Source organism: Quercus robur, chromosome 8 (genome assembly GCF_932294415.1).
Source record: "Quercus robur chromosome 8, dhQueRobu3.1, whole genome shotgun sequence".
Taxonomy (NCBI): domain Eukaryota; kingdom Viridiplantae; phylum Streptophyta; class Magnoliopsida; order Fagales; family Fagaceae; genus Quercus; species Quercus robur.
This window is the reverse complement of record NC_065541.1, coordinates 52,560,200-52,631,546: the sequence shown is the minus strand read 5'-3', so window position 1 is coordinate 52,631,546 and position 71,347 is coordinate 52,560,200. Positions and strand designations below refer to the sequence as shown.

The 71,347-nt window shown below is 35.2% G+C and overlaps 6 protein-coding genes across 8 annotated transcripts; 4 read left to right on the top strand and 2 right to left on the bottom strand.

Annotated features, from left to right (window-relative positions):
- The first annotated feature begins 12,532 nt into the window (after positions 1-12,532).
- LOC126696978 (uncharacterized) lies at positions 12,533-17,714 on the top strand. Of its 3 annotated transcripts, none has more exons than XM_050393762.1 (6): positions 12,539-13,074; positions 13,761-13,920; positions 14,826-15,013; positions 16,239-16,362; positions 16,789-16,919; positions 17,277-17,714. In XM_050393762.1, the coding sequence occupies exons 1-6, from the start codon at positions 12,844-12,846 to the stop codon at positions 17,289-17,291; spliced, it is 849 nt and encodes a 282-aa protein (XP_050249719.1). In that variant the 5' UTR covers positions 12,539-12,843; the 3' UTR covers positions 17,292-17,714. The 3 variants fall into 3 exon arrangements, with proteins under 3 accessions (XP_050249720.1, XP_050249719.1, XP_050249718.1); XM_050393761.1 differs by having other exon boundaries at positions 12,544-13,074; positions 17,186-17,714; XM_050393763.1 differs by lacking the exons at positions 16,789-16,919; positions 17,277-17,714 and adding an exon at positions 16,464-16,707 and having other exon boundaries at positions 12,533-13,074.
- Positions 17,715-19,239: 1,525 nt separating this feature from the next.
- On the top strand, positions 19,240-27,255 carry LOC126696977 (uncharacterized). The gene is made up of 3 exons (XM_050393760.1): positions 19,240-19,405; positions 19,593-19,794; positions 26,970-27,255. The coding sequence occupies exons 2-3, from the start codon at positions 19,615-19,617 to the stop codon at positions 27,042-27,044; spliced, it is 255 nt and encodes an 84-aa protein (XP_050249717.1). The 5' UTR covers positions 19,240-19,405; positions 19,593-19,614; the 3' UTR covers positions 27,045-27,255.
- Positions 27,256-34,105: 6,850 nt separating this feature from the next.
- LOC126696976 (NAD-dependent malic enzyme 59 kDa isoform, mitochondrial) lies at positions 34,106-43,972 on the top strand. Its single transcript, XM_050393759.1, has 19 exons — positions 34,106-34,536; positions 35,780-35,876; positions 35,980-36,098; positions 36,191-36,358; positions 38,092-38,220; positions 38,362-38,422; positions 38,648-38,751; positions 38,835-38,918; positions 39,047-39,153; positions 39,293-39,395; positions 39,734-39,841; positions 40,028-40,093; positions 40,982-41,054; positions 41,145-41,231; positions 41,436-41,490; positions 41,577-41,648; positions 42,776-42,838; positions 43,197-43,311; positions 43,635-43,972. The coding sequence occupies exons 1-19, from the start codon at positions 34,408-34,410 to the stop codon at positions 43,704-43,706; spliced, it is 1,812 nt and encodes a 603-aa protein (XP_050249716.1). The 5' UTR covers positions 34,106-34,407; the 3' UTR covers positions 43,707-43,972.
- A 2,020-nt stretch (positions 43,973-45,992) lies between these two features.
- LOC126696975 (elicitor-responsive protein 3-like) lies at positions 45,993-53,004 on the bottom strand. Its single transcript, XM_050393758.1, has 5 exons — positions 52,770-53,004; positions 47,332-47,397; positions 46,976-47,102; positions 46,588-46,702; positions 45,993-46,386 (listed from the first exon to the last, which is right to left on the bottom strand). The coding sequence occupies exons 1-5, from the start codon at positions 52,834-52,836 to the stop codon at positions 46,276-46,278; spliced, it is 486 nt and encodes a 161-aa protein (XP_050249715.1). The 5' UTR covers positions 52,837-53,004; the 3' UTR covers positions 45,993-46,275.
- Positions 53,005-55,971: 2,967 nt separating this feature from the next.
- On the top strand, positions 55,972-60,122 carry LOC126696467 ((+)-neomenthol dehydrogenase-like). Its single transcript, XM_050393205.1, has 4 exons — positions 55,972-56,056; positions 56,203-56,449; positions 59,176-59,361; positions 59,728-60,122. The coding sequence occupies exons 1-4, from the start codon at positions 56,037-56,039 to the stop codon at positions 60,106-60,108; spliced, it is 834 nt and encodes a 277-aa protein (XP_050249162.1). The 5' UTR covers positions 55,972-56,036; the 3' UTR covers positions 60,109-60,122.
- Positions 60,123-61,483: 1,361 nt separating this feature from the next.
- On the bottom strand, positions 61,484-63,037 carry LOC126696466 (uncharacterized). The gene is made up of 2 exons (XM_050393204.1): positions 62,705-63,037; positions 61,484-62,023 (listed from the first exon to the last, which is right to left on the bottom strand). The coding sequence occupies exons 1-2, from the start codon at positions 63,035-63,037 to the stop codon at positions 61,484-61,486; spliced, it is 873 nt and encodes a 290-aa protein (XP_050249161.1).
- Positions 63,038-71,347: the final 8,310 nt, after the last annotated feature.

Sequence of the window (71,347 nt, the reverse complement as noted above, 5' to 3'; positions counted from 1 at the left end):
TATCAATTCCATATTAAGCTTATGTTCATATTCCGCACATTAATTGTTTGTTATTAAGCTTGAATTGGTAATTTGTAAATTAGGGGTCTAAACGTTCAACGTGTTTTATACACTAATTGAACATTCATTTGGTATCAAAGCTGGTTCACTTTTATTGGTTTCATTACCTTAGTATAATCCTTGACCCCATATTGAGATGGACGAGTCTCAATCCCTAAATGCACCTCCATATTTTGATGGTAGCAACTATGCATTTTGGAAGATGCGAATGAGAGCATTTTTGTGTTCTATAGATGAGGCTGTTTGGGATGCCGTTAAAATAGGTTGGACAAAGCTGGATGCAGCCAAATCCACATGGGATAAGCCAGCCCTCGCAACGTCAAATGCTAATAGCAAAGCACTTAATGCTATTTTTTGTGGCGTGTCTCCAGATGAGTTCCATCGGATTTCTCACATGACCACTGCCAAGGAGGCATGGCAGATATTGGAGACCACATATGAAGGAACGAAGAAAGTTAAAGACAGCAAGCTACAAATGCTGACCACCCGGTTTAAGGAGCTTAGGATGAGCGAGGATGAGTCCTTTAACTCTTTCTATAGTAAGCTAAATGAAGTGGTCATTGGCAAGTTTAACTTGGGAGAGAAAACGGAGGACTCGAAAGTTTTACGAAAAATTCTTCGTTCATTACCGGAGAGCTTCTGTGCAAAGGTGACTGCAATTGAGGAGAGCAAGGACCTTGATGAAATCAAAGTCCAAGAGCTGATTGATTCTCTCCAAACGTATGAGCTTTCATTACCAAATAAAAGAAAGACCAAATCACTTGCTCTTAAGACGATAAATGAAAGGGTAGAAGCTCATGGTTCATCGGATGAGGATGTAGTCGAAAAGGATGTTGTCTACCTTGCAAAGAATTTCCACAAATTTCTAAAGTTCAAGAACAGTGAGAAATTTGGTGATAAAGGGAAATTCATGAGTTCCGAAAAGGAGAAGAAGGACTTCAAAAGGAGAGAAGGGAAGGAGTCCCAATCTACTTAAGGAGTCACTTGTTTTAAGTGTAATGGACATGGTCATTTCAAAAAGAAATGTCCTAATCACTTGAGATCGAAGGGCAAGGCGTATACCACCACTCTTAGTGACTCAAATTCCTCCACCTCTAATTCGGAGGACAGCTATGATGAAGAAGGGAATTTCTCAGCATTCATGACTGTTGCTCATGTTGAGTCTTCGGAGAACTTGAATTTGCTTATGGAAGAGCTTGGGGAGCTTAGTGATGAGGAATCCATGGGAATTGTAGAAGAATCAGATGCTGAAGAAGATGAAGATACAGCTGGTCTTTAAGAGAACTACAATTCATTTCTTGAGAAGTCAAGAGAATATGCAAGGGTGGCCAAGACAGCTGTGAAAAAGATGAAGAAAGCTGAGGAGGACTATAGAAGTCTCCTGGTGAGATATAAGGAGGCCAAGCGTGAGATAGAGACGCTAAATGGCGAGCTAACCGAAGCTTACACCAAGGTGAAATTCCTTGAGCTTGAGGTGGTTCAAGCAAATGCCAAGGTAGAGCGAGTATCCACAAAGAAACTTGATGATGTCCTTTCCTCTCAAAAGACCTTCTCCAACAAAACCGGATTAGGATACATCGGAGAAAGTAGTTCAGCTGTGAACATCTCCAAAGAAGTGAAGTTTGTGAAGGCCAAAGAGCCAGTTGTAGTTGCCCCTACTATGGAGAAGGCAAATGTTGAGAAGAAGAAGAATGTAGCTGACTAACGAGTGTTGAACAAACCCAGTAATCAATCTGTGGTCAGATCTGAAGCCAGAGCAAAATCTCTTCCACGATCGCAAAGAGGTCCTAGAACGAACCATGTGTGTCATCATTGCAGACTTCAAGGGCACACCCGACCCAATTGTCGTAAGATGAGAGCATTGAGGAATGCAAGTGATCAAAGGTCAAGAAGACCAAGAAATGACAAGAGGACTTGGGTTGTTAAGCCATCAAGAGATCGAAATGGTGATCCCAAAATGATGGACGTGATGAAGATGATTGGTGCATTCACCAACTGCTTGGAAAGTTTTACTAGAAGGTTTGAAAGTCCTAACTCTCGTACCCAATCTTATAGGGATATTACCCCAAACGCACGTGACGTGTGGGTGAAGAAGGGTACTCAAGCATAAGCATTACAACATGTCCATGCATTAATTCTTCCTATGCTTTGTGATTATGCTTGGTGGTTTGCTTATTGATTATGTGAATTGAAAATTGTTTGTTTGTTTTTGCATTCTTTCACTTAAAATGTTTTTACATTGTTGCTTTTGATCAATCTTTTCCTTCTTGTGTGTCAAAAATCCAAAAACCACATAAAAAGTAGAAAATCCAAAAAGTTTGATCGACATTGTTGAGGTTTGTCTCGAAATATATTTTACCTTATACCTTTGTGCAAATGGCTTTATGCATCTACGAGCATAGCTTGTTTCCTATGCATTCATATCATTGTGGGAGAAATTTTGAAATCTATGTGATTATTGTAAATAAATCTCCAACCTTGTCATGAATGACTAGTGAATGATTTTGTTGATCTTGAGACATGCATAGACTTGTGCCTATATATTTTTCCACTCATTTATTTTATTGTTTTTGCTTAAAAGAGCTCTCAAATGTAAATCTCCAAATGAAAAGAGATAATGAGCTGCAAAAGCCTGTCGCACATACTAGTATTTGACTAGGAAAAAGGGAAAGCGACCAAAAATAAAATTGTATGATGCTCAAAAAACCAAAGGCTAACTCATCAAAGTGAAATATCAAAAATTTCAGGCATCGATCTCACAATGAGATGTGTTGATTCCAAAAGATTAGATGATATATTGAACATGGAGCCAAATGAAAAGTTTCAAAGATATTGTACTCAAGTTTATGTGGGAGATCATATATGCATATTTCTATAATTGAGATGGGTCACATTATCTAGTGCTAGTTGTGTATGCCTTGATTGAATTGATCATTAAAGCTTCATATTAGACTAAGGACTATCTCATTTTTGATATTCACACACAACACACATGTCTATGTTCAATGAATGCCATATTCATTCGTGTGATTGTACTTGATTAAATGTGTTTTCACATGCTCAATCTTTGTTGATCAAACACAAACAATTTTTTGAGTATTTTAGTTGTTTTTGGAAAGTACTTTGTTTTTACAAAAATTGTCAAAATTTTCAAAACCAGTGTTGCCCTGTTTTGGCAACTCAGTCGCGGGTTGGCCCAGTCGTATGCTCCAGTCACGAGCCCATATAGAGATTTTTCACGACTCATTGACGACTCACTGGTGGGTAAATGCCCCAGTTGCGAAAAATACTTAGAATATTTTTCAAAAAATCTGGATTTTCATGTTTTTTGGGACTCATGTTGGCGACTTGTTCGCGGGTGGAAAGTCCAGTCGCAAGGGGTATACAGAGATTTTCACAGTTCAACTCGCAACTTCCTCGCGGGTAGACCTTCCAGTCGCGAAAAACACTTAGAAAAATTTTCAAGAATCTTGTTTTCAAAGTGTTTCGCGGCTCTCCCTAGCGACTGACACGCGACTTGTCTCAGTCGCAAAAATCACGTGTTTTGCGTAAATAGGTCAGTTTTTAAACGTTTTCAGTTTTTCCCTCGAACTTTTTAGTATTTTCATTGTCTTCATCATTTCATCCCTCTCCCAAACACACCATGCACTCAACCCAAATTTCCATTGTTGATCATCTCTCCAACCTCATTCTCCAAGAAAATAGGTTTCTATTTTCTCACTCTATTTTACATGTTTATAAGTGTATTTCTTCATTTTGTGAGATTTTGTTGAGTTTGTGTGTTTTGCAATGTTCTGACATAGGTTTGCTTAAAATGTTAGGTTTGGTTGTTTGGGGTTGGTTGTTTTTGTTGCTAGACTGCTGAATATGTTTGCTATCATGACTAAGTTTCATTGTGCTAGTTTGTAATTTGACCTTTGCTGTTTGAAATACTTCATACCCATAAGATATGTGTTTGGGTTCTCAATGATTTACTCTGAGTGTGAGTATGGTTGTGTGAGTATGGTTGTTTCAGAATGACTGAGGTTTTTGTTTGTCTGGCTAATAATGCTTTGATTTTGTGTTGCCATATCATGTGTGTGCTTCTGTCTTGAGGGTATGGCTTGAACATTTCATATTTATTAAGATATGTCTCATAGACATATGCTTACTTTTGACTGAGTGTGGTTTACACTATCCAAATGTAGCTGATTAGTGCTTGTTGCAGTCTGCATCAATACAGACTGTACTTGATTGAGTTGTTGGGTTTTGATTTAAGCTATTTTTCTTTGGTTCTCAACCGTGTTTGGTCTACATGCTATCTTGACACTCTGTTACTCCCTATGTAACTAACTTGTTACTAATAAGTGTGTATTTCCACCTATTGTGTTCTGCTCTTGTTGTGGCCTCTTCTGCTTGTTTACAGATGGCTCCCACACCTACAAAGAAGAAGACTCCTGCTAAGAAGTCTGACAAAAGGCTGAAAATGGACCATAACCTGTTTAGGCCTGTTCAACACTTTGAGAGATATAGAGATTCTTTCTTGAAGGGAACCATTATTCAGGAAAGGTTTGTAGACTTAGGGGACTTGAAGGACACCTTCATTCCAAATTTTTTTGAGGGCAGAGGATGGGATAAGTTGCTGAGTGACCTACTTGCAATTTGTGAGCCTTTAATAAGGGAATTTTATGCAAATGCTGTTATAAGGGAGGATGAGCTGAATTGTTGGTTCAGAGGACATGAGTTCACCCTAGATGCACATGATATTGATGAGGTACTAGGGCTTGAGGGTTTAGAGGATCATGATTTCACCAATTACAAGGATAGGATGATATCTATAGAAACTGTCCAGAATCGCATTGGTGGACAGAGAGAGGGGAGATGTCTCAACACTAGAGCATTTCTAGTTGACATGAGGTGCCTCACCACCATCATGATGTTCAACTTGTATCTAATAAGGAAGCTGACTACAATCAACAATGCCAGAGCTATCTTCCTCATGGAGCTCAAGGAGAAAACCTTCATTGACATCAGCTCTCACATATTTGACACAATTGTGGATGAGACTAGAACCACCTCTAGGCCCAAGTTGATCTTTCCTAGCCTTCTCATAAGGCTTTTCAAAGCAAAAGGTGTTGCAATCCCTCAAGATATTAGCCCTATGTCTACATCTTCAGCCATCAACAAGTTGACCATCATTAGGATACAAGTTCGTCTTCCAGGTGATGAAGAGGAGGGTGACCAAGGAGAAGGTGATCCAATGGAAACTGAAGCAGAGGCTGCAGGACAGACGTCCACATCCAGAAGCAGAGGCAAGAGGAGCAGGGCTTTAACCTCATCAGCTGTACCTCCAAATGCATTTCAGATCATCCTGAAGAGGATTGATGGACTCAGAGAGGTCCAAAATGAGCATACTGACAAGATGGCAGCAATTTAGGATCAGCTCAACATATTTCAGCCAAGTTTGACAGCATCAACACCCAACAATGACCCTTTGGCCATTCCAGTTGAAAAGGAGGAGAATTTTTGAGAAGCAGCTCTTGAGGGGGAGTGCCATTTTGAGGGGGAGCAGTCAAAAACAGTGTTTATCTAGTTTATTGTTCAGTCTTATTTTATGTTTATGGTTATGGTGTTGGTTATGGTATTATGTTTTTAAATAATGTTTTGACTATGGGTTTGATACAATGTATTAAACAGTTTGGTTATTCTGTTGTTTTTAAAACTCATGGATATGTTTGGGTGTGAAACTTTGGTTTATTAATACTTAAGATGTTATTCAGTATGTATTTTTTTTTTGTACCCCTGTTGCTTTTGTAAGCTTTTAGGGTTTGTTTCCTTGTGTTTTGTAGGCTTTTATGGTTTGTATCATGCTTATACAACCTTTCTGCTTTGTAGCCTAGTACTTCTAGCTAAATGTTATGCATTTTCTTTAAGTACTATCGCTCTTGTGCCCTTGTAGGATCTTGTTCCTAGATGCATATATTTCATGTATTGTGCATTGGTAGAGTGTTGGACATGCAAGTGATTTGCATTGAGCTTATTAGCTTGTATGTTCGAATGTTCATTCCAAGTGTGAATGAGCATTATGGTCACTATTTTATAGTGATTGCTTGTATGGTCAAGCCATGGTTTATTACTTAATTCCATTTTACTTGATCGCATTGTGCTTGCCTCATATGTATTACAAGTTTTTCTACATACAATGATCATATTGTGTTGTTGTGTTTCAGGAGATTCTTGTTAATATGATTCAAGAGCTACACAGATTCTAGAGTTAGGTGTGAGTGAGTTTTGTTCAACTGTTCCCAACTCACATGTTACGTCTAGAGTTTGTTTTAGAGTTTTGTCACGGAATAGCCAAAGGGGGAGATTGTAAGGTTGAATTTTATCAACCATCTTGTTAGCTTTATTCTGTGCCAAATTTGCTTGTATTTTAGCAATTAGTAACCTTATATTTAGGTGGGAATCATGTAAGGGTAGTGTGTGAGAGAGTGTGAAGAAATGCTCAAGATTGTGCAAAGAAGCAGGGACTCGCAACTGGATCTCGCGAGTGGCTCGCGGCTTGCAAGCCGCCAGAAGTTGCACACATGCCAAGCATGCCAGAAGTTGAAGCGTCATGCCAGCTGGAGCACTACAAGACAAAAAGTACAGACTGGCTGTTCAGTTACCTCACAGCTTGAACTCGCGACTAAGTCAAGTTGCGAGGCCAAGCCACCAGCCAGCTCTGTTTTGAAAAACTGACTCTTCGCATTCCTCTCTCACCCTAGTATATATACCCCTTATACCCATGAAATGTAGAGAGCTTCCAAAGAGAATTTTGAGAGAAAAACCCTAGAGAAAAACAAGATTGACTTATCCACAATCTTCACATAGAGACTTTTCAAATTCCTCTACTCTCTTCCTCTCCATTGTTACATCCTTGAGAAGTACATTACCAAAACCATTTCTCACCATACCCATATCTGTGAGAAGGTTGTTTGGTGCTTTGGGAAGCAGTTAAGAAGGGACCAATTTTATATTGGTTGATGCTATGGTTTATAGTGGAATTCGATAAGCTAAAGAAGAAATATGTTTGGCGTAACCTCGTTGGAGTAGGAGCTTGGAGGGCTTAGGTACACTGGGTAGATTAGGCTTGGATGGTCTTCTGCTGTTTATGTATCCCAACTACATTCTTTAGTGGATTATTTACCACTTGGAGGGTGGCGGGGAGATTTTACGCCGAGGACTTCAGTTTCCTCTTCGATAACACTTCGTTGTGTTGTCCTTGTGTTTGCATCTCTCTTCCCTTAATCTTTGCCATTTAATTTCTGCTGTGGATATGATTTTATTTGGTTTAGATTGTTTATCAATTATGTATTAAGCTTATGTTCATATTCCGCACATTCATTGTTTGTTATTAAGTTTGAATTGGTAATTTGTAAATTAGGAGTCTAAACATTCAAGGTGTTTTATACACTAATTGAACATTCAGTTAGAAAGAGAAATATCCGCAGGGCTACAACAACGTATTGGACCCGAATATTCCGGTCCCTTAGGAGTTCTTCAAGCTATAGCAGATGGGACAAAATTACTTTTCAAAGAAAATCTTCTTCCATCTAGAGGAGATACTCGGTTATTTAGTATTGGACCATCCATAGCAGTTATAGCAATTCTACTAAGTTATTCAGTAATTCCTTTTGACTATCACCTTGTTTTAGTTGACCTCAATATTGGGGTTTTTTTTTTTTTTTTTTTTTTTTTTGGATTGTGGTTTCAAGTATTGCTCCCATTGGACTTCTTATCTCAGGATATGGCTCAAACAATAAATATTCATTTTTAGGTGGTTTACGAGCTACTGCTCATTCAATTAGTTATGAAATACCATTAACTTTATCTGTATTAGCAATATCTCTACGTGCGATTAGTTGAAAGATAAATTTTTCCCTATTTATTTCTTTCTAGTCTTTATAGAAAAAGGGTTAGAACGAGTTGAATAGATATCCTCATCTTTTTATTCATTATTCAAATTAATGAATTAAATTAGAACTGGTCTATAATAAGTTTTTCTACTCATCTTCTTTTATTGATTTTGTATCTTTTCCATCCTACTTTATTTCTCTATTTTTTTTTATTGAAATTGGTTTGTCGTTGCATTAGAATTCAATTACACTTGATTGCATTTGCTTCTATCCAATAGGCATAATCACCAAAACAAACTAGTTACGAAATCATATTAAGAGCCTCCACTCGTGTCCTAGCTCGTTTGAGAGCTAGATTTGCCTCAATTGTTTGTCTCTTGCCTTCAGCTTTACTCAAGTTAGCTTCTGCTACTTCAAGAGTTTGCTAAGCTTCTTGTGGATCAATGTCAGTGCCCTTTTCCGCATCATTTACTAAAACAGTGATCTCATTATTACCTATTCGAGCAAAATTGCCCATTAGAGCCATTGTTAGCCATTGATCAGTAAGGCGTATTCTCAAAATACCTATATCTACAGCCGTGGCAATAGGTGTAAACTTTCTTGGATCTTCAAAAACAAAAGATTTTGAAATAGAACCATTACCAAATCTAAAACAATATAAATGTGATCTTTTATCATATAAATCTATTAATTATGAAAATAAGAAAGATTCGTATATTTATGGATTGCCATTACAAGTAAATAATAACCAAAAGATTTCTTATAATTACAATACGCCTAAACGCAAATTATTTGATAATGATATTTTAGAATTATTGATAAGGATACAATCCGATTCGGGAATAGGGAGTCTTAGTAAAACTGGGGATTTTAAAGAAATATCAAAAGATGCAAGATTTTGTACTTTTCACTTTCAAATTTTCTATATTTGAATTATATACACATAAGAAGAGAATGTGAAATTCGCTTTATTCTCCTTGCCTAATTTTAATTTCGCGGAAGAAGGAATGCATTCTTTTTTCTTTTTTTTTTTAGAGGTTTTTACTGATTAGTAATCGGGAATATCGGTAAAAAAAAATGATCCACATAATTATTTTTACAATTAAATCTTATGTTATCAAATGCTACCAAACCAAAATCCGTAGAATGGATTTTGGCTTTGATTTCTATAAACTAAATAACTACTCATTTTATAAAAAAAATTAATTTATATTTTGATTAATTAATATATATTTCTCTTTATGAGCGTTGTTTCTATCTAATATTATCTAAAGATAATCAAGTTATTAATGACCGGAAGAAACCAAGAAATAACCCCTCACATGCAAAATTATAGAAGATCCCCTTTAAGATCAAACAATTCCATTGAATTGAGTATGATTATATGTGTGATAGCATCTACTATACCAAGAATATCAATGAACCCGATTATTGAAATTGCTCAGGATACCCTTTTTTAGCTTCTAGAATCTATTTCTTAGTTCAAGATCCCTCTTAATCTAACTGGAATATTAGTAGATCTGTTCTGCCCAAAATGGGAATGTGTGGAACAGATCTACTAATATGAGTAATGCTACAGTCACAAACTATTTTATAACATTTTTACAAACTATTGATGTGATCAGCTTCTAATTAGCTTTCATCTAGGCCTGCAATCAACATCGTTTTTTCATTTACCAATAACCACTCACCAAACCAACAGTTTGTAAAAAATTTTGTAAAAAAATTTGTATTTCTAGCATTACTCTAATAATATTTAATGAGTAATGTTATAGGCACAAACTATTTTACAACATTTTTACAAATTATTGTTGCGATCAACTTCTTACTGGTTTTCATCTGGGCCCACTAATAACATCACTTTTTTATTTATTAATAATCATTTACCACATCAGTAGTTTGTAAAGCTTTTGTAAAAAAAATTGTATTTCTAGCATTTTCCATATTTAACGATGTATTTTTAACATTGAATCTTCTAGAAAACTATGGTGTAAAAAATGTGTAATTTTGTAAGAGTTGCAGGTAATAATTTGAACCCATCTTTTATATATATATATATATATATATATATGGGCTTAAAAAAGTACCGAATAAATATGTTGTTTTTTCTGCAACGAAATTAAGAACAACCCAAATCCAAACTTTAAATAGGCTCTAATAAATTAATAAATATATGTATCTTCTTTTCTTCTATTTTTTTTTTTTTCATCCAGAAAATTAAGAAAAACCCAAATCCGAAATCGTAATTACCACTTTTCGGCTTTGGGACCCAACTCCTCAGTTTCTCCTTTGCCAATTGCCACCTTTGACTTCTATTCCCCCATTTCCCAAACCAACTGTACCATTTCCTTTCTTCACTTTCAGGTAATGTGAGAAACACTGACAGTGACAACCCTCTGTCTGACATTGACTACAGAAGTTTGAGCAATTGCACACCGCGCAATTCCTTTGATATGCACGGGATCTCAATCCTCAATCCCAAACACATGGCACTGATGGCAGTACAAAAAAAGAACGATAAACAAGTGTCCACATTGAACATATTGTTTCCACTTTCCACTGCCCATAATCAAAATTTTCTTCCAATGCTGATTTTGGTTGAAAATTTGACCACCCATAACTATAATATTTATAAGTTTTCATTACTCACCACTTGATCACAAAACACATGGTTTTGTTAATTTTTGTTGCATATATAATTTATGAGAAGATTAAACATCTTCTCACCCTTACGAGTACGATAGTATTTCAAATTTATAGCATCCATTTTATAATAATTGCTCTTTATTATTGTAGGGGCGGTTTTTGAGGCCCAGGCCCAGCAAGTAAGTGGTTCTGGCCCAAAAGTCCCAGACAATGAATTTGTAGAGAGTGGGTTACAGAGTTAGGACTAGACGAAGTGAACGTCAGTTAGAGGTACGTCATGCAACACGTTGAACGTGAGAATATTCCATTTACGTTTGATAGGATATCGGTCCGAGGAGACGTATAAGTGCACCTTTTGCTCTATTTACAGACTATGGAGTTCTTTCTCCTCTCTTTCTCTCTTTTTTCTTCACCCTCCCCTATTTGCTGGTCCTCTTCGACCCTTTTGTACTTGTCTATTCTGTCCATGAGTTGGCGCACGCTGGTGACCGGCTTCCCAGTGAGGGACTTTCTCAAGCCATGCTCTGTCGGCAGGCCCCTTTTGAACGTACAATTGGCGCCGTCTATGGGGAGAACTGGTGTCTCGATAAGTGAAACAGTAAGAGATGGAAGGATCAGGTCCGCGCCAAACCGAACGTGCAGAATCTCAACGACATGACAACTTTTTAAATCTCGAACGAGAGGAGGGTGAAGAAAAAAGAGAGAGAGAGGAGAAAAAACTCCATAGTCTGTAAACAGAGCAAGAGGTGCACTTATACGTCTCCTCGGACCGATATCCTATCAAACGTAAATGGAATATTCTCACGTTCAATGTGTTGCATGGCGTACCTCTAACTGATGTTCACTTCGTCTAGTCCTAGCTCTGTAACCCACTTTCTACTAATTCATTGTCTGGGGACTTTTGGGCCAGAACCACTTACTTGCTGGGCCTGGGCCTCAAAAACCGCTCCTACAATTATTATATTAATAGACACCTATTATAGCATCATATGACATTAATATTAATATTTAAATATCACCATTAAGCATGTCAATATTTTTCATCCACTATTTAACAGTAGAGACTATTTTTTTATACAATATCAAAATGCTAGGAAATTCTAATAAAAAAAATGTTAGGGACTAAACTCACACATTTAAAAATTATATGGGCTTGATTCTAAAAAAAATATGAGCTTAAAATGGGCTTTAAATAACAATATAGGCAGAAGCAAACCAAGTTCTGCTTCTGCCCATGTTGTTTTTTCTATAACGAAATTAAGAACAACCCAAATCCAAACTTTAAATGGGCTTTAAATAGTGAACACTACATTTCCTCTTCAAGTTGAAACTGAAGCTTTCAGATGGGCCTTGTCATTGGCCTCTAATATGGCATTTGAGGTCATATTCATTGAGACAGATTCTAAAATTTGGCATGATGCTCTAGCTGTTCCAGATTCATGTCCTTGGAGGATTAAATCTATTTCCATAGACATGCTTAATATCTTGTCTAACTATGCCAATTTGTCTGTTAGTTGGATTCCTACAGCTGCTAATGAAGCTGCCCACTCCTCATTGTAATGTGTTTGGCTCTTTTAAGGTTGCTATCCCCCCCCCCCCCCCCCCTGTTTTGAAGCTGTTATCAGGGGCGAGGCTGTTTTGTCTTTGTAGTGATTCGTTGCTGCAATAAAAATTGAGTATTTATACAACCACAAATTAATTTATAAATTTTTTTTTTGTTATAATTCTGACGTGATAGGCAGTGAGGAGTTAACTATCACTTATAAATAGATCTACTATTTTTTATTTATCAATCTCACTTTGCTACATAACAGTTAGTGCCACTACATTTTTCCAAAAGCAAATCCTTTAAAAAAAAAATTTGGGATTTAAATAATTTTTTCCATTTATTTTTCATCTTCTTCATTTATTTTTTTCAACCACAAAATTAAGTAAAACCCAAATCCAAAATCGGAATTGACACTTTTCTCCTTTGCCAATTGCCACCCATAAATTCTATTCCCCATTTCCTAAACCCACTGTACCATTCTCCTTCCTTCACTTTCAGGCAATGTGAGAAACACTGGCAGGGACAGGCCCCTGACTGACATTGACAACAGAAGTTTCCCAAACCAAACTACACAAATTTGCCAAAAGAAAGAAGCCCATCTCATTCTAATTATCAAAGCGCCAATCATAATCTTCCAATTCCATAAAAAAGCTTCAAATACAACCCCAACAATTCTACAGAGAGAGAGAGAGAGAGAGAGAGATTAGAGATATGAGTAGTAGGAAGAGAGTTTTGGTAGTGGGAGGCACTGGCTATTTGGGACAACACCTATTGCAAGGCTTTTCAGAGATCCAAGGCACCCCATTTGAATATGATCTTGCATTGACCTACCACTCTAACCTTCCTCAACCTCTGCTTGATGCCCTTCCTCATTTGCTTCCTTTCCATATTGATTTGAAAACTGGACAAGGATTTGATGGCATTTCACGCTCATTTGGCCAGGTCTGTTCTGTTTTCATCCCAAAACAGCAACTATGTTCGCTATTGTTAATTTACTTTTGATTGCTGGATTGCAAACTAGAGAAATTTATGAATTTGGTTTATGGGTGTTTTTATTTTTATTTTTTAATAATGTGGTCTAGGAGATCTTTGTGTTAAAAAAAAACTTGAGCTTTTTTTGCTTATTAGTAATAGATTATGGGCTTCTCAAAAAAAAAGTAATAGATTATGGGAATTTTCTGCATTCTGCATTATGTGTTTAAAAGTTCACGTGAAACAAACAACTCAAAGTGCCTGTACCTGGGAATCATTAGTCGTTTTTATGGATTCTATTGATTCGTACTTTTTTTTGGCCCCAAGAAATTTCTTGGAAATTAGGAAAGTAGTATAACCGAATTGCTATCTTCCTTTATCATTGTCAAGTTCTGAATTGAGAATAATCCAACTTTTAGTTATTACATATGGAGGTCCATATGTCTTGGCCATTAGTTGTCTAGGCAGAATTCATAAAATCTGAAATGCTAAAATGCTTTGTCTACTGAAAGTTACCATAAATGTGATATGAATCTAATTTTCTGTTTCTCACTCTTTTTTATTATAAGAAAAAGAAAGATTTTTAAATTTTAAATACAGATGAACTTCTATCTGTGTTTCAAGTGCTGACAAGTATGTCATACTTGAAATGTCAGCCTGATGTGGTGGTGAACTGTGCGGCACTCTCGGTACCTCATGTCTGTGAAATGGATCCTGCTGCTGCACTCTCTGTTAATGTGCCATCTTCTCTTGTTGATTGGTTATCAAACTTTGAAGAGGGTAGTACCCTTTTAATTCACTTGTCAACTGATCAAGGTAAGTACTGCTGAAATTACTGGAGGAAATAAAAGTAGAAAATGTAATTACTATGAATTGTTATGTTTTCTTATTGTTTGTATATATTGTCCAGAAGTCTTAAGATACAAAGAGTGCATACCTATGTCTTATAAGAATTAATATCTGAAGCTTGACCTGGCTAGTTGATTTCAGCCTTATTAAGCAATGCTGCAACACAAAACTGTCACTAGTGGGGGTTTTTTTTTTTTTTTGGTAAATAAAAAAATAGGTTAAGGGATACTTTAAATTTCATTTTAGAGGTGGCCGCAATTCTTTATTCAACTCAAAAGCCTAAACACCAAACAAGGTAAGATTAAAGTACATTCATAGGCCTTTATTGCAATTGAGTGAATTGACCACAACACTTTTTGGCTTAGTTCCGCTTTTCTCAAGTCTCATCCAGTACTCATTTGATTTATTTGGCCCTACCTTTTGAAATACCACTATTAGATATTGGGGCAGTTACACATTATGAATTTTTTTTCCATGTCAGTGACAGCATGCATATAAGTTATAACATACCAGTGCAAGTAAATACAGTAAATAACCTTTCTTGTGTTCTGGCCCAGGCATTTTCTTTCTATTATTATCAGTCATCTAAGCTTAATTTCTCACACCTGAAAAATTATTAGTATCGTGTCTAGCTGGATTGTGAAATTATACATGCACCTAGTGGATCTTGAATCCTTGTCCTCACCCTCTACCTTGTTCTTATGGCAAGAGAAAGTTCTATTTGAACTCTAAGTCATTGGCCTTTTCTATATTTCATTTAGCTGGACAAAACAAATTGCAGATACAGCTATTCCCTATCTCATCCATTTATCTTTCTATTTGGCCTTTAAATATTTGTGGCTAGATTGTCTATGATGTAAGTTCCCAAACAGTTTATGAAGGGGTGAAGTCCTTCTACAAGGAAGAAGATGAAACTGTTCCTGTGAACGTTTATGGAAAATCAAAAGTGGCAGCAGAGCAGTTTGTTTCTGAAAAATGCTTGAACTTTGCGATTTTGAGAAGCAGTATCATTTTTGGGCCACAGACTATCTCACCTGTTCCAAAATCGCTTCCAATTCAGGTGTGTACGTAGAATGTAGACCTTATGTTGTACATTCTCAAGTTTATTGGCTATTATCTTAGCTGCATCTGATTAGACACTGCTAAATGTAGCGGCTTTATAAGTGATGGGAAGAATAAATTGTCTTTCTCGCACAAGGTCTGAGAGCTTGTTATTGATGGCTATGTTCTTAGCAAATGCATTCGTTTTAAAGTTCTCTTATTGTTGCTTTCAGTATATAGTTCGCCCATATTGTTCTGCAACCTGCCAAATCCTTGCTATGAGAATGATCCCTTTCTTTATGAAAGTGTCATCCATTCCTTATAGTCATCAATTCCCAGGTTTAAATTTTAAACTCTTCTGTGTTGAAATTTCACCTCTTTATGGTTTATAAATTTACCATTAATATAGAATGATTCGAAACTGATCTTGTTTGCCAGTTCACTGTCTTAAAATAGAGAAAAATAAAAAATAGAATAAAATTACAATCATAGGTAATCCAATTGAGTTACCTTGATCTTATGGTTGCTAGAACAAGTTGTGTTTACTGGCTTTTGACTGATTTATAAACGATTTGTGGGGAATTCTTCCTGCTTTGAACTGAATTGCACAGACTTGCAGAGTTTACTCTATTGATGTGTTGCACACCAAAACTAAATTATACTGTTCACTATTCTTGGCTAACATTTTTGTAGCCAACATGACAACATAACAAAGTGCAAGATTATTTCTTCGACACTTGTTCAAACGTTCAACTAAAAGGTAACAAAAGGTTGGAGGTACAGATGGTGGAATTGATTTGTTGGAGATAGGACTAATAATAATATAAGCACTAGCAATTTTTCATGTAATTGGCAATTACTATCAAGTGGAAACATCAACAGCAAGTACTTGGAAAATGTTTTCTTTTTTACCAAAATGAATTTAAGTGGTCTAAGGAAATTGAAACTATAATTTTCAGTTTACGTAATCTGTGAGACGAAAAATAATTTTTCAAAGTCATATATTGTTGTTATTGACTTTTCAAGTGACTGGTTTAAATGTGTGGCCATGAGATAGGTCTGGCTTGGAGGGAGAGATGGGGGAGGGGGGGGGGGGGGGTACCTTTTTATAGGATGGGTACATTACAGATATAGAAAGTTTTATTGGGATGATTATATTTTTCCAGCTTTAAGAAAGCAGTTGATAAATGGGAAATTATGACTACTTTGTACATGACCAAAGGAGTGGCTCTTAATTGATGCAGTGGATTGATGGTGTCCTCTCTAAAGGAGAAAAGAAGGACTTCTTCCATGATGAGTTTCGCTGCCCAGTGTATGTCAAGGATGTTGTAGCTATCATACTAGCTTTGACAACCAGATGGATATCAGGTATAATTCTACAGTATTGAAGTTTAAATACTGGTAACATAGATGATAAACTGCAGCATGTTATTTTTTCACCTCATCATTCATTTGGTTCTTACATTCAGGATATCCATCTTTTGGTAAAGGACAGTCTTGATTAAGGTGTGGGCTGTGTGGCAATATCAAAATTGTCTTCTATTCTATAATACCATGCTAATGATACTTTTGAATGCTTTCTTTGTGGAAGAGTATCCCTATGAAAGGAATCTAGAGCCTTTATGTTTTATTTGTGGTTATATTTTATGGATGTTGCCAACCTTGTGCTTTTTCTATATGCTTTGACATCTCTCTCTCTCTCTCTCTCTCTCTCTCTATATATATATATATATATATAGATGCTGAATTTTATGTCTATATTAATGTTTTTGACAATCAAAATTGTTGAACCAGAGGGTAAGCAAATGCAATTGCTACTAAATGTTGGTGGACCAGATAGGGTATCTAGGGTACAAATGGCTGAGGCTGTGGCGGATTTCAGAGGATACAACACGTCGTTAATCAAACCAGTGTCTGCATCTTCAGTATGTATAGCATTTAAGATTTAATCCTTAATTTTTTAAATGCCTGAGAACCAGATTTTTGACCTGCCTTTTCTTCATTTGCTGTCTTGATCTTTGTGCTCCATCTCTTTCATTTCATCCCTTAACCAGCTATCATCTCACTTGTTGGATGCAAATTTCTTATTATATTTACTAGCTTATGATAATTCACTTATTGGATCATGCAATCACATTGATTATTATGTATACTTTTTGTGGTGATTTTTGTTCTTTAAATAATTCTTCAGGTTGATCGAGGTGTCAAGTCCCCAGCTGACATATCCATGAATTTATCCAAACTAGTTCAGACTCTAAATTTTTCTCCCACTTCATTCACAGATGGAGTCAAATTGACACTCACTACTGGGGCTAAATCTTGAGGACGTGAAGATGTTGTAATTTCTGTAGTTTCTAGTTTGTACAAGTGCTATTGCCAGGGGTATGGTATGAACGATGATTCTCAATACTAGGCCCCAATTGAGACCCCGAGTGTCTTTCCTAGTCCACTGCTCTTTGTGGAGTTCATAGATGCTTCTCATGTCCTAAAACAAGGAGAGAATAAAAGTATTTTTCTTTTATCATCCTTCCCATAATTTTGTTTTCCTTTAAGGGGAAAAAATGTATGAGTGTTTTAGATATGTGTCTATTTGGTATAGTTTCTTTTTCAGCATTTTGCAAATAGGTTGTATGAACAAGTTGAAACCTTAAAAAATAACTTTTGAATTGCTTGAAAAAATTATTTTCACATACTGAAGCTGGTTGTGAGAAATTAGTTTATTTTCTGCTTCCTTGAACTTTGTTGAAACTGCCTGAAATTGATTTCATTTTTAAACCTCTCTAATATTATACTTTTTATTTTTGCTAACATTGATATCAAATGTTCGTGTGTTAATATGTTCATTTTTTTAAGCTAGTTGACTGACACTTTTAACTATATCAGGCCCTGTTTGGTAGACTATCTAAACAACATATTTTCAGTTTTTAAACAAAATTACACACATTTCCACACACTTTTTCACCCATACGTATTTTAAAAAATTACAAACATTACTCAAACTCTTCTACTAAATAGGCTCTCATATGCATAATATGATCAAACATACATTCAATCCTCAAATTGAGATGAATAGAAAATTATGACACAAAAAAAAAAGCCTCATGTATGCATGGAGAGCGTGCAATGAGACTAGTAATTATAACTATTATAATCATTCTTGAATCTCTTGGGAGATAAAGTCAGTACTAAATATAAATACTAATGCAGACTGTGCATCAATATGGGGGTGTAAATAAAAAGGGGCCAGGGAATAAAGGGCAGTAAGCAGTGAACGATTAGCTCAGGCTCACCAAAGACTATGGACTGATTCCCTTTTGAGACGCCACTTCTTTAAACTCTAGGCCCAATACAAGAAATGAACCACTTGGGTTAATATTTGTCCTACCTGCACAAGCTAACCATTTTACACGCTAAAAAAGTATATTAAGAAATGGTTTTGTGAGAGGGTGGTCTCTTATAGTATGCATGGTTTTTACATGCCGTAAGAGGGTGGTCTCGTGAGATACATTCTTATGATTTAGTGTAAGAGTTTGAATGCATAAACAAGTTTTACCTACCTACTAATTTGTACATATACAATATTCTTTATTATTTTATTTTATTTTTTTTGGAAATTACAATTTGTCATCGTGGTAGCCACTTCCCTCGTTCACATTCTATAACCATAGACCCTAATAAGTCTTTTATAGTCTTAGTGATTAAAAAAAGTGTTATACGGATTATGTGGGTTTAGGATTGGTAAAAACCTACTTAACTTTTTTCTACCTTGAAAAAGTAATGGGACAACGATAGGTTTTGCTCGCCTCACCCTACCCTTACTTGAAATTGTCAGATTAAGCGGTAGGTTTACTTTCCAACTGACTCTAATCGACTCATGGACAACCATACTTATTTTCTCTCTTTCTTTTAACACTATCATAACTACTCCACCTTGTTTTATTTTCATTTTAATCTCATTAATGCTAAAACCATCTCATTAGAAATGACAAAATACTTCTAATCTACCTCGCCCTTGACCTACCTTACTCTTGCTTTATGTAGATTTTGGCCATCGCAAAAAGGGGACAAGACATCCCTAATTTGACCCGTCATGCTTTTGCCATCCTTACATATATTATATGTATGTATGTATGTATAGAGAGAGAGAGATGAAACTGGACCGATACAACTGGCCCATTTAACTTGTATAGAAGCTCTGGTCCATGAAATGCGTAGTATCACACGACAGCACGACCAAAACAAATATAGAAAAGCTAGAGATATCCACGTGCGAAAGTAGTAGTAAAAGACAAAAGAGTCCTCCAGTTACACCGCAAGCTGCACACCCATTCAGCAACAAATACCACACCACTCTCAAAAACACTGTTGAGAATCCAAAGCTCTCAATCTTCCGGATCCTACTATTTCTCAGGTAAACTCAACGCAACACCCCTTCACTTTGCCAAAACCATCACTTCACTGCACTTCGCTCATCGCTGACTCACTGTGCACTTCGCTCCTCTATATATATATATATATATGTATAATGAACTAAATTAGGGTTGTGCTTATGTCTGTGATACATTTTCCGTCTGATCCACATCTGAATTTTGCTGCAGCTAAAGAAAGCGAATAAATCCAATGGGAGGTGGAGCAGATCACGGACATGGGGAGGCCCATGGAGACTTTCGTACCAAGGTCTGGAGCATGTCCGGTGGCCCATACTGCAGGCCCAAGCACTGGCGCCGCAACACCGCTATCGCCATGGCCGGCGTCTTCCTCATCTGCATCCCCATCGCCATGAAGTCTGCCGAGCTCGAGGTCCTCTCTCTCTCTCTCTCTCTTAATGTTAAATTTCTGTTTGGTTGCTGAGAAAAATGTGCGGGAAATGTGAATCAAAGTGGACTTTTTGAGTTTTTTAGAATTCTTGAGCTATGTTTTTCTGGTCAACGTTTTAGTTTCCTTTTTGGTTGCTGAGAAATATAAGAAATTTGGAAATTTTTGGAATTTTGGATGTTAGATTATTTACAATTTAGGCCTGCAATATTTGGTTGAAACAATGGGCAAACGGCTATTTAAGGATCTAGGTAATAAGTGTTTTTTTGTGGTTTCGATAATTTCAAAAGTAGTATGTTTCTATGAGAGTGGAACTTGTGAAGGTTTGAGATTAGGCATTTAGGCTTCTTGAGGCTGTGGTAAACAATTCTTCACTAGGTGACATTGAAACCGCAAATTTTCCCAGCAAAGATACTACTTTTGATAAGTAATAAAGATGTATATTCAAAAAACTACCTCATGCATAACGGCATAAGGCATATCAAAGATTACAAAAAGAGAAAAGAAAAACAAAGAGAAAACTAATTACAAATGAGAGAACTAAGAAACATGGGGAGAGAATCACTAGAGGTGAGTCCCTAAGCCCTAGACCAATCGAAAAGGGAGCCACTGAAAGAAGCGAGCAGCTGGTCATCAGTGCTTTCCATGTCCTCAAACGTCCGCCAATTTCACTCCCTCCAAATACACCACATTAAGCACAACGGAGCTAAATTCCAAATGCTAGACAAATGCTTTTCCAACAATTCCACCAACCAAAAAGAGTATCTGCGACTGATCTTGGCAAAACCCATGAAATCCCAAAAGATCTAAAAACTAGGCTCTATAGTCGATAAGCCTTTCCACAATGAAGTAACAAATGATCCACCGTCTCCCTATTACAACGACACATAATATACTGGTCAACAAAATCAAACCCTCTACCTCGCAGATTGTCACCTGTAAGAATCTTGTCCCATATGGCGGTCCAAACAAAGAAAGAAACACGCTGAGGAGCCTTAACCTTCCAAATACCTTTCCAAGGAAAGATAATAGGCAAGGGACCTCATAGTTTATTATAAAATGAGCTGATTTCAAAATCCTCATTCTTCATTAACTTCCATCACATACGGTCTCCATTCTCAGTTGGAGGTAAATTAGAACCCAAAGTACGAAGAAAATCATTCACAACACCCATCTCCCAATCATTTGGTCTTTGAATGAAGCGGACATCCCAGCTTCTTCGTTCCTCTATCCCCAACCGTTCCAGACAAGAAGCCACAGAGGCTACTTTATTGGAAGCGATCCCAAATACAGTCGGAAAGGTCAGATGGAATGGTGAATCCCCACACCACCTATCTGTCCCAAACTTCACTCTATCCCCCACCCTTACCTCAAACTGAATATTTTTGTTGAAAACCTCCCAACCCATCCGGATACTTCTCCACAAACCACACCCATGTACGCCTCTACCTAGCTTGGATGTCCATCCCCCCCACTCTTCCCCAAACTTCAAAGCTATAACCCTTCTCCAAAGCCTTGTCTCCTCAACCCCAAACCACCATAACCATTTCCCTAGTAAGGCTTTATTAAAAGTAGTTAATTTCCTTACTCCTAACCCACCCATTCTCCACTGGTGCACACACCTTATCCCTCCCCACCAAATGCATCTTGGAATCCCCCCACAAAAAATCCTTTTGCAACTTATCAATTTTATTGGCCACATGTGTAGGGATAGTAAAAAGAGATAAAAAGTAAGTTGGAAGGCTAGGTAACGTACTCTTGAGCAACATCAATCGTCCACCTTTTGACAAATATAGCTTCTTCCACCCAGCCAACTTACGCTCTATTTTCTCTAAGATAGGATTCCAAATAGTAGGGGACTTGTAGGAAGCCCCCAAAGGCATGCCAAGATAGGTCATAGGCAAAGACCCAATCTTACAACCCAAAATCTCTGCCAAGACATGGACATTATGAACCTCCCCAATGGGAACCATCTCACTCTTTAGACCATTAACCTTTAATCCTGTCACAGCTTGGAAACAAAGTAGTAGCATCCTAACATGTAGAATCTGCTCCACATTTGCATCATAAAACAGAATCGTATTATCTGCAAACAAAAGATGTGATACACATTCCCTTCCACCCTGCCTACCATCAGCCCTAAAACCATGAATTAAACCAGCACCTTCAACTCTTTTCATCATCCTATTGAAAACCTCTATCATAACCAAAAACAACATAGCAGATAGCGGGTCCCCTTGTCTCAATCCCGTAAGCTTCCAAAAAAGTCAGCTGGAGACCCATTAACCAAGACAGAGAACTGAACTGTAGATATACAAGTACGGATCCACCTACACCACTTCACCCCAAATCCCATTCTCATTAACAAATCTAGAAGAGCCTCCCAATTCACATGATCATAGCTTTCTCAATATCCAGCTTACAAATAATTCCCGGAATCTTACTCTTCACCCGATTATCAACACACTCATTAGCAATAAGAACTGAATCAAGTATCTGTCTACCGCCCACAAAACTATTTTGAGACTCAGATATCAGCTGATCCAAAACCTCTTTCAAGCGATTTGCCAAAACCTTAGCCAAAATCTTATAAACACTTCCCACCAAGCTAATAGGTCTAAAGTCTCAGATATTGGAGGCAGCATTCTTCTTGGGGATTAAAGCTATGAAAGTTGCATTAAGAGATTTTTCAAACTTACTATGTTGAAAAAACTCTTCAAACATAGCTAAAACATAACTTTCCACAACTCTCCAACAATGGTGGTAGAAGGCCATAGAGAAACCGTTGGGACCTGGGGCTCTATCTCCTTCTAGCTCTTTGACAACTTGAAGAATCTCCTCCTTTTCAAACCTCCGTTCAAGCCATTCCCTCTCCAACCCCTCAATCTGATCAAACTCCAGCAGGCCTTCCACAAAAGGCCTCCACTCCTCTGTCTCCGTATACAATTTTTTATAAAACTGTACTACTTGGTCTACCACCTCTGAGCCTTCCTCATAAATAACCCCATTCACCTCCAACATACTGAGATGATTATACCTTCTTCAAGAATTAGCTACCTTGTGGAAGAACTTGGTATTGTTATCTCCTTCCTTAATGCAAAGCATCCTCGACTTCTGTCTCCATGAGATTTCTTTCAAAGAAAGAAGGTTCTCTATTTGAGATCTCACCACAACCCTCTAACTCATCTCCACTTCAGAAAGGCCAAACTCTCCATCCTTAGCATCTAATAATTTCAAGGCCTCCAATAATTCTTTCTTACGACGACCTACATTTCCAAACTCACTACGGTTCCACTGAATAATGTCTCCTTTCAGAGCCTTCAACTTCTTGGCAAGCACATAACTAGGAGTACTTGAGAGAGAATATCGATTCCACCAAGAATGAACCCTATCTGTAAATCCAGCCGTCTTTAACCACATATTCTCAAACCTAAAAGGACTCTTCCCCTTTGTTATCCCCCCTGCCTCCACTAGAATAGGAAAGTGATTTGAAACCGGGCGAGGTAAAACCCGTTGGATCACATTTGGGTAGTGGTCTTCCCAATCATGAGATACCAGAGCTCTGTCTATCCTAGACATCGAAGGCTGATCTAACCCACTAGACCGGAGAAGCAAGTGTCACTTGAGCCAGTTGAATTTGGTATGCTGAATACTTTTAGCTAGATGTTTGTAATCAAGACCTACCTTCATTCTGTCTGTTGTTTGTATTATATACGCTTGAAACACGGGAACTTGTTACTCTTAACTAGGCAATTTCATGCACTCAAGTAAATTGTTGACTTACGCCTGGAGAGCTTGCAAGAACATTCTAGCCACAAAAGAGAACCTAAGGAAGAGAAAGATCACTACGGACTGCATCTGTGACTCATGTGGAAAGGAGTCTGAATCGACTTGCCACCTTTTTTGGCTCTGTGACAAAGCCAGAGAGATATGGTCCACAAGCAAGTTGGTCTTTCCGTTTGAAATTAGTCCAAAGTGGACGTTTATGGATGTGATGTGGCAATTACAAAGGTGGACGGAATCATACCCGGGTTTGGTGGAACGGGCCATTGCAATATGTTGGGGAATATGGAAGGATAGAAATAATGCCAGACATGGTGGTAAGCGCAGAGAAGGAAAAGCCATTGTTAGGAGCTCTTTAAGGGTGTTGAATGAATTTCAGGAAGTAAACAAATGACCTTTGGATCCTACAAGACAGTCTCCAAATGAGATAAAATGGAGTCCTCCACTACCGGGTCACTACAAAGTAAATGTTGATGGAGCAGTATTTTCCAAAAGGAAGCAAGTGGGTATTGGAGTGATAATCCGTGACTCGGCGGGTATGGTGATTGCCGCACTCAGCCAGAAGCTTGCTCTTCCTTTAGGGGCACTGGAGATAGAGGCTAAGGCAATGGAGGTTGGGGTTCAGTTCGCTTTGGATGTCGGGGTAAGGGATGTAACGGTGGAGGGAGACTCTAAGTGCATCTGCAACGCGCTTCAAGGACAAGGCGAGACGGCGTCTTCGGTGCAAAACGTTGTTGCTGGAACTATCCACCTTGCACAAGCTTTCAGAAACATTGTTTTTTCTCATACAAAAAGGCAGGCAAATGTGCCGGCCCACTTGTTGGCCCAATATGCAGCTAATATAGATAATTACGTTGCATGGCTAGAGGAGTGTCCTAGTCACGTAGGACTTGCATGTAATCATGATGCTTCTCCCTTTTCAAATGATGAATAAAAGTCAAGTCTTCCTATCAAAAAAAAAAAAAAAAAATAGAAATGTTCCTTTTAGCAGAGGCTATGAGGATATGGATGCATAGAGATCCTCTCTCTTATTACCATACTGTAGACATTCCTCGTTCTAATAATGTTTGTGAGTGTGTGTATGTGTGCACATACCTTTAACTTTTTGTATGTCCTATTATGTACTGTGGTTAGTTGAATACATCTCCAAAAAGTTGGGCGTTTTGAATCCACATTTGCTTTTATTTGCCATTTGGAATTGGTTGAACTTTATTCATATTGCAGTGTTGCAGTTTCAAACTCCAGGCAAGATAGTTTTTTTATCTGTGTTTATAAGTTATCCCTTGATAGTCATGTTAATTGACACGTGCCACTTGGAAATTTCAAATCTTGGGAAAGGATGTGGCGCCATCTTTAATGGATTGGATTTTCTGTATATCGTTGGGTTGTGGTCATGGTAGATAGTGACATGGATTTTTTACAATAGCATAGTTGCATTTGGGTTTAAATGTAATTTTATTGCTCATGACAACTAAGATATGAGAGCACTTGATAAAAATGCTATAGTATAGTCCCATATGTCTTCTCTGATTTAAGTTGTGTCACTTGGATTGAAATCAAGAAAACATTAACGTTGGTCGGTGGTGTTTACTTGATCTTAGTTAGGTTTGTTTTGAGTTTGCAACATCTTGGGAGTGCAGATGTTACTGCGTTAGATGTGCCATTACATTTGCAATGAACGACTAAAGAATTTCTTTTATGTTCACGTTATTATATAGGGCTTCAATGGCCTTGATAAGGTCTACTCTGTTCTACTTAGATACATATATAAGAACACAGCATAACTAAGCCTTATTCCCTAGTTTTAAGTGCTTTAATATAGATTCAGCAACAAAAAGAAAAAGAAAAAGAAAAGTTCTTTAATATAGAGATAGTCGGGGGCTGAGGGTGAAGAAAAAAAAATTGAGGTTGGATCTCTTAGTGTGTGCCCAAATTAGCCAACAACACCGCCCCCCCTGCTTCCCCTTTCGCCCCTCCTTTCTCTGGCACATAAATTGTTTTTAAAGTAATTGGGTTTTAGATCTTTTGTTTTTATTTGTCACTAACGTTTATTTCATTTTTTAAATTTATCATACTTGGATCAATAATTCATAAAGATGCAGAGATTGAACATGATGTGAATCATAGGATTGTTGAGTGGAGAAGTGGATTAAAAGAATTGTGTGATCGTAGAATACATTTCTTTGATAAGTAATAAAAGTTTTATTAAAATATTCTAAACCCTCCCGGTATATAAGTAGCATACTAAGGGTCTGTTTGGATATTGTTTATTGCTAAAAACTGAAAATACTGTAGCAAAATAATTTTTAAATGTGTGAATAGTGCTGTGGGACCCAATTTTAAAGTTATATTTGCTGAATTCCGTACTTGCGGGTTCTGTGAACAGCATGGGACCCACAGAAATGAAATGCAAATAAACGCCAGGGGAAAAACACTATCCAAACTCACACTAAGAAGGTCAAACTCAAGCAAAGTTCAACCATCTATAAATTTTATAAAAAATAAAAAATAAAAATAGAAGAACCATGGCCTAGAAACACTGCCATCCAATCAAACACGCTGTGTAAAAGGATCAGCTTCAGATCCATCAAACGTCATTCTGAATCTTCAAACACTCACTTCTGTAGTATTGAATGTTGGGATGTTAAGAAGTAACATATTCATAAAATGAGTGTAGCTGAAATGAGAATGTTAAAATTGATACATGGAAATATACAAAAAGATAGGATCCAAAATGAGGAATTTTGCTCAAAAGGTAGGGGCAGCCCTATTGATCAAAAGATGAGGGAGATTTGTTTAAGAAAGTTTAATCGTGTTCAAAGGAGAACAATTAATGCGGTCGTGGGAATGAGTGAATTGATTCAAGTTGAGGGAATGAAAAAAGGTTAGAGCAAGACCAAAATAATGTTAGTAGAAGTAGTAAACAATGGCATGTCAATTAAGAAAGTATCAAAGAGTGTGACTTTGGATTGGATAGAATGGTGGAAAGAAAACCCTGACTAATATGTTGAGAATCCATAGCCAACCGCAAAAATTTTTGGGACTAAAGCTTATGTGTTGTTTTGCATTTCTAGTCTAGAAAGTGTCCATATTTGCATTTGAATAAAAGAAAGACTGGTGATATTTAATTTCTGGTGACCTCTCTCTGTAGTATTGATGAATATTTGTTCTAAGGATTCTTTCTAATAGGAGTTGGATGTCTTTTTCTTGGAATTGATTGAAAGCAACCCTATACTATATGTTAACCACTTTGTATAAACTGATGGAGAGGACTAGTTCAACTATTTGAAACCTCTTTTCCCCCATTTCATGTGTTTTTTCATCGTGCTTGTGATGACCATGATGAATATAGCTAAGAGGACTTTATTTTCTTGCAGCAACGGCCACATCATCCTGTTCGTCCAATTCCTTCACAGATCTGGTGCAAGAACTTTGGCAATAAAGACTACTAAAGCTGTCCTGGAATCAAGTGAAGTGTAGTGGAGGTTGGGTATCTAATTCTTGCTGGTTGGCGTAGCACTCCTTGTATCTGTTGATTGCCAGACAATATGGCGGTCTTTTAAGACTTGCTTTTTGTAATGTTTATAAGATTTGGATTTAGAACTCAGTGTGGGTTACCATCATACAATTTTATCCATAATGAAAATAAGATGTTGACTGTTTTGCTTGCTTTCCTTAAAGAAAACATTTCAGATGGTCTTGCAAGTTGTGGTATTAGTATTGTATTTATTCTTACTTTAATGTTGTTAATGTCATTCAAAAAAATGTTATGGCTTAAAATTTTGATTGGTGAAATGATTAGTATAGCATTAGTTGGAAAATAATAATAATTGACTTAATTAATTATTTCAACCACCTGAGTCTTTGTACTAGAGTTGTTCATCAACCAATCTGCTCCAATGAAACCTGAAACATGCTGACGACACATGGTCCAGCGATCAATATTGTCATGTCATTTTGATCATTGGCCTATAACCAATAACCATTTCAGAGTTCTGACAACCACACTGCACCACCATTTGAGCCAGCACCACGTCTATAGTTTTAGATTTTTCCTTGTCTGATCCATCGTTCCCAACAAATCTCTTAGCCCATACCATAGATTTGGTTTCATTCCTCTAGCTCCAGTCTCTAGCCTCCATAAACTCTGGTTGCCGCCATCTTGAATGTATCAAGGTGTGTCATTAATATAATGGTTTGGGTTTTTGAGATCAAGATTTGGTTTCTCTTTCATTGAGATCTCAAATCTGATTGGTTTTTGAATATAATATTTGGTTTTAGACTTCCAGGTCTACTCTTTCTTTTTCTCTAGTTGTGTTTTTTCCTTCTTTTTGAAAACCAATTGGAGCTTCGACAACCTATCGATTGAAATCGCCATCGATCTAGTTGGAAGACTGAGCTAATGATGCGGCGATGGTTATCTTTTTAGGAATTCCAACGACACTGCTGTGGCCCAAAAACTCCTCCCATCACCGGCTGCACTGGCTGATGTACAACCATACTTAGTAGTACTCCTAGTTACTTGCTCACCCGTATCATATTGTATTTTATCGACAACGAAAATAAGATATTGACTATCTTACTTGCTTTCCTTGAAAACATTTGAGTTAGTCTTGCAAGTTGTGGTATTGATATTGTATTTTTTCTTTGTTTCAATATTGTATATGTTATGGCTTTAAAATTTTGATATTTGAAATAATGAGGATAGCAATAGTTGAAAAACAATAGTAATTGACCTAATTTATTTTTCAACCACCTTAATTTTTGTACTACTCCTAGTCACTCGCTCTTCTCCCATACCATATGGTTGGGAATCTTGGGATAACTTAATTTTATTGGTTTATTTTGCTTAAAAAAAATAAGACAAATAGAAATACTATTATATGTAGAAAAAGTGAGAATTTAAAAAGTAAAAAAAAATCAAATTATTAAGCTAGATTTTAAGTATCCATTTACACATAAATGTATCAGAGAACCAACAATATAACACGAGGTAAAACTATAAAAGACTAAATGTGAAATTATTTAAAGGGAAATGTTAACGAATGCCCTAAGAGTATTTGTTAGAGAACCATTTTAAGAAAAGTTTTTATGGAATAAATAAAAAAAAGTAATTAATGTTTTTCAACTTTTTCAATTTCCCATAAAAGTGGTATAAAAACTTGGAGCCGTTAAGAAATAACTTTATGTTAAATTATTTTGCTTTATATCGGATTTTTATCCAGTTTTATAGGTTGTAGAATGAAGCTAACTTTTTGAGTTTCACTTGTCACTTCAGTAATATCTTCAGTCTTTTCATCAATTTATACCAGCCTTTTATTAGGTGCACCTCATAATAAATCATCCTTAAGATGCTAGTTAACATTTCCCTAAAAACTTTCTCAAAATAATTTATTAACAATTGTCCTAAGGGCACCTGTTAATATAACCCATTGTTTAATACACCCAATATATCATACCTAATTCTCGCTTCAAGTTAGGTTTCATCTATAGGTCTTGCACATAAAATGATAAAACTCAATCTTACGTGAAAGAGGTGTTTCTTGTTCTTTTACTTGTAACTTTTCTGTTGTTATCAAGCATGCTACTTGCTGCATGGGTTCATTTTTGTTGTAATATTGGCCCCTTCTCATCTCCAATCTTCCTGCACATGTTTTTTCAGTTGAGCACAAAACTAGGTGAAACTAGGGGAAGGTAAACTGCGGCAGGAAATTGGGCTCAAGGATTTTGTTCCTGACAGAGCGGGGCTTAGACTCCCTCCATTTCACTCGAATGGAATGGAATCATATTCCACCTTTTATTATTTCTGTTTGAGATCAATTGAGTTAGTGATCCCATTTGATTGAGTTAGCATCAGTCAACATTATATTATTTATTTATACTCGTTAAAAATGGACTTCCGCAGGCCAATTTTGACCTGGGCCTCACTCAAAAGCTTTCTCGAATTTTTCCTTTGACAAACTATTCTCCTCCTTTTTCATCCTAATGTTCTATAATTCTAATTTCCTTCTTAATTTGATTCATGTAAAGAATACATATATAATGAATTAATGTTGTGGCCAGTGGCTACCAGAGTAAGTGACTACCAAATCCTATATATTCGTAGTAGGTGTGAGTGTGTGGCTAATCAATTTTAGCCACAAAATCTTAAATGGAAGAAGCATATTCTGAACTTATTTGGAATATTAAATCAATAATTCACCAAAAAATTGATTATAAAAAAAAAAAGGAGCATATGCTGACCACTAATGAAACTAGAAAAGCAAAGACATCCTCCACATAAAAGTTCCCTCTTGTCAAATTAAACCGTGCTGTGTAGTCATAGATTAGAAAGCATCAAGGAACAAATTAAGTGCACACGGTAAACCTTTTTTCAGCGGGGTTCACTTCACATTCATTCGATTTTTTCCAAAGTGCATGTGTGTTTACCGTGTAAAGCTATATGGCCAGATGAGATGACTCTTTTCTTAGATTGTCTTGGTCCTCTCATTTACAAAACTTTTGTGCTTTTCACGCGTTAGTGTCATTCAAAGTTGGTAAAACTTCTAGAAAAGAAATACACAATGAACCATTCACATTAAGGAAGCATTTGTTCTTAATGTAATGCACATTTTAATCTTCAAAGAAATTTTATTCTGTTTCAAGAGAGAGATCTTCTAACTTTGATCTTATTGATGTTTGATGAAGGAGCTTTTTGTATGTGTGTATGTGTGGAATACTAGAAAAATCCTCTATCATTCTTGAAATAAAAGCGAGATTTGTGAATTGTGACATTAGTTAAAGCGGATTTGGATGAGAAAGATAAAGTTGAGAAGGTAAAATCTTCAAAAAGTTAAAAAATTTTGATATAAAAATTGAAATTAAAAATAAATTTTTTAACTTTCGATTTTAACCATGAAAAATGTGATTGCATGGTATAATAGTCCCAGATCTCAATCCAGCTTATCACACCAGGACGTTCTATTGGAAACATATTCCTGAAAAAGAGAGGAAAAAAAAATCCCTAAAAGTATAAACTTCACTAGTAGGTGGCCTCTCCCTTGGTACCATCTGCCATGCATTTTATTAGCAAAATATGTAGTGTCAAGTGTCAACTGTCAAGCGTTAACATGTGATATGTCTAGTTAAAGTGTCAAGACTCACGAGTTTGCAACAGGTTTTAATTCCCTATTGTTTCCTACTTTTTTGGTCGTTTTGTATTGGGTTCCAGCGGTTTTTTTTTTTTTTTTTTGGAAGGCTGTGAGTCCTATTTTTCAGCACATAAAGCACATAAACATTAGGTATCATTGTGCAATGATAAGTGATACGTATACAATATTTTTACAACAAATCATAGTTGATATGTGAGCAATTTATTCAATATTCAATTGTTTGTAATTGCTACCCACCCATGTAGGATGTGATTACAACAAATCATAGTTGATAAATTGTTATTGATTTTAATTTAAATTTACTACTGAAATTACTTTTTTACCCACTAATAATAACTTGTAACAATTTACCACTTATAATTTGTTTTAAAAGTGTTATCAAAATGTTGTAATGATAATATTTCTCTTGCATAATCCATGGCAAATACACTTTGAATAAACACATTAAAGTTTTACTCCAAATTGAAGTGTTATTATAAGCTGGGGTGGCTCAACTATTAAGCCATTTGGGTAATGGTTAAGTCCCAAATGGAAATAGGTTACCTATAATAACAATAATAATGCTAATAAAGTAAAGTCTCATTTATTTATTTATTTTTTTAAAAACCCACTTTTATTGGCTAATAAAATGTCTTTGTCCTAAAATTTATTGGCTGGTGTGATATCACTTTTACACCTACGAGAAGTTAGACACAAAATGGAAGGGAAGAATTCGATATTAATTGGTAACAAAAATCGGTGTGGTAATACAAATTGGGATGGAGAAGCCTTTGTGATAAAATACATGGTTTTTAAAATTGGAATGATTAAAGAATTGAAAATGGGTCTGATTTCTTTTTTATTGGTTGAATTGGCAGTTTTCACAGCTAAAATTACTAGTTTTCTTGATTTTTACCATACGAATTTTGTGTTTGGTTCCTGATTCAACTGCTTGGTGCAATCCAGTTTTTAAAACCATGATAAAAAATCACATAGGACAGCCCATCATAAAGGGTAGCTTCTCTTGGCATGTGGGGAACAAGGAGATAGGCACTCTATTAAACCATATGAGAAGAACTGTACGCAACATGGAAGGAGGGCTAAAGACAAGCCATACTCATTAGCTTAGTAAAATTAGCAAAAGTGATGCAAACCACAAGAATGCAGAGGTTTTATTGAAGGATATTCGAACTCAGAAGAACATGTTCTATACTCTGTATTTCATAGTAGCTTCAAGTCCAAATCCTACATTAATCCCATGATTTGGCTAAGGAGACAGCACAGACGTTTGCACACACAATCTTGAAATAATCTCTCTTTCTATTTGGCTAAGGGTCCGTTTGGTACATGTGTTTAAAAACTGAAAAATTGTTATTTAAAAATTTTTGTAGAAATACGTGTGTGTGAAAAAGTGTGTGAAAATATGTGAAATGTTGTTTAAAAACTGAAAATTATTGTTTGGAAACACTCACCAAACACCCCCTTAAACTCATTAAACACAACTACTTTAATTTGTGTATATATATATATATATATATGAGATGGGTTCAAGTTACACCTGGTGTAACTTCATAAGAGTGACACATTTTTTGGACCATTGATTTGTATTAGATCTAAGGGTGAAAAAAGCACTCATAGTCATGTATTTATTGTTCCCTAGAAATTAGTGACTAAGTCATTAATTCCTCTTATTAAAAATAGAAAAATAAAAAAACAGCATTAACTCTCTGCTCTTCATCATCATCATCATCTTCATCTTCTCTCCCTTTCTCACATGGTCTTGTGTTCTATTTTTTAACCGTTGAGGCAGTATTTGAAGTTTGCACAATATGTTTTGGTGTTTTCACTTCAGTCATTGGAATGACAAAGAAATTTCGGTAAAAAGAAATCTAAGGGTGAAAAAATAAATCACTGTGTCAACCATAAAGGTAGAGAATATATGCTACCTTTAAGAACTTATTTCTAATTTTAATAAGATAAACATAAAGGAAAAAGCTACCACAGAACTGAACCTCTTACCAAACCCCCGCAGGGAATGCTCAAAATACCTACCCGCTTGATTGGACCATAAGACTCAAACTCCCTTTTGATTATGCTTTCAGTTGTCTCATAACTAAGTCTAGCCATCTACCTCTTTCAGTCAAAAAAAAAAAAAAAGTCTAGCCACGAACAAAGGGACTTCACAAATTTCAGATACAAGATATAATATAATAAATAAATGAACAAAGCAATCAAACACTTTGTCACTGGTGGTGCAACACGAAAAGCATGGCCCCATGAAAGAACAACTTCACAAGTGGTAGCAAATGAACGAAGAAATCAAACACTCCCAGATATAAAATAATAATAAAAATTTCACTTGTTTCTTGAACTCGCCCTTAATTTCCATTGTTGAGGGTGAAAGTACATAGAAGATAGAACACAAGACCATGTGAGAGAGGGAGAGAAGTTGAAGATGATGATGGAGAGCAGAAAGTTAATGCTGTTTTTTATTTTTCTATTTTTAATAAGAAGAATTAATGACTTAATTACTAATTTCTAGGGAATAATAATGACATGACCATGATTGTTTTTTCACTCTTAGATCTAATACAAATCAATGGTCTAAAAAAGATGTAACTTTTATGAAGTTACACCAGGTGTAACTTGAACCCATCTTTTTATATATACACACACTAATTATAACGTGACATCTACTGATCTACCTTTTGATTTTGTTTTACTTATTTAATATTATTTTTTGATAAGGATTTTATTTTATTATTATTATTATTATTATTAAAACTAGTAATAAAGAGTGAGTGACTTGGGCCTTTCACATTCAATATTGCTTGGAGGTGTATGCTACATGACCCTCTTTATCTTACCTCATGCGGCATTGACAAACCACACATGTACCACGTAGTCCCCCCCCCCCCCCCCCCCCCCCAAATAAAACAAAAAAAAAAAAAAATCACGTGGCAAAATCTAATACTAGTAAAAAAAAAAAAACACACGTTCCACCGGTCCAAAAAATAGCAGATCATTACCTCACTACTGTCCTATACGAACCAGTCCGCTGTCCACGTGCTTACTTATACATATATATTTTTTAATTCCCAAAAAGCCTCCAATCAAAATACTGCCCCCCTCTTTTCGTCGGTCCATATTTATTAACCCTTTTTTATTTTTTTGTTTGCATTATTAGCCTCTAAAAAAGCACTTTATATTCGCATTTATACCCCTACCTACCCGTCCATTCTTCGGGCAGCCACAGTCCATCTCATTTCAACCATTCAGCTTCTTACTTTCGCACATTCTTTCCTTGCCCGAAATTCACGGGCAGATATAAAATTCAACATCTCCTACAACTTCAACTTCAACTGCCTCTCTCTTCTCAAACACGAGCACGACCGTAGGCGAAAACTCGTAAAATTTTTTTTTATAAAAAAAATTAAAAAAAAATCGTATTCGTATTCCTTTAAATAGAGCGTGATCTCAGAGTCAGTTAGTCAATACCAACTTCTTTTTTTGTGACCTAGCAGACAGCGTAAAATTTTCTCGGTAAAATATAGCCGAGAAACACTGAGAAAAAAACAAAGGAGCATAGGTGGACTATACTAAAGTAGACACTGTGCTCCTGATTTTTTTTTTTTTTTTTTTTCTCCTATCAGTTTCTTTTTGATTTTGGTTTTTAGTGCATAGAATGTGGAATATTGCGCGATTCGCCGCGTCGAATCTGAGCCGATCGAGGCGCTTCTCGACGGCGATTCCTGGTCCTTGTATCGTTCACAAGCGTGGTGCTGATATTCTCCACGATCCCTGGTTTAACAAGGTCATTTTTTTTTTTTGATTTTTTCAATTTTATTTTATTTTTGCTTAAATGTTACGATTTTTAAGCTTCGCTGTTTTTTCTTTGGATGAATTATTGTGAGATTGTGGTGATTTATTTATTTAAATTTTTATAAAACGAGCTTGTACATTGCTTATTGAACGTGAAAGTTGGAATTTTTTTTAAGCAAAGCAAGAGAAATACTTTAAAAAAGTGATATTTTAAGCCTTGCCTTTGAAAAAAAAAAAGAAAAAAAAGAGAGTTGATTTTTACTTGGACTAATATGGGTTTTCTATTTTTGGGGTGTGTGTTTTTAGCAACTTGCGAAGTGGGTAGTACTCATGTTGAAGGTTGAATGTCATTAGGTTTTTGTATTTCATTTTGATTGTATGGTTAATTGCTGAAATGTCAATATTTGATTGTAGATGAGAGCCTGTTGTAGTTTTTTTTTTTTTTGGTGGGTATTAAAGATTTTGCACAAATTGAGAAGATGCAGAAATTGTAGTTGAAATTTCTTGATGCACTAGAGAAGTGTTAGATGCTAAGAGCCTGTCATAGTGTCATCTCTTGGTGTTTCCAATGGAGATGTTCAGGGATCAAGTTCCGCCTCCCCCCATTGTTGTAACTATCGAATTACTAGATGGCAATAGCAGTTGATGTGCAAATCTGCACATAAATTGCTTAAAGTGGAATTAGTTGATATAGAGGGAATGGATACTTAAATTTATTTATTAAAAAAAAAAAAAAAAAATTAATGGCTTTCACCCACGCTAGGGGATACTCTGACAGGACAAGATATTAAAAGGCTTCCTAGAGTAAGCTTTTTATAACTTTGAGAGTTTGACTTGATAGTTGAGATGGGCTTATGATAAATTTAATGCTTCTAGAGTCAGCATTTGGATTCTTTTGGAAGAATGCATGAGAGCTGCTTGAGTGATAAATGTTTATGAAAGAGGTAAATATGCTGTGGGAATTTACATGGTTTGTTTGCTTTGTGTTTGCCATGTGCTCAGAATAAATTTGTTATATATATATATATATTTCATTAGGTTGTGCAAACGGAGTAAAATATGTAAATTATTTTGAAGTATTGCTAGCAGTACTGTTACTTTTTATGCATTTTGAAATTAAACAATAAAGTTTACAACTGCTCTATGTTAAAGAAATTTTTTTGAATCTTTTGTCAATGATGAGTAAGTATTGGTGGAATGTGGACTCAATCTCTATTTGTGGTTTCCAAGAGCAGGATACTGGATTCCCTTTAACTGAAAGGGATCGTCTAGGGCTTCGTGGCCTCCTCCCACCTCGCGTGATATCATTTGAGCAGCAATATGCTCGTTTCAGTAAGTTTGAGTTCTACCTCCTCACTCAACTGTAACTAAAATAAATCTATAAGGAGTTGTTTTATGGACCTTTCTGATACCTTTCTGATTTTTGAACTGTTAGTGGAGTCATATCGGTCTTTAGAGAAAAATACTCGGGGCCAATCAGATGGCATTGTTTCCTTGGCAAAATGGAGGATCTTGAATAGACTTCATGACAGGAATGAGACTTTATATTACCGAGTAAGTATGATTACAGGTTTCCAGCTAATAGAACTTAAAACATTTATTGATCCTACTGGAATTTAACATGCTTATATTGCTTTTATTTTCAGGTCCTTATTGATAACATCAAAAATTTCGCTCCAGTAATATATACTCCAACAGTAGGATTAGTATGTCAGAATTACTCAGGGTTATTTAGACGCCCACGTGGAATGTATTTCAGTGCGAAAGATAAGGGGGAGATGATGTCCATGATCTATAATTGGCCAGCTCATGAGGTATTAATTGAATCTTGTTAGATAATAACATCAAGTCAACCCCCCCCCCCCCCCCCCCTTTTCTTGCGGGTATTGAAAGTTAATCATCTTTTTCAACCTAAATTCTTAGGCTGCAATTTGTCAAAGCTGTATAAACTAATAACGTAATGTACATTGATAGTTAAGTTTCAAATATTGGGTTAGGATGCTAAATTTGTATCTAGATACCTCACTACAGATGAATTCCATAGAAAAAAAAAGAAGACGAAGAATCTGAATCTGGGATTTGTAACAGATCAGGATACCCTAGTAATAGTTAAAATAAAAAATTTGAAGAGAAAAGGAATCATAATCTAGCTGTCTCAATTATGCTTAGGTAGATCTAACTTAAGTTGTTCAAAGAATTTTTTCTTTTCTGCTTGATGCTAAGGCTTGCTATTTGATTTAGTTTTTGAAAGAAATTATTGAAATATTCTCATTGTTTATTTTAGATCTCGTTCACTGCAAGCTATAATAAATAACTTTAGCATAAGAATCATATGATACGATGCCAATTTTTGGAGCTGGTTGTTATCAACTTTAATGCCTCATCAATATAATGCTTTGTAACCTGATTTTCCTCAGATAACATATAAATTTGACACTTCATTTTCTTTTAATGTTATATATATTGCAAAATTTGGGTGTCTGAGTGGTCAGATTTGGTTTATATTTGTTGGCTGTGGAATTTTATTTATAAATATAGAGCTGCTAGACTATATATCTTACTATAAATCTGTACCTTTCTATTTTCATAAAAGCTTCCATGCCTTTGACATCACTTTTCAAAATTTATGGTATGTAAATTTCTTGTTTCATCTCTCACTACAAACTTTTCCAGTGGTAGATTTATGGCTGGATAATTTGTTGCGGTATCTTTTGCTACAAAGATTTTCACTAGTGTAATGTTAACTAGAATCTAAAATATAAGCTTTAAACAGAGTGTTGTAGTTTTTCGGTCATGACTAGGAGGTTTAAAAAAAAAAAAATTTATTTTATTTATTTATTATACTACGTTTGTTTCGTGATAAAATTTTTTATGGAAAATATTTGCAGCATTTTACGGTGTTTGTTTTGTTGTAAAATGTTGGTCAAATTTAAAACATTTTTAGTTGACCGTAAAATCCTTTGTAAGATATTGTAAAATGTGTTACCAAAAAAACTTGGTAAAACATTTTACAAAAACACATTGGCTCTTCCCCCCATCTGGTGGTTGGGAGGCATTGGTTTTAGTGGTTTGTGCTTGAAAAATTTTATGTCACACTAAACACCTGAAAATATTGACTGAAAATGTTTTCAAATGTAAAATGTTTTACATTTGAAAGCAATTTACATCCAAACAAGTGGAGCGTAAGTATAGAAAATGATTACATCCTACACTTCGCACTTTGCAGCTTGTGGTTTAGGTTATTTTATTTTATTTTTATATCTAGAAGGACCAAAGGGTGTGCAACCCAATTACATAGGAGTATGCAAAAGGCACCACAAGAAACCCCCACCCCACCAAAAAGAAAATACAGGATAAAATAAACTTTAAATGTGATTCTGGAATTCAGAGCATCAACAAATTCTAAAAATGAACCTGGATATCCAAAAGGACGAGTTAGAACAAAATTAGTTATGGGCATGCGATAGCCCTTTTTGGTTTCAGCTTATGATTAGATTTACAAATGTGCTTGTGATATTGTGTGTTCATATTCCCTTTTGTGTTGCAGGTAGACATGATAGTCCTGACAGATGGCAGTCGTATCCTTGGCTTAGGTGACCTTGGAGTTCAGGGAATTGGAATTCCTATTGGAAAACTTGATATGTATGTTGCTGCTGCTGGTATCAACCCACAGAGAGTATGCTCTACTATCTCTCTCTGAGTGTGTGTGTGTGTGTATACATATGCAAGCTAGGCATGTGGATGCCTTTTACACCTTTTTGTAAAATTGGTAAGTGTGCTATTACTTGTTTATTCAATCTATGTTCATCTCTGGCAGATACTCCCGGTTATGCTTGACGTTGGTACTAATAATCAAAAGCTACTTGAAGATCCTCTTTGTGAGTAACAATATATATATTAACTTTTTTCTTTGCCTTACTAAAATTCATGACTTGACTACTTAGAATTGAGTCATCAGAACCAGTTGTATGTTGCTTAGTTAGTTCCTGCCTTGCTATGCCATCGATCATCTTCTCATCTTCGCAATATGTAAAATGCTTGTGAACGAATTCATTCTAGTAAATATCATGTGGACATCATTTCACATGATTTTAGTTTGACAGATTTAGGACTTAGACAACCTAGGTTGGAAGGAGAAGAGTATCTTTCAATTGTTGATGAATTCATGGAAGCTGTTTTCACACGTTGGCCCAAGGCTATTGTACAGGTTTTGTATCTTTTAGAATTATAAATTTCAATAAATGTTTAGTTTCTACCAGTTTTGACTTGATGGTTGTTCTAATTTATCAGTTTGAGGACTTTCAAATGAAGTGGGCTTTTGAAACTCTGCAACGGTATCGTAAAAGGTTTTGCATGTTTAATGATGACATACAGGTGAGTAGTTGGTGGTGTCCTGTTATCTACATGGATTTAAAGGAGCATGTAATGTAATTTAGAGTACTCTGGGAATATTAAGGGTACCTTATTTATTACAATATTTGTGCTGACTTGATGTTCTATAGGGGACTGCTGGTGTTGCACTTGCAGGACTTTTAGGATCTGTGAGAGCCCAAGGTCAACCATTGTCTGATTTTGTGCACCAAAAGATAGTTGTGGTTGGAGCTGGGAGGTACTTTGCATAACTACCTTTAATGAGCTCTATATTTGGCTTAAAATTATCATTGTATTATATACATGTGCTTGTTCTCACTTCATCCTGCCTCATAATTCTATATATATTTTTTCCCTTTTTTTCTTCTGGCTTTCAGTGCAGGGCTAGGTGTTCTTAACATGGCTGCACAAGCTGTTTCTAGAATGTCAGGAAACGGCGAAGCAGCAGTAAAAAAACAGTTTTTCCTACTTGATAAAGATGTATAGTTCTATACTTTTTACAACAATCTATGCATCTTGCTTGTAATATTTCATAGCCATGACTTCGCTGATTAAAATATGCTATTGGGGGCACATGGTCAATTATATTACCTACAAATTCATGTAAAAACTAATAATGATATTATAGTATTTCTTCCTGAATTAATTCTGAATCATATATAATTTTTTCCCTAAATGTTCCCTCAAAATAAAGAGAAGGAAGTAGAAAGAAAGTCATGGCTACGAATGATGGCCATATACTGCTTGACCTAGATGTGTCATGAGGTCATCTATTGGAATTTTTCTTTTATGTTTGAAAACAAAATGCTTGTATGCAGGGCCTCGTCACAAAAGAGAGGAAGGAACTTGATCCTTCAGCAGCACCATTTGCTAAAGACCCTAGAGAGATTGAGGGACTTAGGGAGGGAGCTGGCCTAGTTGAAGTGGTAAATCTTACAGAACTGCTTAGGCTTCTCTGTGTAAAAGTGTTGATTATGTATGCTATTAGTTGAGGGATCTTGATACAAGAGAGTTGAACCACACTTTGCTTTAGCATAATTATATTTTCTTCTAAAGTCGTACATACTCTTTCAAACTATAACTGTAAATGCTGAGAGGTTTATGCTTTTCAGGTTAAAAAGGTCAAGCCCCATGTGCTTCTTGGTTTGTCTGGAGTTGGTGGTGTCTTCAATGAGGAGGTAAAAACCTTTATTTCATTTAATCATTTCTGGTCAAGTAGAGGACCAAATTGAACTAATGAAGGTGACTAAGTTGAGTTAGAAATGTTTGTTGTTCTTACAGCCCGTGTTCTGTACTGTATAGTATTAGCAAACAATACAGGATGGTGTATGGAGTGCCTCATATCATTCATTCTTGGTGCATTAACTATGCATTTTGAGGAAATAAGTATCAGATTTATTCATTTGTCTACCACAGAAATATATTCTATTAAATTTTCTACACTAGTGGTCTTAACACCTCTCCCCACCCCTCAACCCCCCCCCCCCCCCCCACAATCCCCAAAAAAAAAGTTTTTTTTTTTTTTTTTTTTTTTTTTTTTTTTTTTTTTTTTTTTTTTTTTTTTTTTCTCCCTGTTAATCAAAGTTGTTTTAGGTTTCTAAGGCGTTGAGCTTTGATAATTCAATCTACTTGTTAATTAGCCAACAATTGATTGGTTTTGTTTGATGAAATTAACATTTGTGAAATTCATCGCCTTCCTTTAGTTGTTGTTTAGAGAATGTCATTTTCATTTCGTATCTAGGTTATTGCCTTTTTTTTTTTTTATAAATTATTTTTATAATTTTTAAAACTGTAATTCAGTGTCTTACTGGTAAATATGTGCTAAGGTAAGGAGAGACTGATTCACTAGTGGAGGGAGGGGGGCGTTGCTTTTAAAATTTTTCCTCTTTAAAATTTTTATAAAAATATATAAAATTTTACTAACCCCCCCCTCCCCTTTAAAAAAATTCTGGCTCTGTTAGTGGACTGATTGATTGAGCCCTAAAAATCTTCTCTCTCCATTCTTATCTTCTCCTTTCTACTCTCCTAACCCTAATCTTTCATTTTTTTTTTTACAACTCAACTAGGTGCTTAAGGCAATGCGAGAATCTGATTCAAGTAAACCTGCCATTTTTGCTATGTCAAATCCCACCATGAATGGTTTGCTTCTATGACTTTCATCATGCAATTACATTTTCCTCATGGCAACTGAGTTTCACTTATATGTTCTCTTTGCATATTCCTTGACAGCTGAATGCACTGCTGCTGATGCTTTTAGGCATGCTGGAGAAAATATAGTCTTTGCAAGTGGCAGCCCTTTTGAAAATGTTGATCTAGGTATCTCCCCTTCTTATTGATGTTTATCTTGTTTGCAAGGTTTTTCGCACCATACAGTTGAGGCAATGTGTTCCAACTATTTATATTGGAGTCATTGCAAACTAAAGTATGGTATATAATTCTGCTCTCTCTCTCTCTCTCTCTCTCTCTCTCTCTGATTTGTTTGAATATTATGACCTTCAAAAATCACAAACTTGTTCACAGGGAATGGAAAAGTAGGCCATGTAAATCAAGCGAATAACATGTACCTGTTTCCTGGGTTAGTTTCTTTCCTTGGCCAATTTTTTCTTAATAACCATGCTTATATATCCAATTGATCTAAAGGTTTTGTTTCCCGTAATTCAGGATTGGTTTGGGAACTCTTCTCTCAGGTGCCCGGTTTATAACAGATGGAATGTTGCAAGCAGCTGCTGAATGGTATGAAATGTCTTCGTTGCTCAAACCTAAAATTTCTTACATTTTACACTGGAGAACCAGAATTTACATTGAAGAAGGCCTTAATTATTCAATTTCTATAGCCTCTAAGTGCTTATGATTGATCTTAGTTTGCAGTTCTGATCTTATTGCAGAGAACTATATTGCTTGGAATTTGTGTACATTTTTGAATTTAAATATTTGGTTGGGTCTGTGCTTTTAGTCAAGAGATCTATGTATTCATTTGTAATTTTATTAGCAAATCTTTTAGGTGTTAGTTCTGCATTCCTTGCCAATTATTGTGTATTGTCATCTTTTTAATTATATTATATGTTATGTTTGCCTCATGGTTGTTCACAATGAGATTGCATGTTCCAAAATTGTGGTAGAGATTGTTGAAAATATCTTGACAAATTCTCTTCACCTATTTTCAGAGTTTCAAGAAAGTCTCTTGTAGTCAAGTCCAGTTCAGCTTATTAATAGTTTTGTTAGTTGTATGAATTTGATGAATTGACTATATCAATATAACTCTTATCAAGCATGGAATTCAATGTACGAGATATATATTGTACATTCTTGCCACATTTGGCTTTTTTTTCTTGTTCCATCCTTGTTATACTTTCCATCTTCTTAGTTTTGGCATGGCATATGGTAAGAATTTATGCCAGTCTAGGGTGGTTTGTAATGTTTTATATTCCTAGGAGAAAAAGTTCTTGTGCTTCTTATGATACAAACAGAAATGCAATGTACAGTTGCATTTTCTATATCACATGTTAGTAAATTAACATGATACATCATGGGGTTCAGTGATAGCCTAGAGATAATGACATCCTTTGTGGTGTTCCATGTATGTCATTCGAACCCCACCTCCCTCCTCCCCCACTATCTACCTATCAAAAAATAACACAATATATCACATTCATTAATTGACTAGCTCCATGTATTAGGTTGAAAATTTGCATTTCAATACATCACATTCATCAATTAACTAGCTTCATAAATTAAATTGAAATTTTGCACCCTTTTTTTTTTTTTTTTTAATTAAATTTTTTTTTCCTCTTCTGATAAAATGTGGTGTGAAGTTCTGTTTGTTTGCCATAAATTTTGCTAACGTGATGATAAATGTACAGCCTCGCTTCTTACATGACCGATGAAGACATTCAAAATGGAATCTTGTATCCATCTATCAATAGGTATTATCCTTGTCTCTTTCTGGTATTAAACGTGTTTCATTTGCCATCTTTTCTTGTTTTTTTCTCCCGATATTCTTTTAACAACCAAAAGAATTACCTATCAGGGAAAAAAAACCCTAAAGGAGAATTAATGTTCAATTTTTCATAGATGTGTTAAGGTACTATTTTATTATTTCTAACTGCATATAGCTAATTTTTGGTGTATGTAACTATGTGTATATATAACAGCCAGGATCTGAGCACTCAACATCACTAGGAAAATATCCATAAAAAATCCAAATTAATGGGAATAATAGTTTACAGCATATGTATGCAGTGATGGAATGACCTTTAACCACTGCTATTTTTCATCATGCAGCATTCGAAATATCACGGCAGAGGTTGGAGCTGCTGTTCTGCGTGCAGCCGTTGCAGAAGAGCTGGCAGAAGGACACTGTGATGTAGGGCCTAAAGAGCTCAAGAACATGTCCAAAGTAAGTGCATTTGCAACTTACTGTCCTACTGGAAACTGCACATTTTGTTAAAGCAGCAATTGAATGATATATACATGTTCAACTTTTTAAGAAGATAATCAATATAACATTGTCACAATAATCTTTGAAGTAACCTTAACATAATTAAAATATAAAGAAAAGACTCTATATATTAATATCTTGTCTGCATAAAAATTTCAGCTCTGAAATCAATAAAAATATTGAGGTATTTTTTTTTAGGGAGACACCAAGGGTGATGCTGTCATTATTAGTTTTTCTTGAATCTGTAGATTTATTTTGGTTTATTATTATTTTTTGAACAGGAGATGACAGTGGAATATGTCCGAAGCAATATGTGGTTCCCTGTTTACAGTCCTCTTGTTCATGAGAAATAAGGGTCCTCTCCTTATGTGACTGTTAGAGGGTGTTCCTGCATCGTACATCTCAAAGTCTGCAGCCAAACATTGTATCTGGGTTTTTTTTTTTTTTCCTGAAATCATATTTACAAGCTTTAGAGAAATAGAAGGGAAAAGGATGGAAACAGGAATGAAACCCCTCACAATACTGAGAACCCCATTAGCTTGATTTTTGTATGCAGTAACATAACTTAAATGTGTATAACTTCTTTGTTCTATTTAGGAGATATTGTTACAAAACATCATTTGTTTTTTTGGCTTGGCGGGTGATTTTATGAAATGATGCTATATGCATTCCTAACAACACTACGTGGTTAGGAGAATGAGTTTCAAATATACCATCCTACTTTCTGCTAGTACAAATATCGCAAGCCAGTACAAGGCCTAGTCGGGTGGATTTGGGTTGGTGTAAGGATTTGAAAGCCTTCAGCTTTGCCAATCAAACTAATGTTGGGCACTGTCTCTCAGTGGTCTGATAGAACCTCCTGGTCGCTAAATTGCTCTGGTTCATTGACCATAGTACACCGTGCTCTTTTCTCCTACAATGAAAGGAATTCGGACCTGTCTGATTTGATATGCCACACCAATTAGGAACCGGCCATGTTCGGAAATTTGAACAAATTATAAAACAAAGATGCCAAAAAGAAGTGATGTTCATCTGAACTAAAACACGTAAAAGATGCTGAGTCAGGCCTTTTGTTTTTGCTGCCAAGTAATTTTGAGAAAGTAAGAAGATAGGTCCCGCACTTGAGCTTGAAGCTCTGGGTAGGGATAAGTTGTTATCGAAGGCAATCACAGTCTCTCATGCTACTTTTTAATAGTCATTTTGAAGCATCCTCTCTCCTACAACGTTGGGTAGATTAATGGTATTTCTTAAAGTTTAAAACTTAAAAGCCTTATTCTTCATGAGCTTCTCGGAAGTCTTTTTGACTTTGACAGTACGTGATAAAGTGATGGTGTTTGCACAACTTCCTGCCACATTATTTACTACAAGAATCAATCTTGTAGATTGCTCCATGTGGCATTGTTGGATATGTAAGTGGCTAGTGAAATTTGGTCTTCAACTTTTGGTTAAGGTAATCTTGTTGTGGACATTGGCCGAGTGACTTTCCAAGTGATTTTACGAATTTTACTGCAATATGGGCTCGTGGATTGTAGTCAAGGATTTCTCTTGCCATCGCTTCTTGCCACTATACAGGATCATCCTGCATGGACAGCATATGGACAACCTCGACAGTTTTGTTGAATTTGGCTATATTCAATGCGTTCATGCATCTTTCTTTTGTACCTGATTTTATTTTTTCGGTCATGGGTCTCAATTATCTTCACGCATCTTGCTAGTAGCCTCTGACGTATTGGCCCATTGTGCTCTTCATTGAAATCATTGGCCCTTTGGGCTTATTCAAGTGCATTGGGCCTTTAAGCAACACCAACCATTGTCCTATTCAGCCCACCAGTTTATTTTTGACTGTTAGACCAAAGTTGACACTTCTTCTTTCATGTAAATTCTAAGTTTGGGGTTAATTGAGCCACCCAAATCATTGACCCTTCTCTCTTTGGGTTCAACATCTACGACATCATCTCATTCACATGCTTTATCACAACGTCTTGTTTGCCAAAGGTCCTCAAGCCTTTAGTGTAACCATCCTCATGCTAGCAACTCCTCATTGGTTCATTAATGTAGCATTCTTTAGGCCTTCTTCTAGCAGTCTTTTATCCTCATTGTTCGTTGTCATCATCAGCAATTCGCACGGTCTATTTATAGTCATCTTTATGGTCATCTTCAAGTGTCTTCAAGGCTTCTTTATAAAGTAAGTTACATTCCAACCTTAAGGTTCTGAGCCTCCACCTTGAGTTTGAGGAGAGTGTGTAGGCCCAAGAGGTCCAATTCTATTGTAAGCTCATGTATGCCTAACCCTAACTTTCTCTCCCTATATAAACCCTACTAAGGGTTCATTGTAATTGAGTGAATTGAAATTATAGTAAAGATGCAACTATCATGGTTTTCTCTCTGTAACCTAATCTGTAGGACAAATCACGAAAATCCTGTGTTCTCTCTATACTCTCTTTCTCCACACTCATAAAATCTAACAATATTCTATTCAAGTTATTGAAACTAAAAGTTAAAATCTAAATACTTCTATTGTTAAGTACCTCTATTTAAACTAATCATTTAAAAAATTTGAAGTATGATATAGCACGAGACAATGAAACATAATTTCCAAGGGCCTTTTATTTTTTTAATTTTTAGAATCCAATTTCAAGGACTTAAAAATTTCTTTTCTTGGTCATTCAAGTACATTAGGTAATTGGTGAACAACTAATTTAAAACAGAAAGTACTTGTGGACCAGCAAAGTGCAAGGTCAATCTTCATAAGATGATTTTTTTCCATACAAACCAATGGTTCAACTAACAACTCGAAGCATAACCAGGTATGGCACAATGACGCAACGCAAAGGAATTTCTGAAGATTTTTCCAACATCTGTGACTGATAAACAAATCTCACACTGTAAACATAAGGTAGTATGAATCAGTAAAGCTGAAGCTCAATCCTGGTAAGATGATTGTTCCCGTCCACCATACCTTTCCTCCTCGGAGGATTCTTTCCATCCACCATAGTTCTGCTCCTCTTCACAGCACTCCCGACTACTACTTCTCTGCAACAAGGAATGGAGGTATGAGTCTTGGGCACTAACAATGTAAGTGTGAGATTGCAGTTATCCAAAGCGCAAGAATGAAATAATTATTTTTTAATACATCAAGTTTAGATAATATTGCTCCTATTGCTTCAAGAAAGCAAGAGCTAAAATTAAACAAATGACTGATAATAAAATCATAGAGATACAATAAAGGGTTACCTCTGGAGTGAAAGTCAGGCCAACTCTAATTTCTCCACAATATTCCCCATCCTTGACAACACTGTATGCAGTTGGTGGGAGACTTCCTTCAGTGAACAGTGGATCTAAAGGAACGCTGCAGGGTAATAAAGCAATAAAATTAAGCAACTCTGAATGTTTGACATAAGTCTATGAGGTCAAGCATATTTGCAAATTAATGCAGTTTAGAAGTTGAGTGGAAAAGATTATTGAGTCTAAGGCGTTTGTAATTCCATCAGTCTTAAAATGGTTGTAGGGGAAGACTAATTTCTTGGATTTTGTTAACGAGTTACTAAGAGTAGTACAAGTTAACATGTGTTCAATGTTTTATATACTTATATGTGTACACGTTGAAAGAATGATAACTCACGTTGCTTCTCCAACAAAATCATCCTTAGTGAAAGTATCTTTGTCCATTATCTTCAGATTGAGTTCTGAAGCACCATCACTGACTGTGAAAACGAAGCTCTCATTCCATTGTGGTTCAGATCCTTGACCTGCATGCATGTACCATTTATTAGTTGCAAAAGATACAAGATACATAAGATTTTCTTGAAGACAAAATGGTAAATAACCTACTCGAACATAATGCATGTTGAAAGTGCACCAATGAAGTTACAGATAATTGCTTTACTTTGGACAGAATTACTGAGTTTACCATATGTCATATATTAAGCCCAAAAATGTAATCTAATAATGCAGCATAAAAGATGGCCAGAAATGTACCTGATGCTACACTACTTCTCTGTTCCTGTGTCCGGCAAGTGAGAATGAGATAGGGATCCATCTTGGCTGCTCATTAACGCTCAATCTGTTAGGTTCTAAATATTTAGGATTGAATGCTTAGATTTCTAATTTTATTTATGTTAGCAAACCAAGATTAAAACATATCTAGATTAAGTGTTAGGCATTCTCATGTTGATTCAAGTCAAGATTAAAAAACATGTAAGCACGCAAACTATTGGGCCACGCACATCTTGATGGTCAGAAATTGAAAAATTAATAATTATAAACCAATTTAAGTATCAAATATATTAAAAAATTAAATGACACATTATGGTTTGACCTTGGTTAAATCTTGGTCCGACTTCAAAAATCTTGAACCTCTCCCTTTTTCGGTTTATTAAATTGTCTGGGTTTTAAAACCATGATAAAAATAGCTTATTTTTCAAAACAGCACAATTGCAATATATTAGGATCTAGGTTTTAATTGGCAAATTCATATGCCAAAATGTGCATTAATGAGGGTTGTATGCATAGTAAATTGGTTGAAGTATGTAATGAATTGACAGTTTCTTAAAGACTGCGAGTTCTTGAAGATCCACTTTAGCAACTGCAGGGACTCGCTTGAGTGATCATTTAAGTTAGGCAAAAACTTTGTTCGACCCTCTCTTGACCCTTGCTCAATCAAGTTTACAGAATTTAGATTCCGACGTTTCAAACATTGTAACCTGACCTACTTATATATACTCTTCCACGCACAATTTTTATGAGAGGCAGTTGTTCTAAAACCATTGAGAGAGCCTTAATTGCTTTGAGCCTAAACTGTTTGAAAACCTCTCCCTTGACCTCCTCTTTGTGAGTTTCATTCAAACCACAAAATTCTTAAATTTCTACCGATGAGTTCATTGGTTACCAGAGTTCTAGATTCATGAAGATGTGTTTGTTTGTAGAGGAAATTCTATAGAAGAATGCTGGAGTTCTAGAGCCACTATAGTGGGAGGCAAGAATGTCATTTGTTGGGTTATAACTTATAAGTGAAGTCTATTTACAAAGGTTTTCAAATATTGGTTGATTCTATCAACGGTTTCTCCTCTAGTAGAAATCTCATGTGGGATTCGTTAGCCACAAAGTGGTTTTTCTTTTGAAGAGTTCTTCGAAGGTTTTCCATTTTGTTATCAAAATCCGTGTTCTAGTTTATCTTAATTTTTTATTTCTTTGGATTGTGGTAAGTATACTATGGTTGTGTCAATTGTTAAGTTGTTAATTAATAAATTCGTTACTTTGTTAATTGTGGTCAATCTATATTCTTAACAATTGCATGGCTTTAATCTGTGTTTGATTGCTTCATCTTCTCTTGAATCATGAGCTATGTCAGTAGTGAAGTGAGGAAAGTTTTTGGCTAAATTATAAAGTACACCTTCTAATTTTGACTTGTATTTAATTCAATAATTTATATTTCTTCTTTTTAAATGTATATTTTAAATTTTCATCTTTTAACTTAGTCTTGTAATAATGTAAGAAAAATCATAAGCTAATCTAACTTTATAATCATTAAGTGATAATTGAATGTCACTTCATATAGAATGGTGACAAAGAATATATATGCGACAGACCTAAACTAGCATATTAAGGATCTATAGCTGACCCCAAAATTTTGATACTAACGTTTGGTTGTTGCAGTTATATACTTATGTAATGTCATTATTTACAATTATATTTTATGTTAGCTTTATTTTATGACAAAAAGTGTTGTAATTACATTAATTGTGTTTTTTGTATTTTGTGAGATTTTATTGTATTGGGTTTAGTATTAAGTTAGTGAAGAATCAAGCATGCAATGAAGATCAGTGTAATCTCATGACTAACTCACAAGAAGCTCACGAGTAAAGGTTCTCGCGAAAAGGTCACGTGAGAAGCACATGCTGGAAGCTGAAGAATGAATTGTTAGGTTGTATTTTGCGAGTACTTCGTGAGACAGGCCATCTTGCGAAGTACCCGCGAAATTCTCTGTTTGGAGGATTTTAAATGTGACTTTTTTACTCTTTACCCATACTATATATATATATACATTTATTACCTACAAAAGTAAGGAGAGACCATTTAGAGAGAAAACCCTAAATAGGTTTCTACAACACAATACACCCATCTTTTAGAGAGAGAGCTACTCATCCTTTAGTGAGAAATTCTTGTAGTCTCTTCTCCTTTCCCTCTCCTATTGTTATATCTTGAGAGGAGGTTTGCACCCAAACACAACCCATACCTATTCAAAGTGTAGAGAGTGTTTTGGAGTTTGGGAAACTTCGGGATTTGCCAAGAGAAGCTGGTGAGGCTTGGCGGATGCAATCGGGTGGTATTGCGGGATCCGGAAAGCTAGTGAAGACAAGACTTTGAGAAGTCCGTTGTTAGTAGGAGCTTGGAGGACTCAAGTACATTGGGTAGACTAGGTTTGGAGGGTTTTTTGTTATTCATGTACTCCAACTTATTCACTAATGGATCGATTTCGACTTGGAGGTTCATGGAGTGGGTTTTCGTTGAGTTTTTCTGTTTTCTCTTAGATAACACGTTTTGGTGTTATTTTGTGTTTGCATCTCTCTTCCCTTACTCTTTGTACTTTAGATTTTTTTTTTTTTTTTATCGTTCATGTTTATGCACTAGAGTAGTCCTGGTTTATTGCGCTTCATTTACTCTTGTTCCGCACTTAGATAAGTTAGAGTAAAAGTAATTAATCCAATTTTTAAAATTGAGGTTCTAAACAAGTATTAGTGTTTCACACTAATTTGAGCTTTCAACTTATGTATCTATTTATATAATAATACCACAATGCAAACTCAATAAAGAATTAAGCTAATTTATTCTAATTTTGTATCAAGTATTCTGAATTAGATTTCAAATTCACTCTAACTTTGTGCTAAGTGTCTGTACTATTTAAAACTACTTTTAGCCCATTTAAACCTATTTCAAACCATATAATTACTTTTAACCCATTTGAAACTAATCCACACTCTTTTACCAAAACTTATTGTAGGGACACGATTCTCAAGCGGCCCAACGATGACGTTGGGCTCGCGCGTGATGGATCCCTCACAATAAAATTTGTAGAGAATGGGTGTGAAAGGCTGGCGTTGGGTCACGGGGCGTTAGTACGGGCCGGACCTTAGATAAACCTAGACTAGAAGAGGTTTTATCCCGGATATCCAAGCCCGATAGCTTTATAACTTGAGGGATTGGGCTCCTCAGATCATATCCGAGGAGCACTAGTGTTTTTCTCCGGTTGCCCGTCGATGGGTTTTCCAAGGTGGAGTACATATATTGTCCAGGCATTCTCATTCCTCGAATTATTTTTTAGGAAGTGAGATGGGGGCCCCTCACTTTGTTACCTTGCGTTTTCTTTTATACTAGCCTACGTTCATTATCCCCTGTCCACGTGTAGGGTCGACTTTTCCAGGACAGAGATTTGTCCCATCAGTCTCATCCCGAAATTGTGGGAGATGGTCCATAAAGCCTAGGAATCCGGCTCTGTTAGGTGCGGTGTCATGTCAATGAAGGGTATTAAGGACCATTTCCCTGAGATATTTTCTGATCTTTTAAGTTTGCTTGTATTCCACTTTCGTCAATGGGATTCTGTGTCCTCCGAGGACTGAGCGGTTCTCGGACGTATCTTTGGGCCACATCGGGCTCACTATTTTTGGGCTTGGGCCCTGGCCTCCTCTAGTTTGGGGCCTGTGGACTCCCTATAAGCGAGCGAGCCGGACCCATAAACTATTGGACCCCACACTTATCATATACTGATTTAACTCAAGTATAAATTTCAATGAAAAACTTACAATGTTTCATAAACAAGTTAGCTCTTTCAGTAGACTATCATAATGACAAAAATTTTAAGTTATTTGAAAAGTATAATAAATATTGACAAAATTCATTTTATCAAAATAGCAAAAATTACATTCAGAAGTAAAACTAAATATATAAATAGGTCAACAACAATCTTCTTTTTTCTTCTTATTAAAATATAATGAATGAACCTTTTGCATGCTCTATTAAATAACCTCCTTGCTAAGTATTTTTAAGAGTTGACAAAAATTAAAAACGAACATTAGTATTAGTATTATTAAACCAAGGTGAAAATGCTTCAAATATATTTAATTGTGGTTATTATTAATTTCTTGCATAAATATTTAGGATTATATGCTATTTTTTTTTTTCTAATTGCATCCACAAAATTTGAACAAACCTCAATCTGACATTATTTGAAACTTGTATTTGATCTTTCAAATCCATCATAGAAATGGAGCATGTAAGAAGTATATAAATACAATATGCTTGTGAAAATAGCATTATTTTTGAAATAGTGGTTTAAGTGTATAATTCAAACCGTTAAGTCCTCATATTAATGACATAATATGAATTATAATGAAATATATAATCCTAAATAATGCATATTATTATTTTTGAAAGAGAACTTAAGAAATAAAATACAACTAAAAAATAAAATTAGTTTTCAAACTAGAGTTGTGATATGCACATTCGTTACAGGTAATAAAGAAGGGTTTTACTAATGATATAGTATATTAAAGGTTCTCAAAATGCTATCCCTGAATTCCTGCAGTACAACAATGGAAACTAAAAGCTATGTAAAGACAAACAACCTACTTCCCATGTTCCAAATCCAGAGAGGCAACCAGTAAAACACGAGTATCTCTCGCTTGCTTCCTCTATTGAAACCTCCAACTATTTTACAACTCTTTGTAACATTCCTAACATAGTTTCTCAAATGTTTTAACCACCTCCTATATGCTCTTAGAACATTTATTAATAAATCATTTTAGGAATTAAAAAAAAAAAAAAGAAAATGAAAAATTGTATACATTAAAGCTCCATTTGGAATTCATAAAGAAATGAAATGAAATGATTATAATGGATTGAATAAAAATAAATATTTTGATATATATTTTTTTAATTTTCTATTAAAAATTTTCTATGAATAGATAATTAATAAATCCAGGACATAAATATTACAGGGACGGAATAAAGAAATATAATATAATAAAGTAAGGCAGCTCCGAGAATATCAGATTTATCCATAAAAAGAAAAAGAAAGTCTCGGTCAGAGTAGAAGTTTCTCCAAATAAGAATGGAGCAAAAGATCTAGATTAAGATCAACCCACTTAACCCAAAAGATAAAAATATACAAATCAGCCGCCATATTATGATTGTCTAGAATTTGATTTAAAGCAAAGGCAGTATCAGATAACAATCGGATAGAAAACAAAGATAACAACAAGAAAGAATGTAAAACATATGCATCATTCAGATCAATCCACAGCTATATATTCTGAAACACCAGAAAGCAATTCTGTATATCATTTCTCATGTACCCACTAAAGATATAGCAATCAGCAATGATTATATATATAAAAAGAGAGAGAAAGAGAGAGGTTTACAGAGAAACTCGGTGTTTTCGAGATCTTTGGCGCTGACGAGAAGAACTTCAAGCGTTCCTTGAGGCATCTTTGGAGAGAAAGAGCACAAGTAGTAGTGAGATTGTGAGAATTAGAGTTCAAAGCTTCAAATCTCTCAGTGTGTTTGTGATTTGATATTTTCTTTCTACACGTTGACACGACTGTCCGAGGAATCTAAAAGCCGGCTTATCAGGTTGTGGGCAGTATCGGTCAGTACTTACCTCGTTGGTCACAACTCACAATCACATGCTTTCTAATTAATGCCAACTCATGCACGTGCGCCTATTGTTTTTAATTTTTCCTTTAACTTTTTTTTGAGAACATTTTTCCTTTAATTTTAAGATAAACCTTAATTATTAATAAGGTATTAAGGGAAAGTCTATTTATACCAAGAGTTTTACCGATTTTTTTAATACCATCTGTGTTTTTGCATGTGAGAATACAAGTTACAATGGCTATGCAAAAAATAAGTTTTTAAAAATTGAAATTTTATTTTTAAAAAATTGTTAGAAATACATACATTGATTTGCTGCTAACCTTGCATAGTTCAAAACGAAACCATTTCCTGAACCCTCAAGCACTTCGGGTTCTCTTTGAAAATTGAAATTGATTAATTATATTTGTCACGCTAATTGTATTAGTGAAATCATCGACTAAAAATGAGATATTATCAAAATGTTATAAATAATATTTTAAAAGAAGAAAACAATAAATTTTATTTTATATTGATAATTTTATAGTTATTACAATGAGAGTGTGGATATTTGAATTTTGGATGTCTTTCTTAGAAATATCATGAGCTACTAGTTGAGGAAGGATATTAATTAAAACATTTATAATATGGCAACTTAAATGAATATTATTTATTTTTCATATTTTAATATTAAAAAATATCTTATTTAAAATTGTCGTTTTAGACCTCAAATTATATCCAGGTTTGGGTTCCCTCCTATTAAATATCCTCTCATTCTCTCCATGTATTATTCAGATTGAATACAAATGTCAAATAGAAGATCCAATGAGAAAAAAAAAGCCACCTCAAACACATACATTTTTACACACACACGCACGTGCGTACACACACATACACACATAAAGATTATGTTTGATGATGATCTTTCATAAAATTAATTTCATTTTTTATCATCTTTAACGAAATCCTTAAAATTTTCATTTTCAATATAAATTACCAAATAGTCTACCAAAGTGAGTAAAAAATTTTCAATTGAACTGCTTAATATATAATTGCTTATCAACAACAACAACAACAAAAAAAAGTAATGTATATAACTAACTAATGTTGTCCAATTTTCAATGCTCTCTTAAATAATCATATTGTTGAAAAAGTGTTTAGTTCTTGTGTTCTTGATTGACTTACTCATCTAGAAAAGTGTTTAGTTTTGTATAATTTTTTGATTTATTGTAGACTCCGAGCACGTTAAATGCTTAGTATTCCCTGCGAACTAATTCATTAGTTTTATTTTGCCTAAAATCAATCAATTTCATGAAACTATGTATCTTACACAATAAATTCTTGAGTTTTTTTTTTTAAATCATCCAACTAAGAATATCCTTCATATGAATTTTAGTTGAGTTATACAATAAAAATTGTTGAGACTACCAATAGAAGTGTTGTTCGTAGATCCCTTTCACTTTTCCTTGTGGATTCAATCTCGGACTCATTGAATTATTACTTTGTGACAATCCTGCACTTGGGAGCCCAAAAACTTACTGCGACTTAAATAATCAATTGCAAGATTTTTGTGAAATAATAACTCAGTGACTCCAAGATCAAATCCACAGGAAAATGGAATTGATTAGCAAACCACAAAATGATAAAGTTAAATTGAAGAGATTTTGATGGTTTGGTAAAGGTAATTTAGATTGAGAAAAAATAAAAATATATTAAGGCACTAAAGTTTAGGGATCCATGCACAACACATCTATTGGTAGTCTTAACAATATTTATTTTATAATTTAACTAAAATTCATATGAAGGATGATCTTAGTTGGATGATTTAAGAATAAGAACTCAAGAATTAATTGTTTAAGGTAGTTTCATGAAATTGATTGATTTTAAGCAAATCAAAACTAGTGAATTAGTTCGCAGGAAATACTAAGTATTTAACGTGCCTAGAGTGAAGAGTCTACGTTAAATGAAAGAATTATACAGAACTAAACACATTTCTAGATGAGTAAATCAATCAAGAACACAAGAACTAAACACTTTTTCAACAATATGATTATTTATGAGAGCATTGAAAATTGGACAACATCAGTTAGTTATATACATTACTTTTTTTGTTGTTGTTGATAAGCAGTTATATACATTACTTATATTTATCTATACTATCTATAACAAGATTCACTTTTTTAGATTGAATTGGTTCAGAAATGCTCTTAGACCCTATGTTTATTAAGGACAAAACTTAAAGACAACTAAGTAAAATTATATTTCCAATACCACGTAAAATGCCTACAAAACAGGACACTTTCTGACTAATTCATATCTTCAAAACAAACTTATCCAAAAATTAAAATTAAAAAAAAAACTTTTCAATCCACTTTGATTTTTCTCTCAAGACCACGTTCCAACTTGTATTTTTTATTTTTAGTTTATCAAGACTCACTAGTATCTATTATTTAATTTTATGTTTTTTTTTAATATCCAATTTCCTTAATTCCTAATCTCACATACACTAGACAAAAAAAAAAAAAAAGGGCCTAATGATTTCAACTTGCCTCATGGCATATTCTTATATATCTCAGTATGGTCAACTAAAAGTACTAAGTTCCTATGATATATCCACCATGCTGGGGTCTACGTATACACACACACACATATATATATATATATATATATATATATATAAAATTGCGAACAAGGTAGTTGTTTTAGGGCAAAATTAGATTACTTGACATGAATTCATTATTAATACCAATCATTTGTACCATGAAAGCTATTATGAAAAGGGTAAATATAGTTAACACTCCTGAAGTTTGAGCTAATGATATTCAAGTCTAAAAATTTTCAAATCTAACAAACTTAGTCCATAATCTGTTACTTATTTTTCTCCTATTTTTCACAATGATTAGGGACAAAATTGGTTAGTTTTGAAAAATCTTAAATCAGACTGACATCAAAACAGAATAAACCCGAACTCAAAAATCAAAACCTAGCAACACTAATTGTAGGAAAATTCAGAGCCCAACGAGTTGAGGTTCCATTTTTCTTACTTCTCATCATCAATGGCAGAAGCAGCAGCGAGGTACTATTTTTAGTCTTTTTGTTGTGTATTCACTTTTTATATCACTCTTTTCAGTCACATCCTCCAGCCACTTATATGACATATATGCACGTACATTCATCTCTCTCTAAGTTTTTTTTTTTTTTGACGATTATTCATTTTGTTAGGTATGCCGTTGTTACAGGGTCCAATAAGGGAATTGGATTGGAAACAGTTAGGCAATTAGCTTCGAAAGGTGTTAAGGTGGTGCTAACAGCAAGAGATGAGAAGAAGGGTCTTGAAGCAGTTCAAAAACTAAAAGATTCTGGTCTCTCTGACCTTGTCATTTTTCATCAACTTGATGTGGCTAACCCTGGCTCTATTGCTTCTCTGGCAGATTTCATCAAAACCCAGTTTGGGAGACTTGATATCTTGGTGGGAATTCTCTCTCTCTCTCTCTCTCTCTCTCTCTCTCTCTCTCTCTCTCTCTCTATATATATATATATATATATTCACACTGATTTGATGTTTTTAAGGCAAATAATAATCCAGCCTTCCCTTTGTGTCTATGCCATTTACTTACAAAAAACTTTATGATTTACAATATTGGATATGTAAAATTAAGTGGTGTAATAATAAACACTGAATTTTTTAATTAGTTGCTGGAACATTAATTTTTACAATAAAGTTCTTAAAAAAAAAAAAAAAACCAATTCTATATGCTTATTATCATACTTTAATTTGAAAAGCCACCCAAGATCGATAAAGTAGAATAGGTACATCTGTATGAAAAATTCCTTTGAAATATTATGTTTTTAATTCCATGAAAATGTTTTTCATATATATCTTGAGTCTCATGCTCACAAAAGACATGATATACGTATTATATATGCGGATAATCTGACTTCAACAAGTAACCAATTGATTGTCTACTAACTTTATTTTTTATTTGTGATAATTTGATAGTTACAATAAAAATTGGGGACTTGAATTCTATACGTTATTGTTGAAAATAACATGAGGTGTCACTTGTCAGTTAAGTTACAAAACTCTTGACATATATAACTACTTAGGGGTGTCTTATGGGTGTCCATGGGTCAGTCTGGGTTGGGTTTATGCCCAACCCACACTTGACTTGATTAGATTGGGTAGAGAAGAATTAAACCCACCCTTAATCGGTAAGGAGATTGGATTTGGATGGATCGAATAATCATTGGGTGGAAGTTTGATTCAAACAAAATTGGAGATTCCAAAAACGGTGAAGATTTGGTAAGATAATACTGGAAAACAACGAAAATCAAGTAATTAAGATCTCATCAAATTTGGTGGAAATCGCTCTAGATTCTGCTTGGGTTGTCGATTAGATTGGGTTGCTCAAGTTTTGGAGGAGAAAACCCATGACTTGATCTATTGAAGTCGGTTTTGAAGGCGAAGACCCATCATTAACCGCGATAGCCACTGGGTATGATTGAGTACTATTCCGGTCCAATTAGATCTCTCGAGTAGGTTGGGTCAAAGAATCTCTTGGACGCCACTATGACTACTAATGGAACTAAAGTAATTTGATAGATGACAATTGTAACATTCACTTCTAACATTTGATTAAAAAAGAAACAAAAAAAAAAAAAAAAAAAATTGTATTGAATCTTGAATAGTTATCAAAAGATAGAAATTCTCCAAATAACTTGAAAATCTGATTTCTTTTCCTGTTGTCTCTCTAATTTTAGTCAATGTAAATATAGGACGAATGCTGAAATTGTAGGAAATCGGTGTAGGTGAACAATGCAGGGATTGTTGGAGCCACAGTAGACTATCATGATTCCTCGCGTTCAATCAACGCAAAATTTATGGCAAGTGTCACACGACTCACACCCCAAACCTACTATAAGGTTAGTGCAAGATCACAAGTTAATTTTTAATTTTTAATTTTTATTTTATTTTTATACAAGATAGAATTTCTATTCTAACTTAATCTAAGTATATGTGAAGTTTCTTTCTGGAAACTTGAATTCTAGTCTTTACCCCCCACACCTTACAAGCATTTATACTTGTGGAGTGACCACTGCACCAAGGGTGCGCGGTGTTAAGATCACAAGTTAATTAAAAGCACATGTATAATTGTTTTTTCTAAGATTATTCATTTAAAAAAGATTTCTCTTTTTTCATTAAAAAAAAAAAAAAAGATTTCTCACTCACGTCATTCAGGACAACTACATAAAGTTCCTTTAAAAATATCATTCCCATTCATCAAATCAAAGTAAACAATTTAATTATAAAGGTTGTACATTAATTCACTAACATATTACCAAAAATGTGTCAGAACGTCTATAAAGAAATATACAAAGACAATAGTCCAATTGACACGATACTTTATACAAAAAAAAAAAAAAAGCAATATATATATATATATATATAGAGAGAGAGAGAGAGAAATGATATGTTTACAATATTTTTACAACAAATCCTAAGTGGCAGGTTGTTATTGGTTGTTATTGTTAGGGCAAAAAAGTAATTTTAGTGTTAGGTTCAAATTTGAACCAATAACAACTAACCACCTGTGATTTATTGTAAAAATGTTATGGACGTAGCATCTCTCATATATATATATATATATATATTATTCATTCCAAATGCATGTTAGACTACATGTTACAATTACTTCTACATAATGAAAAATTTTAAGACTAAAAATTGATAAAATCCTACATAAAATCAATCATGTCATGACAATAAATGAATTAGAGATATCATTAAATAAAAAATATATATGTTATCAAAATTTTATTAGTAATTTTGTATCTCAAAAGGAGCAAAGAAATAAATTTTAAATAAAAAAATTAATAATATAACAAGTTGAATGAATTTGTTTAATTAATTAATATTTAAATATTAACAAAATTTCACTTAATTTTATTTTTATTTTTGTATATATAGAAAAAGTTCCACTGAATTGTGTTGAGCGTGTACCTCAAATTATTTCAAATCAAGCTGTGAAGTACTCTTGTAGTTTATGTTATACCTTGATTTTACTTTTCAAATTTCTCATTGCGAATCAAATGTTAAATACTGTTGAATCAGGGGGGGGGGGGGGGGGGGGTAAAAATGTTGAGTATAGCTTCCTTGGCTGCTTATCTTTTTAGAATCACAATATCTCTTTTCAGGTGCAGGAAAGGCCATCAACAGAGCCTAAAAAATCTACTCAAACATATGAGTCAGTAAAAGAATGTGTGGAAACAAACTACTATGGTGCTAAGAGGACAACAGAGGCTCTTATTCCCCTCCTTCAATTATCTGACTCGCCAAGAATTGTTAATGTGTCTTCTCCGCCTCGAAATTTGTGGTGGTATGTTAGCAACACAAACCTCCATCAAAAATAAATTGTTAGCACCCATTGGTAGATCTAGGATTTGATTTTAGAAGAACAAAATTTTTGTAACTCACATACAAATTTTTTCATACATTTGCGGACATACAATATATTGTACATGATCACTAGACATGACCTTGTCAAGAAACTTTATTAAGTTTGATAATAGTAGATTTCAAGGCTAATCCACTAGTATAAATTTTTACTATATTAATGAATTTGATTGAATTGTTCAATATTTTCATCATTAATCTCACACAAACCTAGTATATGTTTAGGAATTTAATTTTGAATTATATTCATAGAATAGTGGTTGATCTTAGTTTTGCTTGTCCTATTAATTCAGGACATACCTAACGAATTGGCGAGAGGAGTGTTTACTGATCCAAAGAACCTTACAGAAGAGAATGTGGAAGAGGTGTTGAGTGAGTATCTAAAAGACTTCAAAGAGGGTTCCTTGGAAACTAAAGGATGGGGTCATTCATCTGCTTATGTACTCTCCAAAGCAGCTCTGAATGCCTACACTAAAATTCTAGCCAAGAGGTATCCGAGTTTCTGCATCAATTGTGTCTGTCCTGGCTTCGTTAAAACCGACATAAACTGGAACACCGGCAAGATACCTGTTGAGGAAGGTGCTGCAAATCCTGTGAGGTTAGCGCTGCTGCCCAAAGGCGGTCCTTCTGGCCTTTTCTTTTTTCAGCAAGAAGTGTCACCATTCTTATCCTAGATAGTCCATTTATATAGATGAATAAGAAAACACACAACTTGTGATCTGTGGTTTTCAGTGCACTTTCCCGTAATTTATATGTAAGATTACGAATTTCTTGTTGAAGTTAAAAACACCGATTGGGGGGGGGGGGGGGGGGGGGGGGGGTGTGTTTGTTATGTCAGAATATGTGATGTAATAAGCTTGTAATTTTTTCGGTGGTGTAAAAAATTAGAGGTCATTCGGTTTCATGAAAAAAGTGGTGTATTCTGTATTCATTTTTTTTTTTTTTTTTTTGTGAGACCCACCATTAAAAAATTGGTTTGACTTTGTATTTGTTTTCAATATTTATTTTCAATTTCCTAAAAAAGTGGATTTGAATTCACTAATACAACTTTTGACCATTTTCATTTATAGTGAAAATAGATATAGTGACATTCTTGTAAAAACCTAGAGTAGGTCCCCTACACCAACAAATTTTTAAAAAAGACCACAGACTTCGGTTGTGTTTGGTTGCTGGAAAACGTTTTCCGGAAAATACATATTTTCCGGAAATGCTAATTTCCGGAAAAGGAAAATGTATTCGGGTGTTTGGCTGTCTCGGAAATCGTTTTACGGAAAATCAATTCCGGTGTTTAATTCGTCCAAATATTTTACGGAAATCGTTTTACGGAAAATTAATTCCGATGTTTGGTTCGTCCAAATATTTTACGGAAAATACTTTACGGAAAATTCTTTACGGAAAACGTTTTCCCATGTTTGGTTCGGAAAATACTTTACGGAAAATAATTTGGATCATTTTATGGAAAATGATCTAGAATCTGACCCAAAAAATCGTCCATCCATGAATGAAGTTTTGGAGGAATTGGAGAAGATCAATGCTATTTAAGGAAAAAGTAGCTGAGCCGAAGCATAATCCTAAGCCCAATAAACGCAAAGAAGATAGGCACCAACATCACCATAACTATCATAAGTCTCCAATTCACCAAAACCATGGTGTTAATCGAGCTGGAGCTAGAGCTTAAAAATAACTAGTTTGAAGCTATATTTTGCTCTTATAGATAAAATTCAAGAACCTGCATTCCCTATACATATTTGTAACAATACAAAAATTATGGTCATTTGGTTCAACATCAAACATAATCATTCGAATATACCCATAATATTTATATAAAAACAGCCACATCAATCGTTCACCATTGGCATTACACCTCAATGGCATACAAAAATGATACCTATTTGTGGTATCTGAACAATACAAATACATAATTTGGGCAATTGTATCGTCCCAATAATACAAAAGAGTACATATATAATACATTGATAGGTCAATATTAATACTACAACAAAAGTTAATTCCTAAATCTACCATCGCAGTCAACATGAAATAAGCAAATCAAATTTGTGAGAAAAAATAACCATCTAACCACAGCTTCCTCAACCTAGTATTCTTGGCTAAAAATCCACGTGCCGTCTTCTCATTCTCACAAAGATGGTCGAAGGCAGTAGCGAGCATATCTTCGCTATATCCATCCGCCATCATAGCCATTATCTCATTATACAAAGTTGTGTAATCTACCGGGCCTCGATTAATTTCTTTCAGAGTGACAGCTATTTCCTTCAGCTGATCAGACAGATCAATCAGCACACTATCATCAGCATTAGAAGCTGCACGCCCTCTTTTGCGGGACTTGGAAATTCCCGACCCAGTGGTGGATGATTCATTTGCGTTCTTCCCCTTTTCAACCACACATTTCTCCACATTATCTGCAACAAACTCTACACTATCCCCATTATCCCCATTATCTAGCTCATTTTCGATATCCACTCCGGACTTAGCAAAGCCACCTGTGGCTGTGTCCTTCCCCACCACAATCGCTAATTCATCGTAAAACTCAATTTTTTTGTTCAGATACTCGGCATGCTTCCGATGTGCCTGTAAGGGAGAAAAGAACGTATATAATAATGCAATAATAACTTCACTCATAAATTCAATATAAAAGACTATGCAATAACAATTAAAGCAAATACTCCATACTTTTTCCTACATTTTCTCAGTAATCAAACAAGTAATGCAAAAAAACTCTCAAATAAGGATGAAACAAGTCAATACATTATGCTAGTATTATGCACACTTCACTGCTAAGAGAACCCAATTAAAAAAAAAAGAAAAAAAAATTAGAACAGCAAGCACAAATCTTTTGGTTAAAAACTTTGTTTTCTTTCATTCACTTCTTCCTAGCAACCAAATAGAAAGATCAAAGAAAACAGTGGATCCTTAATTTCCTATCATTCTCAAGTCATAGCTGAAAAAAACCCATTAAAAGAATCACCTTAAAAAGAAAGTATCAATCTTTTCTTTACTTTCCCAACATTTTATTAGCAACCAAACCGAGAACCAAAGAAAATTGTAGCTCAGACACATATACACATATAGATAGATGAAAACGCATAGATATGTATAGATATAATACATAGGTAAGGTGACATGAAAGTTATGTTTGGAAAACCTTATAAAAGCAATGGAATCCTAAAAAGAATGACACTATAAATTTCATATAAAAGGCAAAAACATATATTATTATCTATATTAAGAAAATATAGTTGGAAGTCATACCATAACTTCTTCTTGGTATGTTTTAGCGTCACAAGTTATCATTTTCATATTTTCGTCCCAACCGAATCCACTCTTCTTTCTAAGCTCTTGAATAGTTGCCCACATGGACCTTAGAGTCCGCATCCGGTTCTCCACAAATACAGGGTGGCACTCAACCCCGAAATGGGCCGTTATCTCCTTCGCTACAAGAGCAAAGGAGCCAGCCCTAAAAGTATTAGAGGGCTTATTGCCCTTTCCAGCCTCCTCTGTAAGTATTTTTAGCATTATCTCATGCATAGGTGGTAGCCACCTAAATTGCTTGCTGCCGCTAACTTTTTCTTTACCCTTTGACATTACTACATATGAAAATAGTATAGTGAGAGTAGCATTTAGTAATTACGCTTGGAACATGAATAACAAATCAAACACACATACAACCATGCTTATGAATGTGCACAACAGAATGGAACATGCTAACTATGGAAATGACAATGTAATACCATCAAATAACAATGTAATGCTAAAAATACTTTTTCATTACATCACCAAAAGTCTATATTACATACATTGTCTTTACAAAAAAACAAAAAGAAAAAACACATTACAATCATAGAAATCTAAATAAAGTACTACTCTCCACTCCTGATATAATCAGACCACATGGCTTGACATATCTCATCTCTCTTAGCATTCCATGATCTATTATCTTCTACGGACTCCCGACGGGATTGTGTTTCTTGTTGGTGGTCACTAAGCTCTACTTGGTTCATTGCATCTTCCATAATATGGTCATTTGGTTCAACCCCCATAATGTGATTATGAACCACACAACACGCTAACACTACTTTCACTTGGGTTGGGAAAGACCAATATGGTTCTGCATCCAACACTCGAAAACGTTTTTTCACCACTCCAAACCCTCGCTCAATGGTAGTTCTCAATGAAGAGTGTCGGAGGTTGAACAATTCTTGTGCATTCTCAGGAGGACGATCACTAAACTCTTTCAAGTGATATCGTACACTCTGATACGGTGACAATATTCCATTTTTATTACCATACCTAGCATCACCAAGATAAAATTTACCTACATATATTAAAAAAAAAAACCAAATCACTACTATGTTTAGGAAAACACATAATATTTATTAAATTAACAAACCAAAAGGGTGAAGTAATCGTGTAATACCATTGGGAATTGAAAATCCCCCTGTCCTAGCAAATGCATCATTTAATACACGTGAATCATGTGCACTGCCTTCCCATCCAGCCAACACATAAGTGAACTTTAAGTCAAAACTAATGGCAGCTAACACATTTTGCGTGGTTCCATCTTTGCGACCACAAAATCTTCCTTGTATTTCAGGTGGCACAGATGCACGAACATGTGTACCATCTATTGCTCCAACACAATCCTAATTTTCGACAAACATAATGGTTTAAAATTACATAAATCTTCACAATTTACAAAAACACACAAGTCGCAATATTTACCTTAAAATATGGGTAAAACCTTCTGCTATTCCTTATCTCTGGAGGTGTATCTTCGCTATGCAGTCTTACTAGAGTTCTATATAATTTCAGGACCCCACTAAGGACAACCTTGAAGTATCTATGAATAGTCTCAGTTGATCTATAGATCCGACTACCCATTACACGAAACCTCACATTATGACCAATAATGTGCAAGAAAATGAACACTTGCTCCGTAACAGACATGTGAACAGTCGGATGTACGTGCTCCCCCTCAGTGAGAGTGTGACATAAGTGGTGGAAAGCTATAGGCTTCATCCTAAGTTGATTCACACAATGTCTCTCACTTCCATGCAAAACACTATTTATGTATTCCTCTCTCTCGGTGGCATGGTTAACATAAGGCGCCCTAGGCAGTTCTCTACGTCTACGTCGTAATTTCTTTAACAATGCAACCCCCACAAGGAGGACAGATGCAACTGAGGCAAGAATTGCGGCTTTGGTTTTTTTCTTCATCTAACAAAATCACAAACATTGTAGTCTAAGAGGTATGTAAACAAGTATGCTATTGATTACACCATAAATAAAATCAGCCACAAACATATAACATCCAAACCATCACATTGCATTCTATTTACACTATAACAATACCATCACATTGATAACTGCACATTGATATAGCACAATACCATCACATTACATTCTATTTATAATCACCTATATACCCAAAGCACCTTCAATGAAGGTTTAAACACACACATATTGGTCTGCAAGAACATAATAACACCAAGCATGGGTGAAGCCCCAAAATTTCTACACATAACCCAACTAACCAAATTCTAATAAAAATCACAGCAAAAACCAATCATGCATAACCAGTCAAGCCCCAAAATTCTAAAAAAAAAATTCAGACCACAAACCAATTGGGAATAACCTGCAATCAGAAAAGCCCCAAAATTGATATATGCATCACCCATAAATACACAGTTTCATAAACAATGGATAATTAAAAAAATTGATAAATAACCTGCAATCAGAAAAGCCCCAAAATTTCATATGCATAATCCATAAATACACAGTTTAATCGACAATGGATAATTGAAAAAATTAATAAATAACTTGTAATCAGAAAAGTCCCAAAATTTTGATATACATTACCGACAAATACACAGTTATAAACAATGTATAATACAAAAATTAATAAATAAAAACATGTAAATAATTATATAAATATTTATATAAATAAACAACTAAATATATATATATATATATATATTTCAAAGATCGAATCGGGAGGATGGGCTGGACCGGTGAGGTGAGTGGATCGGAGGTGAGTGAGTGTGTGGATCGGATGTGTGGGTCGGAGGTGAGGTGAGGTGAGTGTGTGGCGGATCGGTGTGAGTTTGAGCTGTCACTCACCGTGGGTCTGCGGCGTTTGGCGCGGTGGTCGTCTGGCAGAGCTCGGCGTGACCGGTGTGAGGTAGATCGGTGTCGGTTCGTGGATCGTTGGCTCTCGTTCTTTCTGTGTTTGGTTGGCCGGATCGGAGCTCTGGGTGGCTGGATCGATCGGGGTTTGTGGATCGTTGGCTCTCGTTGGCCGGATCGGAGCTCTGGGTGGCTAGATCGATCGAAGCTCTCCCACTTGATCTTGCTCGTTGGCTTCGATCTCGCTCGTTGGCTTCGATCTCGTTCGTTGGCTTCGATCTCGTTCGTTGGCTTGATCTATTCTGCACTTGATCTCGTTCGTTCGTTCGATCTCGCTCGTTGGATCGTTGTGTTCTTCGATTGTTTTTTTTTGTTCTTTCTCTCTCGCTCTCATGTTGTGTTTTCTGTTTTTCTCTCTCTCTCTCTGCGTTTTGCAAGACACGGAAATGAATAGAAGTGAAAATGAAGGCAGAAATTCATTTCCGTGGTCAAGGTGAAAATTTCGGTCAACAAGAAATCATTTTCCGGAAAATAATATTTTCCGTGACAGCCAAACGCAGTAATTTTCCGGAAATTGATTTCTGAAATTGGTTTGAAGCCGATTCAAACGCACCCTTCATATATCTCTTTTTCACTTCGTCTTCTTCCTAGTGTTGTCCCTCACAAGTCACATACTCAGCCAAACTTTCTCTCTTTCCTCTGCATCGATTTCTCTCACTTTCTCCTTTGCTCTAATTTTTCTCTCTCATTCCTCTGCACGGACATTCTTTCTTTTCCAAGGTAAGATTCACTCTCTCTCTCTCTGTCTCTCTGTGTTGATTTTGGTGGTGGATTTGGGATTGGTGGTGGTAAAAACTAATTGTGGATGTGGTTGTGGGTGGTGGATTTGGATGTTAGTATGGGTTTTGAATCCATTTGCATATGGGTGGTTGTTGATGGGTTCTGTTATGGTTGTGGGTTTGAATTTGTATAACTGTAGGGGTGGTGAATTTGGGGTTGATGGTGGTGAAGACAGGTTGTAGGCGGTGGATTTGGGTTATAAGTGGTGGTTAATATAGGTAGGGGGTGTGGCTGTGGGTGGTGGATATGGGTTTGGTGGTGGTGGTGGTTTTACTGTAGGGATGGAGCCAAGACTAAGAGTTAAGGGGAGTGGCTCTGCTACTGGCTTTGAGTGGCGGCTCTAGCCTTCGCTTTATTGTTGCTTAGCCACTAAGGTTTTATATTTTTATATTTTTTTTATGCGTGCATTTGCTGTTGGATAAGAACAAAAATGTTTCGTTTAAAATTTGTAAAGGATTGGGTTGTTTGTTTTTGGTAAAATTAGTTGATTAAGCTTAATTTTTGTATGTTTTTAGATCCCTTAAAACACAAGTTGTTTAACCTAGTTATTTAGCTAAGTGATTAATTTAGGTAAATTATGCAGATCTAGGTTAACACAAATAAATCATATCATTGAAACAGTGTGGAAAATAAATAACACAACGATATGATAACTCAGAAAAACCAAACCAGTAAAAAACCTGGGGAGGATTTAACCTAACTATGCTTAAGGTAAAACATATCCACTATGAAAGAATTGAAGTTTACATAATAGCAACTTAGACCACTAACATCCTATTACTACTTCGAGTAGGAAACTTACTACCACGATTAAGTGACAGCTCCGAGTCCACGAACTACTTCTTTCCTTGATCCATAGCAACCACAAGTACTCCCACTTGTGTTTCTTTAAACTCTTTATGCAATAACTGAAACAATTATTAAGCTCTTGACATGAATCTTGATTCTTGATAACCCTAAGAATGTATGAAGGCAAACACCTCTAGATCTCACAAGAGATTCATACACACAGCATAAACAACAACAGTAAAACGTGACTAGAGTTTTTCCTTTTATACTTAAGGTAAAACATTAAACCCTACACTTTGAGCAACCTAAATCTAGATTAAATGTTTTGATCATGGTTTGCGAACATTACACATTAAAGTTCTAATACATTAGTTCCTAATTCCTTAGAACTTAACAAACTCTCCTTTTAGCAATCCATGACAAAACACATATCAAAACAAAAATGCTCAAAGTTACAAAAATGCCCAACCAACAACAATTCAACCTAACTACTATTTATCAGTTGCAAGTGTAGACAGCAGCACGACTGAATCAACTTGTATATTCCTGTAACACTTAACAAATACATAAACGCATGTTTGGAAAATACAAGTAAAAACAAAATAAATTCTTGATTTTACATAACATAAAATAAAAGATATATATCATGAATAACCTCATAAATATAAATCAATAATCAATGTAGCACAATGTGAAACAATAAATAAAAACATAAACATAATGTCTCCCCCTAACATATACATCTCATAAAAATAAAGGAATACAACATGAGCCAAAAACATAAGTACATCATCAAGCACCTAGATACAATCTAAAGCTCCAAAGCTCCAAAAAAAAAAAAAAAACAAAATCCCCCCTATCCCCATCCATATGTACTTCCCATTTTTGTGATGAATTGACAAAGGGCAATCAAGACTCATCATCAAAAGAAGGCGGTGGAGAACGTCTAGAACTCGCCAAATCAGCACGCAACGCTTGAAGCTCAGTGAGCACATCCACCAAAATCTATCCCTGAGCTGCCTGAACGGTCATGACAGTCTCCAACATACTTCGCAAAGAAGCATCACCAGAAGAAGAAGTTGGTGGAGGATCAACCGCGGTTGTGGGATCGACATACTCCTTAGTTGTAGGATCACCTGAAGAAGGAGGCGGAGGAGGAGGAGGTGCACAAGCGAAAGACTCTACTCTAGGACGTTCAGAGCTATCTCTTATCTGAGCAGCTCTTTGCTGAAGGAAAGTGGCACCTATGGGAGCTATAATGTGTACAAGCTTAGAAGCAGGAAACTCATCTAAACCTAGATGCAACAAAATCCTATGAATAAAAATGGGGAAAAACAAAACCATGCGTAGTAGAACTACTCCTATAAACCTCTACCAAGGATTGAATGAAAAGATGAGGAAAACTCATAAGAGTATCTGCCACAAGGGCATACAAAAATGCACATCTCTCTATAGGAATGGTGTGCAAGTGAGAGATGGGTCAGAATCCCAGTGGATAGAAGACCTAGTAAGATATGACATAATGTCATCAAGGGGAGGGGTCTCATCATAAGGATAGACAGGTTGACGTACCAAAGGTACCCTAAGAGTAGAGGCCACTACTGAAGGAGTAATGGTGTACTCTTCACCCCTTATCCAACTCATCACATATTGTGTGTTGGAATCATCGGAGTGGACCGAGAGGTTTGAGTAGAACTCTCTGATCAAGGCAGCCGGAGGGGGATGAGAAATATCCATCAAAGGAAGCCAACCCATACGCTCAAAGTTTCTCTGAATCTCCCCGTCAAGCTCATCTAAAACAACTTTCCTCTCAGCCCAAACAGACCTATATATGTTCAACTTCTCATAAGCCTTTTGGTTTTTATCAAACCAAAACCTCTCACTATCGAAGGTAGGGGTAGAAGAGGAGGTGGTTTTCCTATTGGTTCTAGTCTTCCTAGTCATGATGCTAAGGTTGGAAAATGACAAACAGAATAGAACCAAAGAAAAAACAAGAAAACCTAAGGGCAGACTGCATCAGACACAGTTAGAGCAAAAAAAAATATAGAAAATAACAATCTATATGATGCATGAATAGTATTAACACATGATGCATGCTCTAATGCAGTGAGAATAGTTCAATTACACTTTAAAAATCACAAAATTGGCTTGAACATAGAGTTTATATCAAAAACCCAAAATTTTGAAAACTCACTTTCAAAAATCCCAACAAATTGACCAAATTATCATTACACAAGTTAGATAACAGTATATAATGATAAAATTAATCAATAACACAAGCCAATTTCATCAATTTTTGCTTAATTGAACAAAGTCCTAAAATCGGGTAGTTTGCCCTAGAAATTCCAATTATTCCCAATTCATCAAATTGATCAAATTAAACAATGAAGATCATGTTAATATCATCCAACAATAAAAACCCATTGATCAATTTTGAAAGAAATCATTGAAAACACCAAAAACCCCAAAATCCCATAGGTTCGAAATTTTCCCTTAAATGCATGAAAAATGCATGGTTTTAAAAACCGGACTGAACCGGCCGGTTCAACTAGGAACTGGCCTTCAATCCGGTCCAGTTATAGCAAAAAATTGGAAATAGCTTTAAAACCGATAAACAGTGCAAACTAGCCGGTTCAACCTGAGAACCGAAATTGGAAATGTCGAAACCGGTTTTGCAATATTGCTGAAACAGATTTGCAATGGAGCTTTTTTTGCAGTGAAAATCTTCTTTTTTCTTAGATTTGCTGATGGTGAGGACAAATTTTTGCAATAAAGTCTTTTTTCTTAAGATTGGCTATGCTTGAGAGAGAAAATGACTGAATGTTCATGCTTGGCGTTGAAATTAGCATCTTGGAGTGGTATCTACAAATCTTTAGTGAGGAAGAGAGGAAGCGATGATGATATTGTAGAGATAAGCAATAGATCTAACTTCCTGAGAGAGAGAGAGAGAGAGAGAGAGAGAGAGAGAGAGAGAGAGAGAGAGAGAGAGAGAGAGAGAGAGAGAGAGAGAGAGAGAGAGATGGATTTTGTGGATGACAGAAGACTTGGAAAAATAGTCTTTTGATGGTAAGTAAAGTGGGGAGTGTACGCAGTGGAGTGCTAGATTTATGAGGTGTATACCGTGTATTAGAGAAAAAAAAAAAAATTAAAGAAAGAGTAAACGTGTGGCTAGGAGGGGTGGAGTGGGAAAGTAGATTTATAAAGGAGTAATAAGTCAGTGACTTGTCTAGTCATCTGACTTTGGGTTTTTTTTTTGTTTTTTTTATTTTTTATTTTTTATAAATTTTTTAATTTAAATTTTCTTGAATAAATAAATAGTTAAAGTTATACTATTGGTTGTACAAACTAAAAGATGAAGCTTAAATGCTAAATAGTTTATTCTTTGTGAACTATTACTGACAAGAAAAGAAAGCTGGTATGGAAAAAAACACTTTTTATTTATTTATTTTTATATTTTCTTAATATAAAATATTAAAATTTAAAATTAAAAAAAAATTATTTTAATATTTTAATTAAATTATTTATGACGTCACCGGTTCGACCATCGATTGGACCCTGGCCCGACCAGAAAACCGATAATTAGCTCATTTTCCAGTTCTTTCTCCGTACCGGTTTTTAAAAGCTTGGAAAAATGAGATTAAACCAAAAAAAGAAAGGGTAAAAGGGTCTTACCGGTGCTAGAAGACAAAAAAATTTGAGAGAAAACGACAAAAAATTGGCTTTGAATTTGGATTGGTTTTAGAGAGAAAGATAGAGCTTTTTGAAAAATTTTGAATATTGAAGAACACGTGAAAATCTCATATTTTAAAAAACTCTTTGAGCGATTTTTGATTGATCGACAAACAAATTCGATTGATTGAAAATTACATTCGATCGATCCAGCATCAATCGAGCATCGATCGAGTTAGGCAGATACAAACCAAAATTTTAATCGCAATTTCAATCGGTTGAGCAACAGGTTCGATCGATCGAAAATCTGGAAAAATCAAATTTTTGAAAAGCAAAGCAAATTTATGCAGAAACTCCTTAAAGCATGGTATTTCATGAATGAAATGCATGAGTATGAGATTAAAGGTTTTTCAAAAACACTTGAACTTAACCCATATCTTCCAAAAAACAATATTTTCAATCATATTGTCC

Bases quoted from the DNA above. Each gene is read 5' to 3' on its own strand.
- LOC126696467 (XM_050393205.1), top strand. From the start codon at position 56,037: ATGGCAGAAGCAGCAGCGAG. The intron at 56,450-59,175 runs GTGGGAATTCTC...ATCTCTTTTCAG, and splicing joins TTGGGAGACTTGATATCTTG to GTGCAGGAAAGGCCATCAAC. The intron at 59,362-59,727 runs GTTAGCAACACA...CTATTAATTCAG, and splicing joins CTCGAAATTTGTGGTGGTAT to GACATACCTAACGAATTGGC.
- LOC126696975 (XM_050393758.1), bottom strand. From the start codon at position 52,836: ATGCCTCAAGGAACGCTTGAAGTTCTTCTCGTCAGCGCCAAAGATCTC. The intron at 47,398-52,769 runs GTAAACCTCTCT...GTTAATGAGCAG, and splicing joins CGAAAACACCGAGTTTCTCT to CCAAGATGGATCCCTATCTC. The intron at 46,387-46,587 runs GTAACCCTTTAT...TCCTTGTTGCAG, and splicing joins GCCTGACTTTCACTCCAGAG to AGAAGTAGTAGTCGGGAGTG.
- LOC126696976 (XM_050393759.1), top strand. From the start codon at position 34,408: ATGTGGAATATTGCGCGATTCGCCGCGTCGAATCTGAGCCGATCGAGG. The intron at 39,396-39,733 runs GTATAGTTCTAT...GCTTGTATGCAG, and splicing joins TTTTCCTACTTGATAAAGAT to GGCCTCGTCACAAAAGAGAG. The intron at 43,312-43,634 runs GTAAGTGCATTT...TTTTTTGAACAG, and splicing joins AGCTCAAGAACATGTCCAAA to GAGATGACAGTGGAATATGT.
- LOC126696978 (XM_050393761.1), top strand. From the start codon at position 12,844: ATGAGTAGTAGGAAGAGAGTTTTGGTAGTGGGAGGCACTGGCTATTTG. The intron at 13,075-13,760 runs GTCTGTTCTGTT...TTGAAATGTCAG, and splicing joins TTTCACGCTCATTTGGCCAG to CCTGATGTGGTGGTGAACTG. The intron at 16,363-16,788 runs GTATAATTCTAC...TTGTTGAACCAG, and splicing joins GACAACCAGATGGATATCAG to AGGGTAAGCAAATGCAATTG.
- LOC126696977 (XM_050393760.1), top strand. From the start codon at position 19,615: ATGGGAGGTGGAGCAGATCACGGACATGGGGAGGCCCATGGAGACTTT. The intron at 19,795-26,969 runs GTCCTCTCTCTC...ATTTTCTTGCAG, and splicing joins TGAAGTCTGCCGAGCTCGAG to CAACGGCCACATCATCCTGT.
- LOC126696466 (XM_050393204.1), bottom strand. From the start codon at position 63,037: ATGTCAAAGGGTAAAGAAAAAGTTAGCGGCAGCAAGCAATTTAGGTGG. The intron at 62,024-62,704 runs GTATGACTTCCA...TCTCCCTTACAG, and splicing joins CATACCAAGAAGAAGTTATG to GCACATCGGAAGCATGCCGA.